Raw genomic sequence first — 71,629 nt, 5'->3', positions numbered from 1 at the left:
AGAACAATGCAAAGGATCCATGAAACTAAGCATTGGTTCTTTGAAAAGATAAATAAAGTTGATGAACCTTTAACTAAACTAACCAAAACAAAGAGAAGACCCAAAAAATAAGATTAGGGATGAAAAAAAGACATTACAATAGATCCCACTGAAATTCAAAGGAACATTCTGAAAAACTGTCTGCCAATAAATTGGAAAATCTTAAAGACATGACAAATTTACAGAACACATAAGACCTACTAAAATTGAACTGAGGATATAAAACACATAAATATGTCAACAACAAGTAACTTATAGTGAAGCAGTCACAGAAAGTGTCCAATGAGGAAAACCCGGACTGAATGGATTCAAATGCTAAATTTTACCACACTTTAAAGAACTAGCACCAATTCCATAATTTAGCTATTCCATAAAAGAAAAAGGGAAGAAATGCAAACTATCCATATGAATCCTTTACCCTGTCACCAAAACCTGAAAAGAACACAAGAAAGAAAACTGTGGACTAATATCCCTGATAAAGATCGAGGACAAAAATCTCAGCAAATTACTTGCAAATAAAGTCCAAGACTTAAAAAGATCAATGTTGGTTTCATTCCAGGGATGCAAGGGTGGTTCAATATATACAAATCAGTAAATGTTATACAACACATAAATTAGAATTGACTAATAAAAATCACATGTTCATTACATTACATGCAGGAAAAAAAAAACTGACAAATTCAACATCCCTTTATGACAAAATTCCTGATAACTTAGAGGACTCACACTTCAATCATAAATAAAGTCTATATTTAACAAACCCAAAGGCAACATCCTACTTAATGGGGCAAAACCAAACACATTTCCTGTAAGATCAGGAACAAGACAGGTGTGCACTCTCACCATATATCATTCAATATAGCACTAGAAATTCTAGCCAGAGCATTTGGACAAGAAAAAGGAAAGGGCCTACAGAGAGGAAAAGAGAAAATCAAATTATCCCTTTGTAGGCGATATGATTTAATATGTAGAAAATGCGAAGGACCCCACCAAAAGACTTTAGAACTGATGAGCAAATTCAACAAAATCAACATATAAAATCAGTGGCTTTTTTATGCCCCAATAATGAACTCTCTGAGAAATCAGAAAAGCAATCCCATTCACAATAAGTTACAAAAACACAAGATGCCTAGCAATAACTAAGGATATGAAAATCCTCTATAATGAAAATCACAAAACACTGAAGAGAGAAATCAAAGAAGACACGAGAAGGTGGGAAGATCTCCCATGTTCAGGAATTCGGAGAATTAATATTGCTAAAATGGTCATACTACCCAAAGTGATCTACAGATTCAGGGCAATCCCCATTAAAATCTTCACAGATAGAGCACTAATTTCCCAGAATATATAAAGAACTCAAAAACTCTACACAAAGATACAAATAAACCAATCAACAAATGGGCTAAGGATATGAACAGACGCTTCACAGAAGAAGATCTACAAGCAATCAACAAACATAGGAAAAAAATGTTCACCATCTTTAGTAATAAGAGAAATGCAAATCAAAACTAAACTAAGATTCCATCTCACCCCAATTAGAATGGTGATTATCAAGAATACAAGCACAGTAGGTGTTGGCGAGGATGTGGGGAGAAAGGTACACTCATACATTGCTGGTGGGGCTGCAAATTAGTGCAGCCACTCTGGAAAGCAGTGTGGAGATTCCTTAGAAAACTTGGAATGGACCCGCCACTTGACCCAGCCATCCCACTCCTCGGCCTATACCCACAGGACTTAAAATCAGCATACTACAGGATACAGCCACAGCAAGTTCATAGCTGCTCAATTCACATAGCCAGACTGTGGGAACCAACCTAAATGGCGTCATAGTTGATGAATGCCATAAAGAACGTGGTATATATATATATACAATGGAATATTACTCAGCCATAAAGATGATAAAATTATGGCATTTGCAGGCAAATGGATGAAATTGGAGAATATCATGCTAAGTGAGGATAAAAAATTCAAAACAGAATGATCTCACTGAGTAAGCGGATGATGGACACATAATGGGGGGTGGGTGGGAGGGGGGAACAAATGGAGGGAGGAAGGAAAAGAGGGGTGGGAGGGGTGGGGGGAAGGAAAAAAATAACAGAATGAATCAACATCATTACCCTATGTGAATGTTGATTACGCAAATGGTACGCTGTTACTCCATGTACAACAGAAACAACATGTATCCCATTTGTTTACAATAAAAATAAATTAAAAATTTAAAATCTTCACAGAACTAGAAAACACAATCCTAAAACTTATATGGAAACACACACAAAAAAATCCAGAACAGCCAAAGCCATCCTGAGCAAGAAGAGCAATGCTGGAGCATCACAATACTTGATTTCAAAGCACAGTACAGAGCCATAGTAACAAAACAGCATGGCATTGGCATGAAAACAGACCCACCGACCAATGAATCAGAAGACCTAGAAATCAACCCACCCATCTTCAACCAACTGATTCCAAGAAGGATGTCAAAGACACACATCGGAGAAGGAAAGACTCTTTAATAATGGTGCTGGGGAAAACTGGATATTCTTATGCAGAAGATTCAACTTAAAATGGATAAAAGATATTAATAGGAGACCTAAAATTTTGAAACTACTAGAAGAAAACAGGGGAAACACTTCAAGATCTTGGCTCAGGTGTGACGTCTTGGACAGGACTCCAGCAGAACAGGAAACACAAGCAAGAATGGACACAGGAGCTGGTTGTCAATTGAAACACTGCACACACAGCCCATCCTAGAGGAGACCGACTGCCCACGGTCTCTGCAGACAGACTGCTCCTCTAGCGTCGTGTCCACCATCCAAGACCGCTTCTCCAGAGTCTGGCAGTTTTGCTGGCGGCTCAGGGTTTGTTCCCATCACTGCTTCTTCTCGGAGAATGATTGACAGGTTCTAAAAGCAAGCAAAGTCACAGACGGAAATGTGCCAGGGTCAGAGCACTGGTAGGGCAGAAACCATGTCCCTTCAAATTACAGAAGAAAATGGAAGAGACGGAAACAGAGACGAGCGTGTACGGGCCGGACGCTGCACTCACAGGTTCCCACTCAGGATCTCATTTGGAAGGGAATATTGATCCCATTTTCCAGTTAAGGAAATGGATTCAGAGAGGCAGAGTAACTTGGCTAAGGCTGCACAGGGAATAAGCTCTGAGTTTACAATTTGAATCCAGGTCCGACTCCAGGCTGTTTCCCAACATACATGATTTATGGCCTGCAAAATTCAAGAGGAAGAAAGAGACACCCAATAAACAGCTTGATTGACAGTGAAACTCTTGACCCTTGGTTTTTATTAAGTCAGGTTCAATAACAAAGGGAGCGTCAAATGATCTGTTTGGGAAGAGTTCTGCAGTCATTTACGTGCTCAGGATTCATGGAACATCAACAATCAGAACCCGTCCCTGGGGCAGATGCGGACAGGTGACCTGCATGGGAGAAGGTTGCTTTCCAGTGCCCTGACAGCCTGTGGCCGTCTTGCACTGGACGGAGGACGACAGGGCGCGTGGCAGGAGCCTGCCTGATTTCCTGACACGGCTGGAGCCAACTGCCAAAGTCTGACACATCCCAAGGACTTTGCTTTCTTGGGCAACTCCAGCTTTGACAGAGCGCGAGAACACCTCCCTTGCTCCGAAAGACATGTGATGCCAAAGACTTCAGGCACTGAGCCGGCCCTTGACAGTTCCGGAGACGCTCCTCCGCCTGCTCCCCGCAGCGCTGCACAGGTGAGTCACCCGTTGCCAGCCAGGCAAGTATTTTGAGAAACAGAAAGTGTAAGCCGGAACCAGCGGAGAAAGAGGAGGGACCCAGCCTTGCCATCAGAGGGTGCTTGTTGTCATGGTGCTAGGAAAATCACTTCCCCAGTCCCACTCACCAGCTGCTTTGCTGGAGTTTTTGCATGGGAGACTGGCAGCCACCCCACACAGGCGTGGGACAGGGTGTGCACACACGCACACCTGCAGCAAACACCCACTCCACGGGACTCGCCTTGGCTGTCTGACGTGTGAAAAGGCTGTGCTCATGCCCATGACAACCCTGTTCCCCCAGATCAGCTCCAGAGCCAGCAAGAACTGCTGGTGACGCCCTCCTGTGGCGTCACCGGAAGCTTCCAGCACTTGAAGGCACCCACCTCAACCTCTGCTCCCTAGTCCAGCACTGGGCTCTGTTGCCTGTCCCTTAAACAGCATCTCAAGGCTCAGGTGTCACACCCTTCTCAGGCGTGGGAGGACCAGGGGGTGGGATGGAAATGTGCCCAGGGACATGACTGGTCTCCCTGTGGGGCACATTCCAGAGCCTGGCCATCTGGGAAGATCACCTCCCAAGGCCTTTTCCAGATTCCCCATGGCGAGGTCTCTGCACTGAAGGGCAGGGAGGCCCAGCGCCAGGAGGGTGGCCTTGAGCAGGTGGCAGGTTCTGTCCTGGCCTCCCAGGACACCCTGAGGATGAACTGCTCCCTGCAGCCGGCTACCTCCTCCCTCCTGCTCGGCTGGATGACCTTCTCTTGGGGACTTCAGTGGGGGTAGGAGGTGATGGGATCCCTTGTGGTTTTTCCTGGATTCCCTTAATTAAGCTAAAATTTCACATGAATGTAGAAAGCAAGCAAGCTGTCCCCCATCACCCCAACCCTGATGCAGGGGTTTGTAGCTGGCTTATTTTTATCAAAGGCTCTAGTGACCTGCCTGCAGAGATCCTGGGCCCACCTTGGAAAATCTGGGCACAGACCATCCAGCAAGCACCAGGGATGCACATGGTGGGCGTGGAAATCCATCTAGTTTATAAGAAAAAGTAGTGTTAAGGGTTGAACCGTGCCCCCCACCTCCAAATTTACATGTTGAAACACCAACTTTCAGTACCTCGGAATGCAGCTATATTTGGAGACAGGGCCTCTAAATGGGTATAAGTTAAAATGAGGTCTTTAGGGTGGGCCCTAACCCTAACCCAAGGTGACCAGCATCCTTACAGCAGAGGAAGACAGAGGAGAGGCGTCCTTGGAAGAAGGCAGCCCCACCGATGGCTTGGCCCGGACCCCAGCCTGCAGAACCACAGAAGGCAAGTGCTGGCATTTTGCTGTGGCAGACTAATTCCTGAGCAGTGCGACCTGATCACCCACAGTCATCTCAGAAGGCAAAGGCTGCTTCCATGCCCTGTGCGAGGCTGGTTCATGGGCAAAGGACGGAGCCCTGGGCTGGAGCTGCTGCACACAGAAACATGACCTCTGTGTCAGACACGCCTGCACCCAAGACCGGAGTCTTCCCTGACCAGACAAGAGAGCTATGGTCGGCATATTTAATGGTGTCTACTATGTGTGGGTAACAATGTGCTAAGCCCTGCACACGCTCATCCATCCAATCCTCCTTACACCCCTATGATGTATGCTGAGCCCACAGTCCCTTAGCCCAACCTGGGGCCAGTGGAGTTTGGTGTGTGGGAATTGGGGGACTTGGTAAAGGTCACCCTGTGTGCATACCATAATGCCCTGTGCCTCTGCCGAGCATCCTCTGGATGCAAGGACCAACATGTCTGTGAATGTATATGTTGCATGAATAAAGCTGGTAGGCAGCCTTGTGCCAACTCAAGACAGGGTTTTGTTTCCAAAGTGCTTATTTCAGGTCAGGTTTTACTGCCAAATGAGTTATAAATGCAATTTTGGGTATTAGAGCTCTTAACATTTTGAACTGGTGGACCCGTGTTATCCCCATCTTATAGATGAAGAAACTGAGGCACGGGAGTTAACAGATGTGCTGCATGTGCTAACTCGTGGAAGGTGGGTTGGGCTCCAGACCCAAGCTGAGTAGCTGCAGATCCACCTGCTCACACCGCCTGACTGGCCCTTTGCCCAGCCTGATTGGTCAGTAGCCTGCAGATCACACCAAGCGTACAACCCTGCTCTGAGGATCAGATCCAGTGCAGGTGGACTCCTGGGACAAGTTGATTTGTGCAACCCCAAATTCCCATGTTGAAGACCTCCACATGCAACCTTATAAAGAAGTAGGGTCACTGCAGATCTAATTAGTACCTCTGAGTCATCGGGAGTCTTGAGGCGAGATTTGTGTTGTCCTTATGAAAGGAGCAGCCTAGCCAGAGACAGACGTGCAGACATGCACACAGGAGACAGCTTGGGGCTCCTGCCAGCTATGGGACCCCAGAGATGGCTCAGCCACTAGAGCCAGGAGAGGCGCTGAGACAGAGCTGTCCCTCAGGGTCCTCAGAAGGAAGTAGCCCTCCCCAAACCTTGGGCTCCTCCACTCCAGAACCATAAGACATTGAATTTCTGTTGTCCCAGAGACAACCCTAGCACACTCCCATGAGATCATTATCCAGCCAGGCTCACCGAGAGGCCAATAAGTGGCCGCTGATCGTACTGATTGTCATTATGACTGAGGGCTCAGGGTTCGGGGTGTTTTTGCAGTGCTGGGTGGAACCCAGGGCCTCATGCAGGTTGGCAAGTGTTCTACTAAGCCACAGCCCCTCGTCCACCACTGAAAACTAAAGTCGGTGAACTAGAGGATTCCTAAGGCCTCCGGCCAGTTGCAGGTCTAATTTTCCATGTTTGCAACGTGGGGATGATTCAGCTCTGTGTTACCGATGGTCTGACTCTAGAGCATCCCCTGTTGTTTACAGATGAGCTCTGGTGAAGGTGATCGCAGAAAGCCAAACTAAACAGCTCCCCCTGTGCTGTGGTCGTGTCCCTGTACGCTGAAGCCCCGCCCCATGGCCTGGCTGCCCTCCGCACTCCTGGCCAAACTGCGAGCGCGCTGGGTCCAGGGCTCCCCTGAGTGCCTTCTGCTGTGCCTTCAGCTCTGTGGAGTAGCCCACAGCCTGGTTGGGGCTAGCGATTCTGCAGAGCAAAGCGGAAACCCAAGCTGGAGGCTGTTTTCTGGGGTTGAAAGTGTGTCATGGAGTCCTACATAGGCCTGGGAAGCTTGGGCTCTTCCCATGGAAATCCAGCCCCCTCACTGCCATGTCACTGTGCAGATAAAAAGTGCTTTGCAGAAGCCCAAAAGGCCGTTGAGTGCTTTTCTGTTCTCAGAAGGCATGATTAAGTCCTGTCTAGGGAAGAAGGTAAAATGCTGATGGTTTTCTCAGGCTTTGGTGGCCTGAATCCTACTGTCAAGCTAGTTTGGAGCTTTAAGACTTTTCCCTTAAGAATCAACCATGTGCTGGATGCGGTGGGGCCCACCTGTGATCCCAGCAGCTCCAGAGGCTGAGGCAGGAGGATGGCGAGTTCAAAGCCAGTCTCAGCAACCTAGCTAGACCCTGTCTCAAAATGAAAAATAAAAAGGGCTAGGGATGTGGCTTTGTGGTAAAGTGCCCTGGGTTCCATCCCTGGTACCAAAACAAAACAAAAGAGTTAACCACATCAATTCAGAAAATGAGTCTCTGTGTGGGGGGGGGTGTCCCCAAACTCCCCGCCATGGACACGGACCTCACTGGCTGTGCATGTTTCAGGGATGGGTGTGACTTTCCTTCTGCGTCATGTCAGTTTGTGGCTGGCCAGGGGGTTGCTCTCAGAGCTACCTCTCCGGCTCCCGGATCCCTGTCAGCACCGCAGTCTTTGTCCAGAAAGCCTTCCTGGCCTCTTTCCTGAAGCCATTCTGCACCAAGCCCAGAGGCGATTCTCCCCTCTCCACAGTCAGGGTGGCTCCAGCATTTGCTTAAGGCTTTTCTTCTTTTCCCCTGTTCCTGGTACCTGCCGCATTTTAAGAAAAGTGTGCCTTCTGTCCCTGGATGCAGTTGGAGCATACATCTGGATTCAGGAATGGTTGCAGGGCGAATCTGGTGGTGAATGATTCCTTGCCCACACGAGAGTCAACTCAGTCAGAGGGAACGTGTGATGGAGCCAGCTGCTTGGTAGTGGAGACCACAGCGTCTTCCTTTGGCGTCCTCGGTGCTCAGCAAAAAGCCTGGCACCCAGGAGGCGCTCAGGGAAGTTGTCTGCTGAATAGATGAACCTGAGTGTTCTTCTCTCTTTGGAGAAGTGCTCTGGTACCTCCGAGTCCAAGCAGCAAGGCCACAGACGGGGCTGGAGGACGCTTCTGCTTCCTATTGCTCTTAGGAGTCACATTAACCAGCAGGTCCTGGAGCTGGGGCAGAGGACGTGAGCATGGTTCTGGCTGGGCCGCTGCCCAGGAGCCCAGGGCCTCCGGCCTGCATGTGGCTCACTGTCCAACTTCCTCAATGTATGGCTAAGAGAATGGAGGAGAGCGCCGGGGTGTGGCTCGGCAGTAGAGCGCGTGTCTGGCAAGCATGAAACCCTCAGTTCAAGGTCACTTCCTGCCCAACTAAGGAAATATCCATGCTGCAGAGGCCAGACGTGCTGAATGGGGTCTCCTGGAACCCACCCCTCTGCCTGGTCCACAAACTCTTCTGCATTGCAGGGAATTGCAAGGGAAAGCTAAGTGGCAGCAGGCTGGCGAGAACAGTCGGGAACAGTTCTTCCCGGGCCTCCGCAAGTCCTCCAGAGCAGCATCATGAACCTGCCAGAGAGCCTCAGCACCTGCCTGGTCCAGAACAGGCCCAGAAGGAGGTGACGGGCGCGGCCAGCCAGTGCTAGCAGAGCGGGGCAGGAACCCGTCTCCTGGTCGGGCCGCACTACCTCCTCTCCTGCACCTCTCTTGGAGGCGCTGGTGGTGGTGCTTTGCCACCTCTGATATCTGGGTGCAGATGCTGTTGCTAAGGCAACAGGGTGAGCAGGAGACACAGGCGGTCCATGGGGTCCTGCTGCCTCCTCCTGAGTGTCCAGACAGCCTCCCGTCTCAGCACAGAGACCGTGGAGCTTACTGTCTGGGCTGCACTACGAGCTGGGCCCCAAGGAGAGCTGGGGATCGCCTGGGCGTGGCAGCAGCCACGTTCTCTGGGCGCTGACTCTGTGCATGTGTCCAGTCAGGATATTGAAGACCAGGAGGAGGAGAATGGGAGACTGAGTTGCTGGAGGTGCCAGTCATCAGAGCACGGTGTGGCTGAGACAGTCCAGGCCTGGGTTCCAGCCGCATTCTTGGTTCACCTGGAGCATCTGCAGATTGAGAGGGCTGGGGCCTGGGCTCCACTCAGTTCTGTGTCTCTGGCTTTGCTGCTGACCCCCAATATGAGCCCCTCTGCGCTTTTAGACAAGGGCCTATTGTGAGAAGCCACAGCGATCTTCTCATTCCCTGATGCCCTAGCTGATGCACTTCCAGGGCAGGTCTCACTCCTGTTCTTACCTCCCTTCGAAGACCCAGAGCTGGTGCTAAAGGACAGAAGAGAGGGCGCACTTAGTGAGCCAGCCTGGCTGCCCTGGCAGCTCAGAGGAGGGTCCGTCGCCGAGCTGGGCTGTAACTCAACGTGAGCTGCGGACAAGGAGGGGCAAGGCTGCAGATGCTGCACTCTGCCCGGCGTGCCCTCTTCTGAGGCTGCATTTGGCTTAGGGACTTCCTGGCTGAGGGCCTCACTGCCACTCATTCCCAGTGTTCTTGGGGTGTGGTTGGAGGAGGCAGATCACTCCAGCGAGCTGGCAGAGAGCTGTGGCCCCATGGGGTCTGGAAGAGGCCGGAGCTGCTTTAGGGGGCTTCAGGGCAACCCTCGGAACCCTGCCCCTCTTGGCGCACCCACCTTCCACCTCCTGCTCCTGCACGTGGCCCTTGCTTTTCTCCCTCTGCCCTGTCTCACAGCTGGAGTCAAGAGCCGACACTGATTGTGAGTTCCGAGCCCAGCTCACGTGAGCTGGGGTGCAGGAGGACACGGCTGAGATTCCAGAACAGCTGGACTCTGGGACTCTCAGGCTCTACCCCTCCCCCCCACTCCACTCTCCTTCAGGGCACGCTGCCAGCCCCCTCCCCGCCACACACAACTCCTGAATTTAACATCTTCATGTTTGCACCAGAGATACCACCAGCTTTACTTCAGGAAGCCCCAGGTGAAGATCTGAGTGGCTCCTCAGGTGCCACTTGGTAGTCAGGCATGGTCATGGCCGACTGCTCCTGGTGGGCCACAGGGAGCAGACACCTGCTTCACCACCAGGACCGGAGGCCAGGGTAGTACTTGGATCTGGGGAGGGGACGAGGTTCCCAGGAGAGGGGAGAGGAACGTGGAGTAGACGGCCGACCCTGCGGGCCGCCAGGTCTCACCCCAACTTCCAGGCCCCGCCGGACAATGACCTCCAAGCAGCTCAGTGGCACCTGGGCTGGAAATGACCTCTCCTCCGTCCACCTCCCAGAATGTGCACCTGAGTCTCCCTGAGCACTTAGCATCATGCGTTCACCTTTGGGAAAGCTTTGGTCGTACAAATACTAATCAGTGTTCACTGAAGGAAAATTTAGAAACACACAAAAAGATGAAAATAGAAGTCACAGATCTTCTCCCTAGAGCTAATCTGTTAGCAGGGGATGTTGGCGGTATTTAGATTTGTGTCTGTTTTCTCTGCAGCATCCAGCTCTTTAAAAACCAATCCAAATCTCACGTACTCTCCGAGAACCCTCCGAGCACCATGACACTTGTCATACCTCAGGGATGGAATTTCTAAACAAGCAGATGAATAAAGAGAAAGTTCAGAAGGCATGCGCACCCCACGCCTGGCCCTCCCAGCCCTCGCTGCTCCAGGCAGGGCACGATCAATGCCAGGAGCAAGCAGAGCACGGCGAACTGGCCAGACCTGCCTGTGACCATCAGTGGAAATGCAGAGACCGAGCCCTGTCCCACCGTGTGACCGGGAAACGTCAGCCGCGGCTTAAGGGAAAAGAGGATTCACGGAAACAATCCCGTCAGGGTGGCCATGTGCGCGCAGTATTTTAGGCTCAGCAAGCAATCTGCCAAGTCAGAGCCTTTCGTGAGTGGGTTCCAGGAAATCTGATTTTAGCAGTGTCATTGACACGGAAAGACGTCCTGCCCCTCACTGGGTGGAAGATCATCGTTGATTTATCTGCGGCAGAAACAGCCGGACTCCACATCATGTCCTGGAAGACTGCTCAGGCAAAGACAGAGAAGTGGCAGATCTAAACTATTAATCCCATTGCACACCTCCCCACGGGTCCTGCAGTAAGTCCCAGGCCTCTTAGGAGAAGCTTCTCCACGGCGAAGTGGAGCTGATGTTTTTATGGGGCAGGTCCTCATTCTCAATTACAAAGACGACGCTCACATCACAGTAACTCACTAGTCACACCCCTGTGCGGAACATGCTAGGTGCTGCAGGAGATGAAAGAAGTGGACAATCCCTATATCCCATACATGTTTGCATCAGACATTTACTGAGGCCTTACTGTGGGTCAACACCCTGCTCGGAGCTGGACCTCACCGCACATAACACCTAGTGTGCCGTTTAAAGTGAAAAGATGAGGTTTAGGGAGGTTAAATAACTTGCCCAGAGTCCCACAGCTTATTAGAAATTCAAGATTAAAACAGAAGGAAAGAATCTAACAGTTGCGGGGCACAGGGGCACACGCCTGAAATTCCAGCAGCTCAGAAGCCTGAGACAGGAAGATTGTGAGTTCAAAGCCAGCCTCAGCAACAGCGAGGTGCTAAGCAACTCAGAGAGACCCTGTCTCTAAATAAAATACAAAAAAGGGCTGGGGATGTCATTAAGCGCCCCTCCTTCAATTTCCGGTACAAAAAAAAAAAATCTAATGGTTTGTTATCACCATTCGAGTGCCATTCACGTGGCCTTAGAAATATTTAGTCTGCATCTGCATGAACTTCCATCTCACTTCCTGCCAGGGAAGAGATTGGCCCCCATCTACTCCCCAGCAAGCCTCCCCGGAGAGGCTGGTGTGCGCAGAACCAGGAGTCCACCGGCCCAGGCTCCGCTCACATTCACAGAGGTCTGTGGGTCCCGCCTTCCACGCGGCACCCAGAGAAGGCCCTGGCGCGGGGCTGAGGCCAGTGTGGCCCCAGCAGGGATTTTCCTTGACCTCAGAGTTTCCCCTCCTCAGTCTGGAAGCAGCATCCAGTGCTGAGGAAGGAGCCTGAGCCTGAGCCGGGCAGGCCAGGGTTCAAACGGCAGCTCAGTCACCAGGAAGTCGTGTGAGCTTGGCCAGATTCCCAGCCTCTGAGACTTCATCTTCTCCCCACTAAGCGCAGGCAACATCCACCCTGTGGAGCGCTTCCCCAGGGCGAGGGGCGCACAGTCAGCTGCTCACTGGCTCTCAATCCATGGCAGACACCGTTAGGGTCCTGACTGAATTTCATCCAAGCAGCGGATTGTGATTTTGTTCTAAGCCAGGAACCGAGTATTCATGCAGGATCCATTTTTACTCAGTCGTGAAGAGGGATCCCACCCCTCCAGCAGCAAGGGGTTGAGACAAGACGCAAGGCAACCCCGGGCGGTGAGTGGCTCTCGGGAGAGGAGACTCGGGAGGCAGAGATTAGAACGCGCCCGGGCCTCTGCTGCTCCGCAGATAGAGGCAGAACGCAGCCAAGGGCGCCCTGAGGAGGCCCCGGGCTGAGACCCAGGGCTGCTCCAGGTGGCGGCGCCCAGGCCCCGCCACTTCCTCCTCCGTCCCTGGAGTCCGCTTCTTTGTTCACGCAGGTACTTTGCTCCCTGCTGGTCCTCCAGCGCGGTCCGTTATCTCTCCCGCTGCCTGGCCGGCGGCCGGCTCCTGGCCGGGTTCTGACCTCACTTCTGGCGTCAGCCTTATCAGGTGTGGACAGAGCCATCTGCCCGGCTCCGGGAGCTCCAAGCCCAGGGTGCTCCCCCAGCCAGGCTCCTTCCTCCATGGCGGCAGAGGCCAGGTCCCCTCTGGAGCCTAACGGGTGGTCGTCTGCCAGCGATGCTGTGAGGCCCAGAATCAGGGAGGAAGGGCCACGTTCCCGTGAGTGTCACAAAGGACAGCGCAGACGCCGAGCTCAGCGGACCGGGGGCAGGTCGGCACTGGAGAACAGCAGCTCTCCCCAGCCCAGGTCCCCAGAGGACACCGGCCATCAGCCTCCCTGCATGGGGAGGGCGCTGCCCAAGGCGTCCCCTGCCATCTTGCAGGTTGGGCCTTCTCTCTCCAGGGTCAGGGCAGAGGGGCCCACACGTGGCCTTGGGAGAGAAGCGGGGCCTGGGATTGAGGGACAGCAGGGGGAGGAGCCTTCAGAGCAGCCGGCACTTCCAGGCCGCTGGTGCTGGTGGTGGCAGGGAAGGGCCAGAGCACCTGTGGGGTCAGCGTTGCACAGCTGTGAGGCGGAGAAAGAGTCTCCCACAGACTCCAGACAGCGACGGGCCAGCGAGCCTGCAGCACACAGCCAGGGGGACGGTCCATGTCCTGGCCTCCTCCACCCCTGCGCAGGACGCCTCCTGGGTGGCCCAGCTGTGTGCCCAGGGCAGGCCTCGAGCCACCCACGTGGCCTAGGCCAGGGCCTGAGGGGCTGGACTTGGAGTAGCTCTGAGGATGCCCAGCACCCCGGGGCTTCCGTATCTCCCCGTCTACGGGTCCCTGGCCGCCTGAGCAGGCCCCGCTGTTTCAGTGTCTGCTAGGAGGGTCACCAAGGCTCATGCTCAGGCCCTTGGGAAGGCGTGTCTTTTGGGTTGAGTCCCTGTGAGTGCTGGCGTGTGCACCGCAGATATACCTACGACCGGGAAGGGACAGCCCCGCGAGGGAAGGGTCAGGGTCCGCCTGTGTTCCCCAGTCCCTCTCTAGGCCGGCTTAGGTGACCCTCCCTCTCTCTGTGTCCTGTGTCTGTCTCCATGCTGTTTAAGGTCGCCCATCTCTGATCAGAAACCCAGCATGAAAGAATGACTGCTGGGATCACAGGGCCTGGCAGGTCCACAAATTATTAACTGTAAACACAATTATTATAATTATTAAAACATGGGTAATGGTGCTGAAGGGTCCTATGAATTCTCTCGCATATTAAAATTTCCATGATAAAATCTTTAAAACAATCACTAGGAAGTCCTGGCTAACTCAGCTAGTGACTGAGCACGAAGCACAAGCTAAGGGCTGATTAAAAAGGCCTCTTTGGTTTATTACTTGGTAATTAAGACTCTCTGAGTCTAATGGATTAAACATGTAAATAATCTATTATTATTATTATTATTATTATTATTATTATTATTTTGGTACTGGGGATTTAACCCAGGGCACTTAACCACCGGGCCACATCCCCAGCCCTTTCTGGTGTTTTATTTTGAGACAGGGTCTCTCTAGGTCACCTAGGGCCTAGCTAAGTTGCTGAGGCTGGCTTTGAACTCACAATCCTCCTGCTCAGACTCCCTGGGATGACAGGCATGTGTCAGTGCACCCAGCTGACAATCTACTTTTAACGATGAGTTTCCAGGCGCTTCCTCCAGAATGTTCAGAGCTCTTGCAGATGCCGGTCTTGTTCACATCCGCATCCCTGGTGCTCAGCATGCGCTTGGCCCACAGCAGGTGCTCCAAGGGGTTTGCTGGGAAAATGAAACCCTGGGCCTCACAAGGCCTAACATGGTGCCGAGATGTCGCAGGAGCCCCAGACTTCTCCCTGCCTTAAACTGAAATCACCATCTTTTTTTTTTTTTTTTTTTTTTTTTGTAGAAGTAGCTTCAATCCTAAAATATTGGAATGAAAAGGACTTAAAATTCACTTTGTACAAACTTCTTACTCTTTAGATGAAGAAATCAAGATCCAGAGAAGTAAGCAACCTTCTCAAGGTCACACAGCTAGTAGGGACCAGACCCCAAACTGGAATTTAGCCTCCCTGATCCCAATCTGGACAGTATTTGTGGTGCCGCGAAGCTCCACGGCTATTAATCCAACACACGCTTGCAATTCCACTTTCCCAGGTAAAGAAAGAGAACTTCAAAGAAGCAGATGTCATTTTCCCAAGGTCTGGGGTCCTCTCACCTCTACAGCTCCCCCAAGAACAGTGTTTCCCACACTGAGTTTTGTCCCTTACTTTAAGAAAACTTAAAATTCAAAAACCTTAATTTCCAAAACACACACAGGTCTGATGATTCTCTTAAGAAAGTGCTTTGGGGCATGTTATGTCCTTGAAATAGCAGTCAATTTTTAAAACTTCCTCTGCATCCAGCTTGTTAGGACCAAAGCAACTGCATAAAATCATGCCCGAGCCAGGGCCCCAATCCTGTCAGGTCAAGGGTCACAGGGCGCTCTCAGCAGCGTCAAGTCAGAAAATAAACAAATCAATCAAAGATAACACAGCAATAGTATAAATAAACAGGAAAACAACAACAACAAAAAAAAAACCCAAGCACTTTAGAACAGTGTATCGTCTAAAACACAAGTCAGTGAAGTTTTAAGTTACGTGTCAGGTGAACATGCCCTCTAGCTTAATTGCCTTTCAAAGCCGCGCACCTACGGAGGTCTCTTGTGCAGTTCGTGCTCCGGCTTTTCCACGCAGATGCGCTCTGCAGCCTTGTCCAGAGCTTCTTTGAAGCATCTTGTGATACTTTCGTCCCCTCCCTAAGGGGGAGGCTGGGGTCCTTGCTGTGAAGAGGATTGCTGGGACCACCCCTTTTATAGGACTCGCAAGACTGAACAGGAAAAAATAAGCAAGAGACGTCGAGGCTGCTCTCCAGCAACTGCTACCCAACAGGGAAGGTCAGAGAGTGTCCCACCATGACAGAGCTGAGGCACAGAAGGGTGCCGGGCGCCAGTGTCACAGACGCGCAGAGTGGGTGGCTTAGTCTATCGGTCAAGGGTTAACTTTAAGCTCAAGAACCTGAGGTGAGTCAGGGCCAGAGCCTGGCAAAGATCCTTATCTCTAATCAGCCCTGCCTCAAAATAGCTGTCTTCCCTGGGGCGGGCTCGTCACCCTGGGCTGCACAGCATCGAGGTACTGAGCTCATCAGAAAGTCAGTGAGCCTGCTTTATCCAGCTCTTGCACAAAGTTCTTCTCTCTGGGTGGAGCGATGCATAACTTAGCAACCCTGCAGATGGCCTGCATAGGACAGAACCGGATGTGCCCGCCAGGAGGGACTCACGGTTTTCCTGGACCCACCCTTCATTTTACAGATGGATGGAGTGAACCCTGGAGAGGAGGAGTCTGCAGAAGAGCAGGAACCAGAGGCTGGACCCGGCTCGAACCCTCTGCTTCTGGGCCAAGCTGCCGAACTCTTCTGAAACCCTCCCGCCCTGTCCCCTTCCCTCCCGTTGTTAAGGAGATGATTTTCAAAGCTCCAAGGGTCTCCGAATCAGCACTTCCACAGAAGCTCCTGTGAAACCCCTGCTTGCAAGTGTCCCTCATGTCCTCTCCTCTCTCTGCCACACAGACGCCCTTACTTTTGAGGGTCGAGGTGGGGGCTGCCCTTGTGCTTGTGTCCCCTGCAGCTGGGCCAGGCTGGTCCAAGTGGCAACTGAAGAACTTGGGGGGTGGCTCTGGGGCTGGGTCACAGCAATGCCCCCTAGTCTCCTGGGCTGCTCCCCTCGGCCGGGGGCTGCCACTCAGCTGGGGACTCGCCTCCCAGGGAGCGTCTGTGAGAGGCTCAGCTGGAACATTCCTGCCAACACACTCCCCTTTGTGGTCCTCCCCACAGAACGGCTCTGTCCAGAGGTGGCCGAGGCACCCAGGGGCTAAGCAGGGATGGGAAGCCGGGGCGCGCAAAGGCTGCTGGAAACCGGGCAGGGTGATTGGGACTAGAACGTGCCCTGTCACCGCTGGACCGTGCTGGCGGGAGGACGTCTGGACAGCTTTGTTTCGGGTTATTACTACCCAGGACTTTGTGTCGGAGACTGGAGAGAAATAAAGCGCTAAGACAGGAAATGGGCTTTCCGCTCTCGGCCGGTTCTTGGTGATTGTCATCTAAATGTTCCTGTTTTTTCCTCCATGAGTCATTTGGCCTGGACTTCTCACGGGTCCTAGGTAGAGACTGGTCCCTGGCTAGTCCTCCTGTGTGGGATTTATCTCTTCCAGTGAGGGCTGAACAAACAGCAGGTGCTTAATAAATATTTAATGACCATGTCCTGCCAGGCCAGCATCACAGTTCCAAACTCATCTTGTGCCAACGTCAGGCCACGCTGTGCCAGCCTGAGGAATTCACCAGACGGCAAAAGGGGAAAATGACCACCCACGTTCACACCCAGCGAGCGGCAGCCAGGCCCTGGTCCAGGCCTCCCGCAACTCAGTCCAGCCTCCACCAATTCCGCCACAGGACGAGACAGAAAATACCACCTCCAAGAGCTGTAGCTTAAAGTCAGTGAAAACCGAAGCAATGTCAGTACGTTTGGGGGATCTTAGACTTTCTAATGGGCATTTTGATAGAACCTAATTATACAATCTACACAAACATTTTCCTACCTTTACATGATTGTAAAAAGTCTAACTTTTTTTCCCTAGCAGTGCAATTGAAATAAATCGGGTTTTAAGAACAAAAATGGGTTCTTTTTTAGCTGAAGAAGTAAAAGTAGGAGGCAAATGAATTTCCTGTAAATGAAATGAATTTGTATGAGGAAGGCCCTATGGTTCTGATAGTCACTCAGTGTGAAGTTCGAGGTTTCTCAATAGCATGCACTTTTGCATTCCAAGATCATGCTACGAGGAACACCAGCAAGCATTCACTGAGTGCCCACTGGATACATAACGTGGTTCTGGCTGGCTTTCCGCCTCCAGCTAGTCAGGGAACCCAAGGTACGTACTACAGGACTGACATCTTGAAGCCAACCACAGTCCAGGAACCTTGAAAGACACCCAACAATGTCATTACGATGACCCTCACTCCAACCTTATGTTCAGCAGTGAGAACGGAAGAGGGAGATCATGTTAACTCAAAATCACCCAGCTATCAAAAAACAAATAACCAATCACTAAGTGGACTAGGAACTGAACAGACACTTCACAGAAGAAGAAATACAATCAACCAACAAACATGAAAAAGTGTTCATCATCTTTAGCAATTAGAGAAATGAAAATCAAAACTACTCTAAGATTTCATCTCACTCCAGTCAGAATGGCAATTATCAAGAATACAAGCAACAAGAAATGTTGGCAAGAATGTGGGGACAAAGGTACACTCACACATTGCTGGTGGGACTGCAGATGGTGCAGCCACTCTGGAAAGCAGTGTGGAGATTCCTCAGAAAACTTGGAATGGAACCACCATTTGGCCCAGCTATCCCTCTCCTCAGTTTATACCCAAAGGACTTAAAATCAGCATACTACAGTGACACAGCCACATCAATGTTTATAGCAGCTCAATTCACAATAGCTAAACTGAGGAACCAGCCTAGATGCCCTTCAACAGATGAATTATGGTACATATACACAATGGAATATTACTCAGCCTTAAAGAAGAATGAAATGATGGCATTTGCCGGTAAATGGATGAAACTAGAGAATATCATGCTAAGTGAAATAAGCCAATCCCCAAAAACTGAAAGCTGAATGTTTTCTCTGATAAGCAGATGCTGATCCACAGAGGGGGGGCAGGATAGGGAAGAATGAAGGAACTCTGGATCATGCAGAGGGGAGTGAGGAAATGGGTGGGGTGGTGGGGATGGGAAAGATGGTAGAATGAGACAGGCATTATTACCAAATATACATGTATGATTACCCTACTGGTGTGATTCAGCACCTCGTGCAGCCAAAGGAATGAGAAGTTATGCTCCATTTGTGTACAATGTGTCAAGATGCATTCTATTCTCATGTTTAACCAACTAGGACAAATAGAAAATTGCTATAAAAAATTGTTTTTAAAAAATCACCCAGCTAATAAAACAGCCAGGCTGCAATTTGAATCAGATACTAATGACAGTAAGACCCACATTTTTCCTGCTATGCTACAGCTTCTTGACCCTAATTCATAGTAACATCATCCAGGGAGATTTATGTGACACTGATGCCCGGGTCTGACCACAGGCTATTTACATCACTCTACGTGAGGACAGAGTCTGGATTTTTAAAACTCTCTAAGTATTCATAATGTGCAGCCAGGGTTAAGAGCTGCTGGCTAGTTGGGCTGATCCCAGTTCCTTTAGCTGAAAGACCCAGGGTTTAGATGGACATCTCTGATTCTCATTCGGTAGTCACTAGAACCGTGGGGACCCCGGGGTCCTGCCTGAGAAGCCCCAAGTGCACCTGGGCTAGGCAGCTGTCACTCACAGAGCCACTCTCCTGCCCTCTAAGCACAGGCTCCGAGGGAAGCTAAACAGGCGGGTCACACAGAGCTCGCATTTATGTCACAGGCCGCACAGTGCAACAGTTCATGTAAATTAACAACCATTCCATTTTATACAATTACATCTTTTTAGAAAAATAATCAGAACAAGGCCCTAGGTTCTAGAAAGATTCCCACGCCACTCTTCTGCTTTGGTTTAGTGCTCCTGCTCTGCTATCGCCACAGCAAGAAGTGTTTTGAGAATGTTTGTGATCTCAAAGGGCTTGACCCAGAATCCATCGCCTAGAAGATGCTAAGGAGGTAAAGCAAAAGCTGGAAGAGCTTTAGAAGGAAGAAGTCCATTGCAGTGATACTTACTATAGTGAAAAACTGGAAATAATTTAGATGTCTCACATGGCATAGCCTACTAAGTGGAAAAATGGCCCTTGTAAATATTTATTACATAGACTTTTTTTTTTGGTATGGGGAATTGAACCCAGGGGCGCTTAACCACTGAGTCACATCCCCAGACTTTTTTACTTTTTTTAAATTTTGAGACAGGGTCTCACTAAGTGGCAGAGGCTGGCTTTGAACTCGCAATCTTCCTGCCACCGCTTCTCCAGTGGCTGGGATCACAGACTTTCAAATGTGATGAAAAATATCAACACAATACTGAGTGGAAAATGTAGGCTGCAGAATTAATCTATGAGTTAGGTTACATAAAGTTGACTGGCTGCAACAGTGTGAAAAGGAAGTGAAACAGCACTACACAGAGGTGCGAAGGCCCCCACCCGCCAACTCCAGGTGTTCCAAGGCGGAACAGAAGCCATAGCCAGAGGGCAGCTCTGCGCAGCCTCCAGAGGCGGAGCACTGGGAAGCCAGGCCTGCGCTGGACCAGTGAAGCCAGGACGCCGAGCAGGACTCAAGCACCTGGCCAAGGGCGGGGTCGCTATGCGAGCCCAAGGCCGGCTCAACCTTAAGAAGCGGGGCACCGGCGGACCAGTTGGAGGACAGGGCGGCCCTTCCAGAGCATCTTCAGACGCTGCTCCTGGCGAAGACGAAGCCCCAGTGCAGAAGGCGGGCAGCTGGCCCCTCGCCTGCGGGCAGACGTGGATTGCGCAGGCGCGGGGCTAGACCTCGGCGTCCAGGGCTGCAGGAGGTGCGGGGCCACCGCCCGTCCCTGCCTGAGCCACGTGGAAGCCGGCCTTCTATAGAGGATTTTTTAAAACTTCACGAAACAAAGCAAACTCTCCCAGCTGGCTTCCCCGCCCAAAGATTGTACAACTTAATCTACAATTGGGGTTTTGTTTTCCCACATTTCAAAATCAGCTTGGAATTGGCACAAAGGCCTTTCACCTCGATATCCAAATAGAAGCCATTTTAACTGCATTAAGCTGCATGCAGCCACCCATTAGGAATTTCACACCAAAACGGTCTCCTTTTTTCTTTGCAGGAGTGGGGACTGAACTCAGGGCAAGCACCCTACCACTGGGCTACATTCCCAGACCATGGCTCCTCAGCCAGGTGTTCACTTGTAAATAACTCGGCATCAGATTTAAGCAAGTGGACAAGCCAGAGTCATCAAAATGAGGGCAGAAGAACAGCAGCAGAGGGGGAGAAGCCCAAGAGGCAGGCAGTGAGACCAAGAAGGCAGAGGGACAGGCGGCCCAGCGGACCCTGTGCAGGTGGGAAGCCCTGTGGAACGGCCTCACCGTGGGACAGCGGGACCATGGGACAGCGGGACTGTGGGACAGTGGGGACCATGAGACAGCGGGGACCATGAGACAATGGGGACTGTGGGCGCCAGGCCGCAGTGCAGTCAGGAGGGGCATTTCTCCTGGCCTTGGAATTGCAGCCCATCTGTCAAAGCTAAGACAGGGTGTCAGGTGCCCCTAAATCCTCTCTTCAGGGAGCTTGGCCGTCCACACAGCACTTGCTAAGCATGACCGTGAAACCCAGTCCAGCGCTCCTGAGCCCACCGCCCGCCCTGGGGCACGCAGAGGAGGGGAGGAGGTCGGCGGGGTCTGCAGCGGTGGGGTTCTTCCAAGAAAGTCATTGTGCAGGGGACGCCCACCATCCCCCTCAACCCAAGTGGAGGGCCGAGCTGCGGAGGAGGAGCAGCCCTCGCCTCTGGTGGCCGAAGTGACCCACCACACAGCCCCAGGGTCCGGCTGGTCTGGACTGGTTCCAGACACTGAGCTCGCCTGGGGAAACCTAAGGGGACAACTTCAGGAACAGGGAGTGAAGAGCGGGACTCAGGGAGACAGTGAGCCCTTCCAGGGCAGACCAAGGCCACCAGGCGGACGCCACACCACGGGCCACGGTAAAGGACGCCCTGCCCAAGAAGCCCGGCTGCTGGATGAGGCGACCCTGACGGAGCTGGTTCTTAGGAGACAAACTGTTGGTGTGGGGACGGACGGTCGGTTGCTGGGGGCAAGCAGGCTTGGCTCCTCCTCGGGAGCTGCCCCGACCCCTGGGCTCTCCTCCCTCCCTTCCCTGGCCTCCTGGAGGAGGCCGAGGCAGCAGGGTGAGGGCAGGAGTGGAACAAGGAACGGGGAAGCGGGGGAGAGCTGGCCGACTGCCCCAGCTGCCCGCCTTGCTGCTGAGACCAGGAGGGAGGCAGGAGAAGCTCCGCTGGATGAGACTTTGAAGGCGCCATGTGGGAATGCGGGGTCTCCACCTAAAATGGAGACAGTTATCAATACCCGGACGAGCCGTGGCGTGCATTTCACCCCGGAAAGTGGAGGCATCATTCATCAGAGCCGGCAGTGAGAGAAACGCTGACTTACGTCCCACTGAATCCACTTGATTGATCACCCACAGTTTCCCTCACTGAATCAAAGTGATCTGGCATTTGTACTGTAAAAATGTCTTATTTCTTATACCTTACTAAGTAAAATAATAATTCTACTTATTATTGGGCAGTGACTTTGTTTTCAAGAATATTTTTTAAAACTACCAACTAGCCAGGCATGGTGACCCAAGGCCCGTAATCCACTCAGGAGGCTGAGGTAGGATTGAAAGTTCTAGACCAACCTGGGCAATTTACTAGGACTCTGTCCCAAGATAAAATAAAAGGGGCTGGGGATGTAGCTCCGGGGTGGCCCTGCGTCAGTCCCCAGTCCCAAAACAAGAATAAAACCCCACCAACTGAAGAGCGATGGCGGAGCCTCGTGGGCAGGCTTAGGCAGCGCCTGCCGCTGCTGTAATAAATCATCACAGCTCAGCTTGGTGGCTGGAAACAACACAGAAGTCCATCACCTCTCTGAAGGCCAGAAGTCCAAGCTGGGTCTCCCCAGGCTACCTCTCAGTGACACCCTCACCCTTGCCCGCTGCCGGCTGGGAATATTGGAGTCGGAGAGGAAAGGAACCCCCGTGTGATCTTTGGGAGAAATCACACAACTAGTGTCTCTCAAAAGTCCCTCCAGATCTAAACCCTATTCTCCTTCTCTATTTTGGAAAAATAAGTAGTCAGAGAAATTTGACCGATGAACTCGAGACGTAACTGCTCTTGTTCAGGTCCACCCCCAGCTGAGGGGGCTCTGGCAACCCCATGTGGAAGCTTCCAGAAGGCAAGCAGCCCTCTGCTTTCCCAAAGGCAGAAGAAGGGTGGGGAAGACCAGGTGGGGGCCTCCCTGGCAGGCAGTGGGCCCTCTGTCCTTCTGCTGAGTCAGCACCCAGGGCTTGTGCAGATGGCAGCCGGCTGGGCTGCTGACTCAGAGCTGCCCAGGGCCGGGCTTAGCCCTGCGGGTGAGTCAGGCCAGGCCCTCCCAGGCCTGCTTGTCTCAAGTCCTTGTCTCTGCTGTCCTTGGAGCCCCAGACCCTTAGAAGCTTCAAGAGGGTCTCCGAACAGTGGAGAAAACAAGACCCGCGCTGCCCGCTTGCCGCCCTCAGCTGACTGGGCTGGCTCTGTGTTTGTTTTAACTGCTCTCACTGCTGGAGTAGCACCGCTCCGTCCCTGGCCTGGCCTTCAAGTTGAGGTTCGCTTTGCATCTTCAACCGTCTGCACCCCTGGAAGACACCAGGTCCTCCGGGCTTCTTTGGTGCCTTCGCTTGCTGGGGACGGAGCCCAGGCCTTGCACGCTCGGCAAGTACTACCACTGAGCGCGCCCAGCCCTTCTCCTCCTCCTGAGGCAGTACCATCTGCCACCCGAGCTCCGGGCCACAGGGGAGGAAGCCAGCATCTCCTCTTCCTGCCCTCCCACCAGCTGTGTGACATTCAGCAAGTCACACCATCTCTGGGCCTTGTGGGGGTCTGACTATTTCCTCCAAGGTCCTTCCAGAACCAGGACGAGGGTGCTAGAGCAGATGGTCCTAGGTGTTCTGTTCCCGGGGCGGCCGTGCTCTGAGCCACCTGCCGGCCACAGCTCCCTCCTGGGAGACGCGGGAGTGCCTGGGCGACCTGCCAAGGCGCCTTCCCTTCTGGTGATGGGGACGCTCAGCCCTTCCCCTCCCAACCTAGGCTGTCACCTCCACTCACGGCCCTGCGGGGTGGAGTGGGCCTGTGGGGACCAGAAACTGCACTGAGGTCAGGTCGGCCTCAGGTGGGGCCTGGCCTCCTTCCCCCGCAGCCGGATCTGCCTGGCCACACACACCGGGTGGGGAGGGGTTCCGCCTACTCAGTCACGCTGAGGACTGCTGCAGGGTGCCTGCGGGCGTCCCCTGGGGCCTCCCTCCCCTCCCCTGGGGGCTGGGAAACCCTCCTCCCGCCTGGGCCCACCAGGTTGCCTCTTTCCACATCCATTTCGGTCATTTTCCCTGAAAAAAATGAACAGTCTTTTATTCTCATCCAGAAGGAAACTCTGCTTTTTGTTTTTTACGCGTGGGTTTTCGCACCCCTTCCGCCTTTTCAAAGGAAACCGAGCGCAGGTATCTGCTCTGAGCGGCCTCTCCGTGCCCCGCCCAGGCATGGGCCAGCCTTCCCAGGAGGCTGTGCTCGGGGGCTGGAGCCAGGCCTGTTGCCCATCGTGCCCTGTCCACTCTGCCAGGCAGGGGCGGAGAGCCTCGGGATGGGCTCATTTCATGCCCGTTTCCTTTCATGTCTGGCCTCCCTTCTTGGACTCCCTGCCTGCCCAGCACCGAGGCCCTTTGCAGAGTGAATGGCCATTTGTGTGCCTGTGGGTGGTAGCTCAGTTCCCAAGAGAGGGTGACCAGCACCTGTCCCACCTACAGGTCCCTGGCGTGGTGAGGGAGAGGAAAAAAGGCGCGCCTGGCCCCGAGGGGGGCCGAGGGGGGCCGGGGGAGGCCGGGTCGGGAGGCCGTGTTCTTCTGCCTGGACAGGCCGGGCGGCCGGGGGCTGGGCCGGGCTGCGCCGTGAGCGGTGGCGGAGGGGCCGGGACGCTGCTGGGCTCCGCCCGAGGGACCGCGCGGGCCCTTTGTGAGGGCGCCGCGCGGCGGGCGTCCGCGGCCTCGCGCTGCCCCCTGGTGGCCAGGCTCGCCTTCGCCTGCTAAATCTCTAACTCCGAAGAGAACTTCACTTCCCAGCGAAGTCGTGTTCACGGAGGAGAGTGACCGCCCTGCCCGGGTTCTCTCCATTCTGGGGCAATGCAGGCGGAAGCGCCATCGTCCCACGGTTCTCGGTGGGGAAGCGGCCCCGAGGCAGAGGCTGGGAGCCGCCCTCCCTGCCGCTGCCCCGCGGGCTCTGCACGCCTGTCCTGCGCCTGGACCTGCCGCGGTTTCCCCAGAAGGGCCGAGTTCCGCCAAGTTCAGGGGCGAGACCAAGCTGGGGACTGCTCCTCCTAGGCCCTTCGACCTCCTGAAGCCCCGGGAGCCACCGTGTTCTTCACGGATGTGGGGACAGCACGGGCTGGGCTGGAGGGAGGTCAGGGCCCCTGCATGTTCCCGAGAGCGGGGTCCACGTGCTCCCCGAGCTCACCCTGACCACCGCCCCGGCGGGCTGGAGGAGCCACGTGCCAGTCGAGCCCTGCGAGGCTGAGTCCGGAGTCCCGCGCCTCCGACCGCCTCCCACCCCTCCCCCGCCCAGCCCCACTGCCCGGTTTTGCCTGAAAGCACGTCAGAGGTGGAACTGAAACCCGAGTCTGCCTGGACGTATGCAGCAGGCAAATGAGGCCACAGGGCTGACCAGTCACGTCGTGGCCTGTGTGTGCAGGGGAGGAAGGAGACAGGAAACTGGGACATCAGGCAACCCTGGGCACAGTCCCACCTATGCTCAGCTACCTTATCTGATCCCTCAGTTTGCAAATCCAATCAGGGCAAAGATCACATGCACTTACCTAACACGCCACAAGGAACTTCCTTTGGCCCCAAAGCAGAAGAATGTCCAGAGGTGTCAGGCAAACTATCATTTTAAGGGTGGAACATTTTCTGGAGCTTAGATCATGTCTTGAATCAATACCTTCCTAATTAGCTTGGTGACCTTGGGCAAGTCCCTTAATCTCTCTGAACCTTGATTTACTAATACGTAAAACAGGGCAAATAATCCTAATTTCAGAGGTTTTCCTGATGATTATGATACGGTGTGCACAAAAGACCAGGGCCTGGCACACAAGAGATGGTTTTGAGACAACGCGAGACCCAGGCATGATTTCACTTAGTGCCCCCAGAGGTGGAAAATGTGCAGAAGGGTCCTGCACACCCACCAGGGTCCTCAGGCCTCACGCTGCCCAGAAGTGGACCTGCGTGCCATCTCGTGGTGCCACCATGTCAGAGCCCTTCTTGGGAACCCAGACCTATAGCCCCTGCAAGGCTTGTACGGCTGCGCTGGCCGGCCTTTGCGCTGGCCGGCCTCTGCGCCTGTCCTCTGCCTCCCGCTGGCTCCTCAGGCTTCCGAGGTTGTGCTCACTGGCTTCCTCAGAGCCAGACAACTGGGCACCCAGGCGACAGAGTTCTGGGACCTGCCAGGGGTCTCCAGAACACACGCGTAGTCCTGCCTGCTAAGGACACGGGCACAGGGCATCCGTGCTGTCCAAGGCCAGGAGTGGGAAGGGTGCCCTGGGAAGCTGGACAGCTGGCCCTTGCGGAGTGAGGACAGAAACGCTCTGGAGGGACCTGCAGGGAAGGGTGGCAGAGGACAGGGTTCCCCAGGTCAAAGGCAGAGCAGCTCACCATGACCGAGGCTGTCAGTGTCCCTCGGCGGGGAGGGGACAGCTTGTTCAATTGCCTGGCAGTGTCCCTCCCCGTCTAGACTGGCCTGTTCTGCAGGCTGGGAGAGAAAGGCCTGGGGGGCCCCAGCCCTGGGGTCCAGGCTGCTGCTCCCACCTCCCCAGCACGTGGAGAGGTTGGGGGCAGAGTCACTGCCCGGCACCAACACCCCCTCCAGACCTGGGGCCACTGCTGGAGGCTGGCAACTCTCCCTTCAGGGGACCCAATTCAGAGTCCAAAGAAGACTCAAGCCATTCCCCAGATTCTCTCCCGCCCATTGGCCTACAAGTCCCACGGCTCTGGCCGTGAGCAGACCCTCCCCAGCGTGGGAGGCAGGGAGCACTTGCTGGGGAGAATCTCCTCCACCGGGGAAGCCTGGTCTCCAAGCAGGGCTGACGTGACAGCATCCGTCCCCCTCTTCCTCACGCCAGCTGACTGAGTGCTCATGAGCGGCAAGGCTGCCGCCATGTCCTGCACCGAGAAGTCTGGAGTCACCAGGCCTTCCTCCCTTGCCCGAGGGTGGGATTGAGATCATGCATCTGAAGCTTCCAGCACAAAGCGAGGCCTCTGCTTCCCCGGCTCTTCCACTTCTGTGAGGAGACAGGAACCAGCTCAGCTCTCAGACAAGGTCTGTCCTGCACCCTGAGTGCTTGGTCAGTATCTGAGGAATGAGCGGAGGGCAGCTACTGCCAGGGCAGGTGGCAGAGGTGAGGGCACTGGGAGGCGTGTGCATAGGAGGCTAAGGGCAGAGGGCCAGGCTGTGTGGCTTCCCTGAGTCTTGCCAAATTGCTGAGGTGCCACCATGCAGCCTGGGAGGTCAGAGCACATGAACAGGCTTTGCCACCCCCACCCTTACATCATGGTGCTAGCCCAGGGTTCCCCAGCGCCTAGGAGCCGAGGCCAGCGCCAGGCCTGTCAGAGTGGTCACTAGAAGCAGCGGAGCGGGTGGGAGGCACTACCCAACACAACTCCCAGTGCTGAGAAAGGATCCAGGACACCCGTGGGTGGAGCTGCCACAGGGCAGGGGTGGGGTGCAGGGGCTGCAGCCTGAGATAGCCAGGCCCACACCCCAACAGTGGCCATCCCATCCCCGCCCCAGCCGAGTCCCCCTCTGGCAAATGCAGGATGTTTCTTGGAACCCAGAGAACTCTGTCGGGCCACACAGCCCAGGTCCCTGCTGGAAGATCTCCAAGCCGCCTTGGCACAGTTCAGCCATGACCCAGCTTCGCCGACACAGGATGTGCAGGGACAGTGCCTGAGGGAGCGCTTGTCTCTGTTTATCAGGGTTACGCAGGCCAAGGCCAAGTGCACCTGGGCCAAAACAAGCAGACCTTGACCAGGCGATGTACCGGGTGTGCTGGAACCACGCTCCCTCCCTCTGGGTGTCCCGCCACTCAGCAGATTGTCTGCCTGGGGTGGTTTCGAAGGGCTGTCCTTCACCACACCCTGTTCCAGCTGAACCGTTTTCATTTATAGGCACGACGGCCTCCGTACCCTGCACAACATGAAATGAGCTGGCTCTCCCACAAAGTGGAGTTGCTGAATCTCAATTGCTTGGGTGTTTTGGGAGTGGCTGTTTAAAAATCCTACCCGCTGCTTTGGTTTGCTCTGCTCTTTGTAAGTACAGTCACAGCCCCAGACTCCAGGAGAGATTAATCCGGTGTCCTTGTTCCGTTTCATTCCATGTGACCAGCTGAACTGTGCCTTTCTTGTTCAAGATTTGCAAAGGATAGTCAAGACCCTGCTTCAATCACTGGCATTTCAAAAGGGTTCTTGAAATGACAAAACTGTTCCTTTGCCCTGCCACATTTCATCACTAATGAATATGTATGAAATGCCCACACCAAGGGTGCTTGCCAGTTCTGAACCCAGATAAGGGGGAAAGTTCTTTATTCTGTTGCATTTAACTTCTGAAAGCCTTCCTTTGCCTGGGGGGGGGGGGGGGGGGTCATTTTGTAAATGAAAGAGTAAAAACTTTTGCTAATGCAGAGTATTTCTTCAATTGTCATTTTAGTTTCCAGACAGCACTTGTTTTCTAAAACCCTCACATTACCTTATTTCTTTGTGCTAAAAATACTTAGTGGAACACTGGTGGAACTCATGACTTGTGGTGACTTGTGAACTCACCAGATGGTTTCGTTTCTTCTGACCCGTTTTCTCCCTTCCTCTGCTCCACCCAAGAACAAATCATTCAGATACTGCCACAGTGACTCAGGGGCCCCTCCATCACTGAGCGTCCTGACCTCACCCTGCACTGACCCCTCGTGGTGGAGAGAACTGGCTGACTCCCAGCTCACCGGCTCTCACCCCTGGGAACAGGGCTGGTTTTCAGGCAGGCGTAGAAACAGTGGGTGTGGTCCCTTGGCACCAAATGCCAGGTGACGCGCTCTCCAGCAACAAGGCTCTGGGCTGTGCACTTGGTGTTTTCCTCCTGCAGGGACACTGTGAACCAGACTGCCTCAGCAGGGAGTCCTTGGGACTTAGACGCTTAGAAAATGCATTAACTACCTCGGGTCTTTGCAGGAAACTTGGCCACACAGGAGGTCCCTTGGAGAGGACTGGGTCTCCTCCATCCTGATGTCAGGGCCTGGCCCACTGCCTGACACGTAACTACCCCATACTTCCTGGAGAGCCGACTGCAGGCAATCTCCACCCTAAACAGGCAGCCACTGAGCTCTTCCTGCTGTGGGTCCCTGGTTAAGACCAGGCATACGAAAAGTCCAGCTCTGACCAGAGTCTAGCTGGACAGATAGTCCAGGCACAAGAAATGACAATCGGGGCAGAGGACTGTGTTTTAATTGCTCAAGGAATAACAGGGACACTCACCATGGTCAGCTGTTCTCATGTCTGGGGATTGGGCTGTGCCTTTGTGGAAGTGACAAGGAAGAACTGTGCAACAGCCTCCTGCCCAGTCCTGCATCTCACGAGTGCAGATGGGAGATAGCCACAGCTGGCTCACAGGGAACTGGGAACAGGAGTCAAGCAACTGTGCCTCAGGCCACATAAACACCGGAGGAGCAGACTTCTAATTCAGGTCGATTCAACACCAGAACCATGCCCCTCCCACCAGCCCTGCCTTGGGAGGGTCTCAGGGTATCAGGTACTTCTAGGGCCTAACTTGAAGCAGCTTCCCAAGCAGGCCACACTGCTTCTAGGAGGCATGGCCAAGCAAGAAGAGGGGGGTGCTCTCAGGTGCTCCAAGCACAATACCGAGCCCAGTGGGAGGTGGAGCCTCCCATTACTGAGTGTGACTCAAGACTTGGCCACCTTGCAATCACAGGGTGAATGCTGGGTGAATGGAGGGACATCTGCATGACCGCTGGATGAGTTCCCAGTGGCACACGACTGAGAAGCCATGGCCTCAATGATATGGGATCTCGTTGTGAGGATACTTTATAAGGGGACCCGCGAGTGCAGGCTTGGATGTGGGGAGACTGGATAAAATGGGTCACGCGGCTGACGTGTAACACAGTGGCTAAGTATGTGGACCCTGCCACAAACTGGGCTTCATCCCGGCTAGGCCACTTACTGGCAGGGTGAAAGCGTGTCCTCCTGGATTTCTCCCAACACAGGATTTCCGGAAGATGTTAAGTCGAGTCACGTGAAGCGGAATGACATCTGGCACAGTGCTCATGTAAACAGGGTTGCAGTCTTTGTTCTGGCAGAATTCAGCAGAGGCGTGTCTTCAGTTACCAGATGCTCAATCAGGATGAAGGGCTTAACTGGGGCTTAGACAAACCTGCCCGAGACACCAGGGACAGTCCCTGCTGTGTGAATAAGGTACAGAATATAAGGTTTGTGGGTCAGCTGATGTGCAACCTAAGCCGTGTTCCAACACACGTCAAACTGTGGCCTCTAGTGGCACAACTTCTCATCACCGACTGGTACTGGGAACGAAGCAGCTCTTTCAGGACATGGTAGGTGTCTGGGAACTGGTCCTGCATGGGGAGCACTATCCTGGACCAACAGGAAGGTCATCTGGAAACAGCAGCCATGAGAAGCCCTAGACACTGGCTGTGGAGTTAGCTTGACCTTTAAAGTCATTTTGTCCCCTCGAAAGCCAGCATTCATGTTCTCAAGAGCTGGTGACCCCAAAAGTTACTGGTCACACACACACATCTAGAGAAAGCATAGATGGTGTGACTCAAGTCCAATGTGGAAAAAAAGGCTAAAATGTTCACAGGAACTTGTTTTTAAAGGAACTATCTTAAAGGGAACTATTTTTAAAAGGCCTTAGCTGGGATAATCTGAGCAACAAAATAATCATAGTAATGGATCATAAGTCAAAAGGAAGAGAGGATACATGTGCCAGGCAAATTGGAGCACGCCCATAAGGCCAGCCTGGGCAGCTTAGTCAGACCCTGTCTCCAAATAAAACGTAGATAAACAGGGCTGGGGATATAGCTCAGTGCACATGGCCCTGGGTTCCGTCCCCAGCCCCTGGGGAAAAACATTTACCTTTTTAAAAATAATTAAAAAAGTAAAGACAGAGGAACTACTCCAGATGAAAGAAGATGAGGGACATAATGACTAAAGGAAACGTATGGGTCTGAGTTGGATCCATGTCAGAAAATAGGACTTAGCAGGAAAATTAGCAGCAGCGGAAGACGGGCAGAATCTGGGGTGATGTGGCCACAGGCCGAAGAGTACCAAGGGTTCTGGAAAGCACAGAAGCCAGCGAGAGGTACGGGCCTGCCGTTACCCTGATTTCAGACGTTGACTCCAGATCCGTCAGGATGAGAATTTTTTTTTTTTTTTTTTGTGGTGCTGGGGATGGAACCCAGGGCCTTGTGCTTACAAGGCAAGCACTCTACCAACTGAGCTATCTCCCCAGCCCCACAAGAGATCTTTGTTTTTCAATCCACGTTAGTGGTAGTTTGTTCACAGCAGCCCTAGGAAACTAATACCACCTACCAGCTTTCAGCAGCAGCTCATGCTCTGCAAGACACCACAGTCCTGTGCCCACAAGCCTGACACTCACGAACCTTTCCTGCAAGCTCAGCTGTGTGGGGCGTGTTACGTACATTATTTCCCTTACATCTTCACGGCTTCCGAATGCAGTAGGCTCGACCACTCACATTTGCACACAGGAAGATAGAAGTCGAGAGTGCCGAGTACCACCAGGCTACACAGCTTGTAGGACCGTGCCAAGCACCGAGTCCAGGCACTTGGACTCTGCCGTCTCTCCAGATTCAGTTCTGTGTCCCACACAAGCTCCATTCTCTGGCTTGGTTTTTCCTGCACCACTTAAAACAAAAGTGACCATATTGAACAGGCACATGCAGGCTGAGATTTGGCTCAGGACCAGTTTGCTACTCCTGAGCTGGTCTTCTATCTGTTCTCAGACTGGGAGCTCTGGGAAGCCAGTCTTCTATCCCCCCCCCCCCCCCCCCAACTCGGAACTGGGAATTGAACCCAAAGTGTTGTACCAAGCTACATCCCCAGCCCTTCCTAAAAAAATGTTCATACAGGATCTGGTTAAGTTGCTCAGGCTAACTCTGAACTTCAGATCCTTGTGCCTCAGAGCCTGCAGAATGGCTGGGACTAGAGGAAGGTGGCACCATGTCTGGCTTTAGTCTTACCTTTGTAAAAGGAATATGAACATTCATAGAAGGGTAGTTTGATAAAAACAGATGCTTGAATCGAAAAGACAAGAAATGATTGATGGAATGAACGGATGACACCTTAAAAGCATCACAGGAATTGGTGGTATGTGGAATTCACCCATTTCACAGGTGGTTCAAGATGTTCCAGCCTTCCAGAATGAAGGGGACAGAGGCTCGAGGCCCACGGACAAGTAGTCCTCCCCAGTCAGGTACCCAAGCCCTTCCATGTGCCTATGCATTTTACTTTGTTTTTAAAAATCTGGTCTGGGGGGTGTTTATCTACATAATTTACTACAGCTCATGGTGAGTTAAGAAATGACTTTTTGGACAAATACTTACTATGAAATTATCTTGTTGGAAACCAAACATTTAAATGAGAAAGGTTTTTGATCAGATCATGGTGTTGATGGAGACAATAACTGAGTGCTATGAAAAGCTACTAAAGGAAAACCTAGAACTTCAGTGAAGAGCTGAAATGTTTGAGACCAGAAGTGTTTGAGGAACTTTCAGATTTTGGAATATGTGTGTATATTTAACAATATTTCTCCGGGTTGGGACCCAAGTCTAAAATTCGTTTATCTTGTTTTGGTCCTGGGAACTAAACCCAGAGACTGGACCACTGGCCACGTCCCCAGCCCTTTCTATTTTGAGATAAGGTCTTGCAAATTGCTGAGGCTGGCCTTGAACTTGCTGTCCTCAGGCTTCCACTTCCCAGTTGCTGGTCATCCATGTTTCAAATCCACCTAAACATACAGCCATTAATTTCACACAGTATTTTTAGTAACTTTGTGCCTAAAACAAATTTTATGTATGTCGAACCATCACATTTGTGTCATCTTGGCAAACACTTCCAGATTTCGAAGTATTCTGTATTTTAGATCAGGGAAGCTCGACCTATCGCCATTTCACATTCACTTTGTTTTAAAATGGGCAGTTAGGAGCCTCCCTGGTCTTCAGAATTGATACAAACTCTAAAACACAAATGTAACTTCGTATAACTTCTATTAAAATCAGGATTAGAGCAGATTATTCTCATTAAGATGATTTACAGCCGCAGAAGGAAGCAGTGAGATGGTGTGGCACACTCAAGGCCCTGGCTTAGATCCACTACAAAAAAAAAAAAAAAAAAATTTAAGGTCATCCAATCTGAATCTAACCAAACCTTAAGAGCTGTCAGTTTGTAAGAAACACAGGGGAGGCTGGGGATATAGCTCAGTTGGTAAAGTGCTTGCTTCACATGCACAAGGCCCTGGGTTCAATCCCCAGCACCACAAAGAAAAAGAAATATAGGAGACAGAAAAATATGTCCAGTGACACCATACAATGAGCAACAAAGAATATGGAAAATCCTTAGGACCTGGCCCACTTTCTCCAAATAAATTATGCACAAAGAAAAATATGTGATTAAAGCCAATAGAACATAAATGGACCTTGTCTGAACAAAGCGACAGGAGTGGAGGATTGGAGGCGGCAAGGGAAGAACTTGGGGTACCACAGCATAGCAGTACCGTCAACTTGAGAAGAGGCATCAAGGTTGTTTCCCGAGTCTCTCCTTCAGGACTGAAATACGAAGTCATCCGAGTGTCTTCTCTTTCCAAATGAGGGAGAGAGGTGAATGATGAATTGGTGTACAAACCAGGCTGCCTGACCGCCAACTTCTGTCTATGGAGTGAAGGACTGTACTCCTGTTTGAAATGCATAGAAAATGCATGTTAAAAAATATTCAGAGAAGCAACAAAGGGTGACAAATCTCTTGAAAAAGCCTAAAAAACGTTCCTCTACAAAGCCACCTCCAACACCTTCAACCTCACACTGCCCACCTCCCCATTTTCACCAGCCCCTCACCCAACTTCCCATTCACAAGTAAGAAAAGGGAAAAGGAACGTGACAAGAAATGGTACCAGTGATTCAAAACTAATTTGACAGGACCCCTGCTGCCTGCCATGGCCTTGCCTTCTTCCCAAGCCTATCTATTTTTTTAGGAGGCAGTTGACTTTCTTCAGAACTACGTTTGTAGGAGCTGGCTCAGTGGTAGAGCACTTGCCCAGCACGAGACACTGGGTTCGATTCTCGCACCACTAAAGGGCATTGTGTCCACCTACAACTAAATATATATTATGTATACATATATATATGAAAGTACTGATTTGTAGGTTGTATTCCGTGTGTATAAAATCACACAGAATAAACATCACACAGTATCCCAAAATTGTTTAAAGTTAAAAATACATGTACGAAGTCTTAATGAACCCTACTCTTCTTTGAGGTTAGTATGAGTTCATGTTGGATTTTTGGTCCTTGTTTTCATCAAATAGCATACTGGGAACTTTTTTTTTTTTTTTTTTGTGGTGCTGGGGATCAAACCCAGGGCCTGTGCTTACAAGGCAAGCACTCTACCGACTGAGCTATCTCCCCAGCCCACATACTAGAAAACTTTAAAAAACATTTTGGTAGTTGTAGATGGGTAGCATGCCTGTATTTTTGTTATGCTGACGACAACCCAGTGCCTCACACACGCTAAGCAAGTGCTCTGCCACTGAGGAACAACCCCAGCCCCATAAAAGCAACTTTTATCCAAAACTTGTCTCCTTCAAAGCACTTTCTTCACAAAGTTGACTACCTTTTCCAGTCCTGTTGTCCCCACTGGTGCAATCTGGGTCTTCTCTGGTATCTTCACAAATTTTACCTTTCTGATGTCATGCCCACCATTTTGGGGGAAAAACACCCTCCAATGTACATTGAAAGATAGCTTGGGTTCTGTGATCATTTCTTTGCCTTCGGTTCTCTCACCCAGGCAAGCTCACCTGAATCACAGCATTCCCTCTGCCTAGATACAATCGTATCATTACATGTATGAATCACTCAGCAGTTGGGTCTTACTAACTCATGTTGAAAGTTTTGACTTGTTCACTTTAGAAATAGTAAGTACTAAAAGACTACTTACAAACAGCTTGCAATGCCAAGAATTACATTTTAATAACCCTAAAACTACATGTATGGGAGGAAAGAATATGCCTGTCAGAAAAATCAGTACAACCACTTTACTATTAAAATTTTCCTTTTTAATAATTTATTTAAATAAGATATTTGAAGCAGTTTAGAAAAACAAGATTTGTATTTTATTTCCTTGTAAAAATCTTTACACATGCAGACAAACCAGTGTTAAGAAAGTATTCACCATCATTTAAACAAATAACCCACTTAAATAGAACAATGTCTGCAATTTTTATCTGTATAAAAATAAGATACATTTTTACAGAATTCACGCTCCAGTTTTTATACCAATAAACAATACACAACTATAATAAAGTACAATTGAACCTGACCATGGTTTTCAATTAGATACTGCTAGGGCATTTTAATGTGCAAAAAAATTTAACATAGTTCTTTTCAAAAGAAAATGTCCTCAGTGTTTCTAGAGACCTAGAGGGTTTAAGAAATCGAATCCTAATCAGTTTGCTTTTCATGTTTTGATTGAGTCCATCCATCACGCTGCAGATAGGTAAAATCAGGAACCCACGCCAGCTCACAGAAGAGTCAGCGCCTGTGCCTGCTGTGTCCTGAGCGACTGCCACCATGGTGCTTCCCTTTATGGGACCTCTCAAAGGAGCGCGATCTTTCACGCCTGTCCCTATGATGTCCCCTTTCATGCCTGTGTTTCTTGGCAGCATCCGAGTGATCCCGAGACTTGCTCTGAGATCGAGAACGGGACTTTTTCCTTTTATGACCATGTCTATTTGAACTTTTTAAATCCTCTCTGGTGTGCTTGGCTTTAAGGTGAGGAGAACCATGATTATGATGTCTTCGAGGGCTTTCACTGTGACTGCGGGACCTGCTTCTTGATCTTGAGCTGTATGTTCCAGATCGACTCCGCCTATTATTATAACTTAGATAATAAAAATTTGAGGTTTAGATTCAGTTTCTACAGGGAACAGATTGTTAGTGAGTTGGTGCTCGCTAACAGGCAAAATAAAAGGCTGTAACATCAAGGACAAGCCAGAACTGACGGCTCCTAAGTCTCTCCATCCCTAAATCCTCTACACCTCACAGAGATGGAAGCATGCTACCTACATTCCAAGGAGAACCCGAGTAACTGGCATTTTACAGCATTCTGAGTTGTGCTTTTCCTGACCATCTCCCACATGCTCAAAGAGCCAGAAGGAGCTAATAATCGAATTCAAGTTAACTAGGAAAGATTCTTTAAGCTTTGGTTAACTTTACTGGTCACTATTAAGACATCAGTGGCTATAATTTCTCCAAAAAAAATCACCAGAGAAAACAAATTAAAATATGCCACAGAGCTGGGGATGTAACTCAGTGGTACAGTGCTCACCTAGTAGCATGCACAGGTCTTACGTTCAATAACCAGTACAAAACAAAAGGCACACACCCAAACACATCCCCAGCTCAGTTCTCATAATGCAGGCTCATGTTTAAAGTCTAAACCTACTCTAACTTTCAAAAATCTATGTTAAGTATTTTTAAAAAGTAACAACCTTTAAAGACTCCAAATAAGATGCCTTCCTAAACCATCTGTACTTACTGTCTTCTTGGAGTATGTGATCTAGAACGTGACCGTGTTCTTGATCTTGATCGACTTGCACTTCTGCTATTTCTACTTCTCTTGCTGTCTTTTCTTACACTTCAAAAAACACATTTTAGTTACATACTTAGCATGTTAGAAAGAACATGATTCCTCAAACCACTTTCCAATTCAAGTGCACTCACCCATTGTAAGGGCTTTTGGAAGCCTGTTGTCTGTCCTCAGGTTCCTTTTTGACAGTCTTCACATTAATGGAAATGGGTGACTTCTCTTCAGCTTTTACTTCTCTTGGTGATGCTTTGAAGACATGATGATGACATATTAACTACTGGATTTAAGAGGGCCAAAGTTGTTTCAAAAAGTAAACACTATGCTTCCAAGTATCACCTTTATCTGATTTTGCCATAGAGAAAACAGTAACAGCTTCTTAATATCTTTGTTTCTACTGTTAAATGCTGATACAACTCATTTTAATTCTGAATGTTTCTTACATGGTTTAGAGGCTGGAGAAAATCCACCAAGGGTTGAAAGGGCCGGAGTTCCATCAGGATTCAATCCCTTTGCTTTTAATTTGGCTTCCTGCAAGGCTACTTTTCTTTTTTCTACTTCTTTTTCCAACAATTCATAATTAGGCTGTTGGGGAAAAACAGAGTTAGTATTTCCACTTTATAGTCATTTCAGCTTCTTGACTGACAAATTAGTACTAAAACAGGATTACCTTTTTTCTGGTATAAAGCCTAAGTGTCTCTATGCAGATCTCTTGGATCTCCTCTTCTGTAGTACCAAAAAGAAGAAACCAATGGGGGCGAGTTGGCAATGGAATCTAAGCCACAAAGAGAGAATGGTTCAAACTTTTGCTGGTTTTTACTGGAATCACTTTAACTCTTGAGATGTGTTACATGGAAAAAAACAGATTGTGTACACCTACCTGAAGTGCTCTGGCTGCAAGGTAGATGCAAGCACATGCTATAGTCTCTGGTTGAAAGCGAACAAAAACATTGGTTCGAAGACTGTCATTCATATAATTCCTGAAAAATATTTCAACTATAAGCTTTGCATATAAACAAACCAGTTCTTCTGAAGCTTACATTATATTGGAGACTCAATCTACTTTATTCTTTTTTCTTCTCTTGTATTTACATTCTCATATTCTAGCATGTAACAATTCTTAGCTCAAAGAATCAGAAGAGAATACCAGGACCATTCTTCAGTTGTCCTATATAAAACCAAAGACCTTTTAAATAATTCTGTATTACTATCCTTACAGAAGTTACCCCTAAATTCTTTTAATGTATTTCTATAAAAAGCAATGCTCTGAAAGTTAATTCTGACATGACTAATTCCAGAAACAATAAACCACTCCAATAATACTTCAAGCCATTAATTGTTGACCATCTCTCCTTTATCCACAATGAAAAGCAGTGTCAACCAAGTTCTTTCAAAAGCTCAAAATGCTGTGACAGGGGTAAAAAGGCATTTTTAGTAAGAACCCACACCAAGTTACACTTATATCAAGAAAACTAAGCTACTTCAACAAACCTAGGTAGAAAATGAAGAGCAATAAATATACATAATGGCCTTGTTTACATACCTTTTTTGGAACTAAGCATATAAATAAAAAGCAATACACTAATTAAATAAACAGCTGAAAAGTTTAGAACCTTCCCCCACAATATTCCTAAACTAATAAAGAAATATTACAAGTTCTTTAAAAGCTTAAGCTAAAATTAATGGATTATTTCTTTAAAAAAACCCTATCATCCATTAAAAACTTTTAAAATTTTATAGAATACATTAAAAAATCATGCATTTCATAAAAGCAGTGAGACTTTTCTAATATTACTACTATTTACTGAGTCCAAAAGATGCATGGCAGTCAAAAAAGACATCTCAGTAGAAAATTCCAGAATATAAAACTTACTTAATTCTTGCATATCAATAATCTTAACAGTTGTGGCTGAACCACAATCTCCTTGCTTGACCTTAGTCAGTTTCCAAGTCTTATATCTGTATCTCAAAGGTCCAAGTTAAAAAGCATTTAAGTAATATCAGCTTTTCTCTTAAAAACAAAGTAGTTCTTTTAATATTACTGTCTGCAATAGCTCAGTAACTGTAAATTAACCCAACACGGGCACTGGTGTCCTTTTAAAGCTACAGGTTGTAGCCTCTTTTGGCAGAATTCATGCTATACACACTAAAAGTAGAGATTTACTCAAACTCCTAATTTAAAAAACCATTTAATTCATAATGGCTGGACAACAAAAAAATCTATCAAAAATGAACTATTCATTTTGATAGTTACAGGTATACATTAAATACATAGGCATGTTGAATAGTTACTTCTAGAAACAAATATACAAATCCTTTTGACACCCCGACAGAACTAGAAGATGCTGCCAGATGGATATGGACCACTTCAGTGAATCTCGGATGAGAGCTTGCACTGGATTGGCTGGAGAGCAGGGCAGCCAATCAGGCCATCCTGAGGTCATGGGCTGAAGTGCAGAGGGCAGAGTTCTATGACTTACCATCATGGACTACCCTTTAATTAAAGAGTAGAAAAAAGAACAAAGTTAAATTGAGTTCTCCATTTAAAGTAATTAGTCAAGCCAAGAAAACAGGAAGCAGAAATAAGCATTATTTACCTTTTGGTCAAAAAACAAAAAAAGAAAAAGCCCCAAAACAAACTTATCTCATTTTGGAAAGGGAAAATGAAACTTACTTTATTTCTGCTTCTGTTTTCCTGGCTAGGAAAGAAATGTAATAAAGGAACTTACCAGGCAGTTTGAACCAGGGTTTGATTACGTTCACATTCTAAGACTTGTAAATACATAACAATGATCTGAAGGACAAGGGAAAAAAAAAAATTCAATTTAGCATACTGACAATCTTTTCAGAGTACAGAATTCAATGAATAAAGTAACTGCAAATATTAAATGCAAGTTCTAACTTCTCTAAATTATACATAATATAGACCAATCTAAAATGTATCTGAGATTCAATGTGAGTTGTTATTAGATTGGAAATACTTTCCAAAATTGGAGGAAAATGGTGGTTAAAAATTTCACAAGAATACATTATATTTTTAACAAATGATTTACTATGTAATGGGCACTGTGCTATATTGTTTCACCTCATCTCCCAAGGTACACTTTACATGTTAAAAAAAAAAACAAAAAACCTGGATGCCGTTTTAATGACAAGTGTTTCCAGATCCCTAGTATCTTCATTCCACTTTATAATCTTAAACATCAGAAACTGTGATATCTCTTGATGGGCCCAGTTAACAGCAGAGCCAAGGTGCTGCCTCAGAAAGTTCTGACCCAAGACCCACTCCTGTAACCACTGTGCTACTGCCTATATAGATGAGAAAGACGAAGAGATGATGGTAGAAACGAATGAACTTCCAATCATGGTAACAATGAGCAAACAATACACTGAACATTTTACTTTGTAGGACTCCTCCCCTGGTACTGGGCAATGAACCCAGGGTCTTGCACTACCACTGAACTATCTATTCCCAATCCTCAAAAATAATATATTTTTGTTTTTAAGATATGGTTTTGCAAAGTGGCTCAGGTTAGCCTGGACCTTATGGTCTTTCTGCCTTCACCTCCCAAGTTGCTGGGATTATAGGCATTGACCATTGTACCTGGCTGCCAGGTACTTTTGCAGGTAGCGTTACTCATTCAGAAGAAGTACACCACCACCTATTTTTTAGGTGGGAAAAGAGTATCCATGTTATCTATGATCACACAGTTAAGAGGGAGATTTTGAACTTATGTCTTAACTCCCATTTTATTGATAAATCTCAACACTCAAAAGAATATTTTTTAAACCAAAATTAATTCTCAAATATATAACAAACCGAAGTTAAAAATTTTACAAAAATCCCTAATACTTACGAAACACAATTTCTGTACTCTACAACTCACCTTATGGGGATGCTTGACATGAACACAAAATCCCAACTCCTTTAGCACCCTCCTTTCTGCTTTGATAACTTGATTTTTGGTGTTAATGTAGTTCTGATCAAGGATCAGGGGGCTTGGAGTCCTATAGTTTGTAAGAAATAAAATCAAAACTGTTTTGCACATCCAAAAAATTTTATTTGTGGCATCTCCGTTTTCCCTTCCAACCAACTATTGGCAACAGAAACCAGCTTTTTAAACTCCTGCAAACAAGTTAAAGCATTAATCTTGTGCTGTCCAAGTTATACTAATTAAATACATACATCTAGACTTAAATTCCTAAAAGAACGAACTCAACTCTTACAAAACAGACATCACTTCAATACTCTTAAATTTATCCTTGGTCAATTTTTTCATCTTAAAGATTAATTTAACTTCACACCATTATCACAGACCTCACTAGGCTCCAGAAACTTCCCAATGACAAAAATCAATGTGCCTGTGAAGATTTATAGCATTAGAAAGTCCTCACAAAAACAATGCTTCTAAAAATTCATTTTATAGAATTGTCAACTCTTGGCTAGTTAATCCACAAAATAAAAACTAGTGAAAAAACAGCCTTATTTAATTCTGAGTTCCCTTAAGGATTTATTTAAACCAACTGTTCCAAAAACACCTCTCTAACCAACCAAACAAACAAAAGAACCTATGAACACTAAAGATTTCTCAATTTCCAAAGAAATAAATCTTAAACAGGTTCAAAACTCAAAAGTGATCTGTGAGATCCAGCCCTAAATCTCGCAATAAATGTCTATGAAATGCAAAAAGAGAGCAAAAGGTCATAGTGAGGCTACCAGAAGAACACATTCAAGGTCTCTGTGCCAGACTAAATTCTGATAACTTCAAAAGTTTGTATGGTATGAAAGGCTATCCATGTCGATGTTTCAATGCTTTGAAAATAACTCACAAAATGATGCTGACCCAAATGTTTTGCTTTCTATATAGGGAAAAACACTACCCTTTACAGTAAAAGATATCTTATGCTTCATAATTTGACACAGAGGGACTGAACCCAGGGGCACTTAACCACTGAGCCACATCCTCAGCCTTTTTTATATTTCATAGACAGGGTCTCACACTAAGTTGCTTAGGGCCTTGCTAAGTGGCTGAGGCTGACTTTGAACTCGTGATCCTCCTGCCTCAGCCTTCCGAGCTGCTGGGATTACAGGTATGCGCCACCACACCCAGCATATCCTACAATTTTAACTGGCATTTACTTAAGGAAATATTAAGGAATGTTAACTTCCCATTTTTTAAAAAAAAGTCCACAAATGTACTATGTCCTTCAATACTTCCGTAGTCCTAACCAACAAACAAGACAGCTTTAGTAAGGCAATGATCCGATATTAAGTATATGTGTAAAACATTTCTTTATTTTCCCCCATACTGAATTCACATTCATCCAAAAGATGAGTTTCTACTCTGGGAAGAGCACATCATCTACTTTTAAGGCTGTCATTCTGAATATTTATCTCAATGTACACCTAACATAAAAATTAATCTCATGAGCTACATTAACTAACCCCCTTCTGGTGACATTATCGAAGTTTTAAAAAAGTTAAAAAAAAAAACTTTACTTTCTCTCACCTGACATCATTCTAAAACTGAAATGCTTACTAGACTACTACTAATTATTCTATATACTTTTTATTGAATTACATTAAACAAAAGTTAGTAGAGCTGACAAGATGAAAGTGGAAAACTGGTTGTTACCTAATGCTGAAAACTGGCTGTCATTAAGTTCAATGGCCATGACAGCTACAAAATTAGGAATAAGGCCAATGATCTGAGGGATGATTACTCTTAATATCATGACAAAGCCATTTTATTGGGGCAATGGGCTACAAATTGCTATTTGAAAGAAAAAATTCAAAATACAACAATGAGAGCTACCAACATATATATGAAATCACTCCGTAGATCTTTAGGTTATTTTTTCAGGTTTTATCATTAGTAGAGGAAATTTGGAAAATCAAATCCACTTGACTTTTTAATTGATGACTGGTTGTCTGATGACTCCCTCAACTGGTATTAGGAGACAGAAAAGTTCCAGTGTTAACATAGAATACAAAATTCGTAACTCCCTATAATCCGGTTGGCAAAGCACACCATTAAAATCCCTATGAAGATATTTTATGAAAGCAAAGTTCTCAATTTTATCCATTTATTTTGATACAATGTATCCCTACCTCTTACCAAAAACAAAACAAAAAAAAAAAAAACACTGCTTTAAGAGCTGCCTTCAAATGATAAAATTTGCTCTTTCAGTTTAGCTTAACACTTATTTCAATTATGCCTATTAGCTGGTCTCAAATCAGACTTCATTAACTAAGTAACTCTGCTTTAACAAACTATTTTCCATCTAAATTGTCATAACTGTTACTTTCCTTCCATTTTTTGGTCAAAAATCTCAATGACTTCAAAACAGACGGAACCAACCCACTATAATTCAACAATATACTCTATTTTAGTCCTATTATCTGATGTTTTAAGTTAATTTTGTAGATATATGGCTTTACCTCACAAATCAGGCTGGAAGAACAAAACTTACAACTACTTTTTAGAGATCATTTTTTAATCAGAAACAGAAAAAAAAAAATGTCTCATTCATAAATCAGCAGTAAGCAAGTCCTCTTTTACGCAACTAGGTATCGATTAGTACTTTTTGTAGCAACATATTAAACGGGATTGAAGTCTACCAGAATTTCTTTCCCAATCAGGTGAGTGTTCTGTGCCAAGAAGGTCTTGAAGAGGTGGTATTTAAAAATCTCTTCAGAGAAAAAATTAAGTCTTTGCCAGATAGAGAACCTCAGGAATAATTTTATCAACACTCAAACTACTGAATGCTACCCTTCTTTGCCTGAAGTTTTTGTCAGATTTTTCTGATTAACTTAAGTGGCAGTAATTTTCAAATTTCAGGAAGCCCTAATCTTTAGTCATTAGAAGTTTAACTGATAAGCTACTTTTCTTTGGAGTAATTAAACTGAAATACAACTCAACACAAAGTCTTAAAAAGTCCAAACATGGTTAATCTCAATCATGTGCTATAAGGACAGAGACTTTGGAACCAGTTCTTCAAGACATCTTTCTAAAACCAGATGAGTGGTATAGGAGGGGGAAGATTGCTACTCAATACACAGAAATTTGTAACACCTACTTCAAAAAGTAGCAACATTCTTTAAAGGCGTTTAAACAAACTGAAGGCCACCGAAAGAACTACAGAAATAAACTGCAGGAGGTTGCTGGAATACATGACAATAACACCTAAGACCTCCCAACTCTACAAACATTAAAAATATCACAAGTCACCAATAAGAATGGTTAAACCAGTCTGAAATTTTGTCTTACACAAACCTTAAGAGTATGAACATGGGCTCCTGAAAACCACCTACACCTCCCAAAAACCCTTAATTTACTAGGACTATTCTACATATTAAGTGTAAATTATTCTTGGAAACTACTTAAATAAGAAAGCAATTGTCCCTTTAAATTCAGCCATCTAATCTGAACTTTAAGAAAATTTTCACACAACAAAAAGCTGCAGGGGAATAGGCCAAATGACCCAAGTTAAGAACTAGGCATCACACCTTTTTTTTTAAAAAAGTGCCTCTAGTGATTTTACTGTGTAACCAGGAGTGAAAAACAATGCCCTAAAAGCTACATGAACAATGTAGTAATCCTGTAATTATGAAAGTCACAAAATAATATACAGTATGCAGAAACTAATCTAAAATATATAAAAACAAACTGATATGCAGTACCTTACCTAAATGTAGTATTGATAGTACATTCAAATGACAACCTATTAACCTCTGGGGGCGGGGGGAAGCAAAACTAAGCTACAGTTAACAGTAATAACTTGGACAGCAAAGACAAAAGCTTATAACAAGAAACAGGAGTTTTTCTAAATGGTTCACCAGTGGCCAACCTGTTAGTCCCCGATTCCAGTGACCTATTCTCAGAGCACTGGCTTCTCCTTGGGGATTTTCGATACTTCACTCACTGTTGCCATGACGACAGCTTCATCTCTATGTACCACTCCACATCACCCAGGCTTTGGTAAATGTAGCTGGTCGCTGTATAGTCGGTTGCAAGGGAAAAAAGAGTTGAAGTTAATAACATATACAAGTTACGTGTCTGAGTAAACTTGTAATATGCACAGAAACACTTTACATCTGCTTTTTTAAAAAAGGGCTTCCATGCAATTAACTCCTTTTAAATTTCATGCTATAATCAGACTTCTAAGATTGAAACAAAATCTGTTTCTCATTTTGGCCAAAAAATGCAGTTACATCAGACACAACAATCAGAAAGGATTATTTTAAATTCCAAGGTTTTTATAGTAAAAAGACTCTGTTCTAACATCAAGAAAGACATCACAGGATTTTTCAAAAAGATAATCATGTGTGATTATGTAATAGTTGGCTCAATGATTCAAATACTACTAGAACACTACTTCCACTAAACAAACAGAATCCTTTGAATAACGATAAAGAGCCTTATATTAATTTTATTTTAAAACACCCTGAAGAAATCAGCCACAACTCAAAATGCAGATTTAAATTCAGACCAGATAAATACCAATTTGAAATCCTCTTATTTCCCAGGGATTCCTCACCAAGGAACCGAAGTTATTTTAAAATGAAATAAAATTGACTCCAATCCCAGACACAGGATGATTAAGAAAAGATTGGGAAGAAAAAGCATTTAAGAAAACTAAAAATGCTATGAAAAGTATCTGGATAGCAATGATTTGGATGTTCTGACTAGGCTAAACTTTTTAAAAGTTATTTTAATATGTGCTTGTCAAGATAGTTCCATTACAGCCAACTAGATTCCACCAATAAGAACCACTTATGTAGGATACTGATTTGGCACTAACCAACACCCGAACCCCCAAACAACTTACAATTCTTTTTAACTACCTTCCTTTCAAACTTAGCACAGCACTAAGTGAACACAAAAACTAACCTACACCAAGAATAGTCTTCTGTGGCATGTACTATAAGTCTCCTGTAGATACAGGAAGCCCTACAGCTAGGCTTTTTGGTACTGCCTCAAGAACACATAAGTCCACATAAGTTATCAGGTAATCACAACACCTAAAGATACTGTTTCAGTCTCTCTGTATTTCTTACAAGAGCAAATAAAAGGGCTGTATCTAATTGCAACTCAATCTTATGAGTTATTTTTCTAACCCACTCACTGAGACTGTAGCTGACCAAACAAAATACCTGTTTAATCCCTTTGACTTCAAACTTCAAACTTTATCACCTTGCAGTCCTTCCTTTCAGATCCGGTATTATGCGATATATCGGAGTTCAATGTTGAGAAGTACTCTAACAAAAGCCAACCTCAATTGATAAAGAATTAACTGGGACTTCAAGTAGAGTAACAATCTACACAGAACTTAGCCACAATATTAACTTGAACTAGTGTTTAAAACACCCAGCCTTCAGTCTTCCAGAGGGGGCAAGGGGGAAAAAACTTACAGAATACACTCACACTTGAGCCAAACGTATTCCCTTTCTCGTTTAATCTTAAGCCAAGGGTCTGGCTTCACAGCACTGTTAGGATTGTCCATAAATGCAACTGCCTCTACAAACTTTAGATAGCTGGTTAATTGGGTTTTTCAAGTTAATGTGAATATCAATGTTCCTACATTAATTTTAACACCTAAATTAAAACCAGTTTTCCTTTGATCCGGACTGAGGGAAAAGATGTTTCGATTTGATGATTGGTGCACGGTACAGCAAGTAGCAAGAGATGCTAAATCCAATTAAGCCAATCTTACCTTTTTCCTCTTAACTGGCGGAGGTGGTGGAATACATTAATCACATCTCTTATCCTTCTGGGCGCCTCTTCGATCTTCGAAGCAAGGTTAATACAGGCCATGGCGACAATCTGAAAGAACCCACGAACAAACGGAAACGATTTCAACCTCCCGAACTACGAAGTAGGATTAAGAAAGCCCACCCCCACCCTTCGGGTCTAGGGAACTTATTTTTATCCGGAAACTTAAAGCTCGGCGGGGATCAGCCTGGCCAAGGCCGCTCCAGCGGGCGCGCACGTGGGCCGGGCCGCTTCCGGGCGGCCGGCGCCGCGGGGTACAAAGGCCCGCCCTGCCCGCCCCGCCGCCCCCGCTTCCGGCCCGAGCCGCCCGGCCGCCCCCGCGGCGCTCACCTCGAAGCTGTGCTTGACGAAGGACTTGGAGTAGAAGAAGCGGTGGAACAGCACCTGCCCCGTCGCCATCGCCACCTGCAGACAGAGGAGCGCGGTCAGGCGGCGCCGCCATCTTGGGCCGCCCGCCCGCCCGTCCGCCCGCCCGCGGCCCGGCCGGCCACTCACCTGCGGCAGGCGCAGCAGGATGCCGGCGGCCTGGATGAGCTCGCAGCCCAGGATGCGCAGGTCCGTCTCGCTGGGCAGGTCCAGCCCGTCCTGCATGGACGGCGTGGGCGACAGCCGCTCCTCCGGGATCAGCGAGTGGTCGATGGTGAGAGACACCTCCGAGTACAGCCGGTCGCCGATCAGGATGCCGCCCGTCGCCGCCGTTGTGGCGGCCGTCGCGCCGGAGCCGGGGCCGCCCGCGCCGGGGGCGGCCGAGGCGGCGGCGGCGGTCGCGGTCGGGTGAGGCCCGGACGCCATGGTCGCAGCGAGCTGCACGCACGCCCGACGCAGCCGTGGCCCGGCGAGACTAACAGCGCCCGGCGCGGCGCTCCGTGACGCCGGCCGCCTCACGCCGCGTGCGCGTCCGCCTGACGTCAGCGCGCCGGCGCCAGCTAGTCCCTGCGCCCCGCCCCGCGCGGCCCCGCGCGCCCTGGCTCGCCGCGCCGCCGGGGAAGGAAAGGCGGACGCGGCTCCCTGCTTTCTCTTCCCTGCACTGGGTCTGGGGAGGAGAAGCGGCTGTGTTGGACCGCTCGGGCCGTTTGTTTTGTTCTCCAGGCTTCATTTGGAAAAGCGTATTGAAACTTGGATCTGTGGGGCGAAGGGAATCTGGGTGCTTCTTAATATTTGGCAGCGAGGGCACTAAATAAAACATGGTCAGAGCCTCACTTAAGAAAAACTTAGTTCTGACCCTGCCCGGTAAGGCCCGAGGAGCTCTGAGTCCTGCCGCAGGGGGCTGGCCACTGACCCGGCGGCTTCCCAGCAGTTCTCTGGGTGTCGCTTCCTGGAAGACTTCCCTCCCTAACTTTCAGGGAAGTTTTGTGCGGGGATGATGTTGGGGGTGGACCCAAAGGCGCTCTTCCACTGGGCTACATCCCCAGACCCCTCTTAAATTTTGAAACAGGGTCTCAGTTTCCTCCCAAGTTGCTGGGATTACAGGTGTGCACCACTAGACCTGGCTGCGAAGTTTTTCAACCGAGGCCCTGTTGATAGACCCTGAGTTCATCCTTGTCTGAAAGGAAATCTAATGATATATTTTTACTCTTTCAAGCTTCAGATGACAGTTAAAGAGAAAAATGGAATTATCAGTGACTTCCTTGGGGTCCTGATGCTTAAATTGTTCTCATTCCATTAGACCCTGCAGACTCTCTGGGGAGTTTGCTTTTCATTATTATTTAACCTTCTGATTCTTGAATCCTAAAATCAGAGTTGGCATAGTTCCTTGAATTTCATTAGCAGTCAGATTTTCACCAATAGACCACAGGAGCTTAATAACACTACAAAAATTTAGCATAAGAGCAAGTGAAAGCCTGTAATCTCAGTGGCTTGGGAGGCTGAGGCAGGAGAATCCTCCTTTCAAAGCCAGCCTCAGCAACTTAGTGAGGAAAAGCAATTTTGCAAGACCCAGTCTCTAAATAATATGTATACAGAGAGAGCAAATGAAGCATAAGTCCCCAAATAGAAGCAAAACTCCTCTCTCTTCTGTCTCTCTCTTCCCTCCCCCTGCTTTTTTTTGGGGGTGGGGTGGGGTGCGGTACTGGATTTTACAGTGCCTGGATTCTCATGCGTGTTGGGCAATTACTATTACTGAGCTACAACACTGGCATTTTAAAAATTTTGAGACAGGTCTCCCTAAGTTTCTCAGGCTGGCCTGGAACTTGGGATCCTTCTGCTTCAGCCTCCTGAATAGCTGGGATTACAGGTGTGCAGCACTGCACCTGGTAGAACTACACTTCTAATAGAGGGAATGGTTCACACAAAGGCGGCAAATGTTAAGGTGACTGTAAAGGGCAAAATGCAGGCAGAGGAGGATGAATCATCATGTCACCAGGGACACCATAGAGCCTTAAGGTGGTAATCAAATTTCTGTGACAGCTGAGACATGGAACAGAAAACAAACTCACAGATAGAATCAACTGATACAGTAAATGGATCCTTGACAAAGTTTTCAAAAGCACATACTGGAAAAAAAAAAAGACAACTTTTTTAACAAGTGGTGCTGGGGAAGCTGGTTGTCCATACGTAGAAGAATGAGACTAAACCCTATCTCACCCTGCACGAAAGTCTACTCAAAATGAATCAAAGACCCAGGAATCAGACCAAACACTGCAAATCCTAGAAGAAACATAGGGGCAACACTCCAACATAGAGACACAGGCAGCGACTTTCTCAAAAGGACTTCTAAAGCTCAGGAAATTATGACAAGAGTTAAGAAATGCATGGTATCAAACTTAAAAACTTCTGCATGGCAGAGGAAACAAGAATGTGAATAGAGAATATACATATTCTAGATATTAACTCCCTGTGGGATAGGAGAACATCTCAGCTAGTTCCTCTTTTGACTAAGGGTGAACATCCAGAATATATAAAGAACTCAACAACAAAAATACAAATAACCCAATTAATAAATGGGCAACTGAACTAAACACACTTCTCAAAAGAAGAAATACACGAGAAAATGTCCAACATCATAAGCAATTAGGGAAGTGCTGATCACAACTACACAAATTTCATATCACTGCAGTTAGAACGGCAGCTGTCAAGATTACAAGCAATGATAAATACTGGAGAAAACATGGAGAATAAGGAACACTTTCACACTGTCGGTCGGTCCGATTGTAAATTAGTACAACCAGTATGGAAATCAGTATGGAGTTTCCTTAAAAGACTAGGAATGGAACTACCACATGACCCAGCTACACCTCTCCTTGGTATTTATCCTCAGGAAATAAAGTCATCACACTATAACAATACATGCATACCAAGGTTTAAAGCAGCACAACTCAGAATAGCCAAACTGGAACCAGCCTAGGTGTCCATCAATGGATGAACGCATAAAGAAGATGAGGTATATATACATGCAATGGAATATTAATCAGCCATAAAAAAAGAATAAAATTATGTCATTTGCAGGAAAATGGATGGACTTGAGAACATTATGTTAAGTGAAATAAGCCAAACTCAGAAAATCAAGGTTCATATATTTTGTTTTCTCTCATATTTAAAAGGGAAAAGGAAAAGAAAGGTGTATATGTGGGGGGAACTCATGAAAAATGAAGGGAGATCAGTAGCGTAGAGGAAAGACCGGAGCAAGGAGGAGAGGAGGGACCGAGAATACTGGGGATTGATATTGGTCAAATTATATTTTTTGCATGTTCAAATATGTAACAATGAATCACACCACAAAAAAGGGAAAACAAAACAGTCATTTGAATAACTATACTAGATAATAAATATAGACTGGCACAGTGTACCTACCTGTAATTCCAGCAACCTGGGAGACTGAGGCAGGAGGATCACAAATTGGAGGTCAGCCTTTGCAACTTAGCAAGAGCCATCTCAAAATAAAAAAATAAAAAAGACCAGGGGTGTAGGTCAGTGATAAAGAGTCCCTGAATTCAGTTCCCTGTACCAAAAAAAAGAAAAAGTAAGACTAATAGTGACCCAGGAAATAGGACCTATAGGGAAAACAGGGTCATTTAGTGTCATTCAGGATCCCAGCCTGATTGAAAGCTAGTCCTATTTGCAGGCCAACAAGGAAGCTGAAATGCTCGCGGTTCTGGTCTCTGTCTGCTCCCTGGCTGTTTATTTGGGTCATGACAATGTCTCCAGAAAAAAACTCTCTACTATAGACACCTGGAAGTGCCAACGGGGCTTTGTTTTGTTTTGCTTTGTTTTTTCGTTTTTAGTGCTGGAAATGGAACCCAGGGCCTCGGGTGTGCCAGGCAAGCATTCAACCGCTGAGCTACCCCCAGCCCCGGAATCATCTTTTTAAACCTTCTATTTTCTGAAATTTAAACAAAGATTTTTCTGTTTTCTGTTTTTGTTTTGTTATTTCAGTACTGGTGAGTCCACCAGAAGCATCGTCCCACTGAGCTACATCCCCCGTCCTCTATTATTATTATTTTTAAATTTGAGACAGTGTTGCTAAGTTGTCAAGGCTGGCTTTGAACTTAGGATCTTCCTGCCTTGGCTTCCCAAGTTGTTGGAATTATAGGCATGCATGACCACACCCAACAAGAAAAATTAAATTTTATTTTATTTTTACTTATTTATTTAGTTGGAATAACAACCTATCAGTTAAGGATGTCAAGACAATAGAGAACAGGAAAGAACTCTTCCTTTTGGGATTACAGCAGTATGTATCTGGTGAGAAAATAAAATAGGTGCAAAAGAAGTATCTCCTGTTTGTGTTGAAAGCGCATGAAAGAGAATACAAAAAGAAAAAGAAAAATGGAGGCAAAGCTCTTGACCAGCGATGCTATTTTCAGCACTGGAGGGGCACATCTTTGGGGGGAAGAAAAGTTAAATTTTATGTGGAAAAAGATTTAATGCTTTGGCCTGCAAATTAAGAAATACAAACATTTTCTATCATAGATCAGAAAGCCCATGATTCTTAGTTTGAATAAGAATATCAAGCTGGGCTCAGTAGCACATCCCTATAATTCGTTACTAGGGAGTCTGAGACAGGAGGATTGCAAGTGAGTCCAGCCTCAGCAGCTTGATGAGACCTTGTCACAAAATTTTTAAAAAGGGCCAGGGATTTAGCTCAGTGGTAAAGTGCCTCTGGGTTCAACACCCCAGTATCTATAAATAAATAAATAATATCAATCACTGTAAAAATACACAAAACTCATGATATTTTGTGCTTTTTAAAAATCAGTTATGGAGGGCTGGGGAGATAGCTCAGCTGGTAGAGTGCTTGTCTTGCAAGCACAAGGCCCTGAGTTCGATCCCCAGTACCGGAAAAAAAAAAAAAAATCAGTTATGGAATCAGAACACTGTGTTAGTAAATTAAGTAGATTGCTATCCTTTTTTTTCTGTTTAGTAAGTACGGAGAGCAGGCTGCGCCCTGCTCTGAGTTACTCCATGATGTGTAGACCAGTAGTTTTCAGGCTGGGCTTAATCCTGAGTTACCCTATTTTATTTTGGTTTTGATCCATGCATCCTTTATTCCGATACCAACCACTGTGCTGCATCCAAGCAACAGCATTGAAACTGGCAGTCAACCGCAGCCCAGCTGCACAGCTGTCTGAGGCTTACAGTATATTTAAGGCTTTTAAATTTGAAAAGAAAAAGAAAACCAAAGAACCCCCCATCCCACCCCACCAATACGAGTAGTATGGCAGTTGTAAGCGTCTGCCATGTCTGATCCTCATTCAGTGGGACTGCACAGCCAGCGTGGTGGTGCCCGCCTGTGATCCCAGCAGCTCCGGAGGCTGAGGCAGGAGGATCTCAAGTTCAAAGCCAACCTCAGCAACTTAGCGAGGCCCTAAGCAACTCAGCAAGACCCTGTCACTAAATAAAATATAAAAAAAAAAGGCCCGGGGATGTCGCTCAATGGTTGCGTGGCCCTGGGTTCAATCCCCAGTACCCAAAAACAAAAAGCAAAAAACTATGCACAGTGTAATTGCAAGTATGTCCAGAACTTTAAAAAAAAAAACTATAAGGAGGACTTTACAGAAGGAAAGTCAGCCAGGCTCTTTGATAGACCAGACCATCAAAATATCCAAACTCTGTTGACTAGTAATAAATTTCCAGTTAAAAAACAGTTTCCTTTTGCTTTAAGAATGTTTCAGTCATATTTTTTATGGTTAGGGTTGATAAAGCTGCTTGTGATAGTGACAGCAAATCACCCTTCCACTCCTGTTTGGGGAAAGTTCGGCACATGAGCGGAAATGAAAGGATCCCACCACCGTGGTTTTCCAGCGATGCCATCACAGCATCAGGAATGGGTGAATCCCGAGGCTGAGAAAGCCACCTGTCAATGCTGAGCACACGGTGCGAGGGCGAGTCCTGCCATCGGTGAATCAGAAGTGACAGGCACATGCTGCAGGAGATGCTCCCACGCTCAGCGCTCCCTCCAGGCCTGCAGGTGAGGAAGCTGGGAATCGCAGCGGCTCAGTTTAACCTGTTGTGGAAACTGAGTGTAGCAACCTCTTGATACGAAAGAGGTCTGCTCAGCTCTTGGATCGCAGCCCCTAAAGGTGGGCACTCCCCTGTGGTTATGGGCCAGTTAGCTATCCAGACAAAGCATGTGCAAAGCAGAGGACTCTTCTGTTCAGAGTGGATGAAGTAAGACCACGTTGTTGTCCCCAGGAACTGGGAAGTTCATGAATTATGAATTGTTTTAGTCTTTCCAGGTATTGTGCATAAAGCTCTATGTCATTATGCTCAGTCCCCTCAACTGGAGGGACTCCAGAGCTCCGGGGCAGCACTTGTACGTGGCCAAGCCATAGGAGAAGTCGATGACCTCATCCTCTGTCCCGTGAGTGACCAACGCAGGAGATGTGATTTTCAGTGCTGGGTGAGTTACTCTACTTTATGAAGCAGTAGTCTGGCATGAGCTACTCCATTCTGAGTCCAGGTGCCACGACAGATTGTTAGGCAGCAGGTAGTCATGAGCAGTGGAGGGGGAGCTTCAAGGGTCAGCCCTACAGGTTGAGCTGCCTGCTAACTCAGCCCGTCTTCCTTTGAAGCAGCTCACGCAAGGCCATCCTGACCCAGCTGTGGTTTAAAAAGACAACAGTCTGTTACAATCCTTGGCCAAAAAGCTTGTTATTTCCGGGGTTGTTTTTCCTTCTTAGGGCTGAGGAGTACAGGTCCCAGATTTCCCTGATCTGGCTGAACCCAGATGAAGGAGGGCCTTTATGACCTTTACAGAGACCGAAGTGACAGTGTTGCCTTTAGGTGGAAACATGCAATAGGACCTTGAAAACCGGTACAATCCTACTGTCAGTCAGCAGCTAAGAGGCCGAGCTTGGGTGGGACTGTCCAGAAACCCCCCCCCCCCCGAGAAAGCTGGGCTCACTAGCTGAGTGGTGGCTCTCCTGAGAGGACCCGCTCTCCCCTGAGGGTGCTCCCCACTTCTTTCTCTTCTAATAAGTCCGCTATCATTTTACTAAGTCTCGTGTCTTCCTCGAAACCCTCTCATGGAAGACACAAGAGAGGAGAACATGTCACAGTCTCTGTAAGGTCTCTCTCAGATATCAGAATGACTCTATGCCTTGCTAGTACAAGTGGCAACCACTGAATGCCTCGCACAGCCACAAGGCACAAAGTGATAACTGTGTGGCATGCGCTGACCTATCAGTGAATCAGTCAGGAGCACCTGGCCACGTGGGCACCCAGATTATCTCAGCACACCAGATACAGGACCTTATCCACCTCACCAGATGGATATCCAACCTCACCTGAGACCTTCAAAGGAGCAGCCCTCAAGACTGGACACGGCAGCACACACTGACCCTGGCACCAGACCATCGGGCGTCGTGCGGTAGACAGGTGACGAGCCTCCAGCTCCCTCCCAGGCTTCATCTCAGCGCTCCCTCTCTGCTTGAGGTGGCCTGCTTCGAAACTGCCTGCCATCTGGACCCTGAGCTCAGGCAGCTCTGTGCCCGCCACAGGTTCTGGGCTGATGGGTGATGTTCTCTGACCACCTGCAGTGACTTCTGCATATTTATCGCTCTCTGCCTTTGCTTCAGAGGAGCTGCCTGGACCTTAATCCTACTCAGTCTTTCTGTAATCTATAGATATCATTGTGTGAAGTATGATGTGTGACTTGAGTGTTACAGATATTAGTAACTAAGACTGAAATAAGAGCCTGTGATTGCCTGGCCTGTGACTACCCAGGGGTACTCGGTGAATTGCAACTAATGAAAGTGGTGTGGCTTGTGTATTTATTATTTATTTTATGGTACTTGGGATGAACCCAGGTGCACTCTTCCACTGAGCTACATCCCCAGTGCTTTTCAGTTCTTATTTAAGACTGGGTATCACTAAGTGACTTAGGGCCTCACTAAGTTGCTGAGGCTGGTCTTGAACTTGCCATCCTCCTGCCTCAGCCTCCTGAGCCGCTGGGATTACAGGTGTGTACCATATGCCAAGCCAGAATTTGTTGTTATTCAATAAATTCTGACATTGTAAAAAGACATAAACATGTTTGGTCTATGTTAGTGGCATGGTTTGCACATGATATTAAATATATATAAAATGACATTATCTGTTTCTTGAAACCTTGAAATCATTACAATTCATAGTGGTGAATGTGATAGGCAGACAATTGATCTCCCAAAGATTCCATGTCCTAATCCTGGTACCTGTAACTATGTTACCTTATATGACAAAAAACATTTTGCAGATGTGGTTAAATTAAAAAACTTGAAGGTAGAGAGATTATTCATGGTTATCCAGAGGGGCCCAATCGAACCATGTGAATCTTTAAAAGCAGGGAACTTTCCCAGCTGTGGTCAGAATCAGATGTGACCTTGGAAGCATGGTCAGAGAGGTCCAGGTGGCTGGTTTTGAAACAGGAGGAAGGGAACGAGAGTGAGAAGGCAGGCAGCATGGGAAGAGGAAAGGCAACAGCTTCCCTGTCCACGTCTGACTTAGCCTTGTGAGACCTGTGTTGGACTTCCGCCCTAAACAACCGAAATAGAAGAAATTTGTGTTGATTTTAGTCACTAAATTTGTGGCAGTTTGTTATAGCAGCTACTGAAAACTTAAACAATATGATTTGCCATTTTCTGATATTCTTTAAAAATACTTTCTCAAACTTTAAGATGCATAAAATCACCTAGGAATCCTGTCCAGCTTCACATTCTGATGGTCTGTGTGTCTGGGTCGAGCCTAAGGTTTCCTTTCTGAAGTCACTCCCAGAATTTCTAAAAGCACTCCCAGGCAATGCTGACATTGCCAATCCAAGGGCTATCCTGAGCAGCAAGGCTTTCAAACATGAGATGATTTTCTCTGTTACTGATTTCGGTATGGAGGAGGAGGGATGCAGTAATTGAGAGTACTGGCTCTGGAGTTAACTTGTTGGGTAAAAATCCTATCACTTGCTGAGTATGGTGGCTCAAGCCTGTAATCCCAGCAGCTCAGGAAGCTGAGGCAGGAGGATCAAAGCCAGCCTCAGCAAAAGCCAGGTAGTAAGCAACTCAGTGAGACCTTGTCTCTAAATAAAATACAAAAAAGGGCTGGGGATGTGACTCAGTGGTTAAGTGCCCTCTGAGTTCAATCCCCGGTACAAAAAAAAAAAAAAAAAAAAAATCAAGTCCTGTCACTTAATGGCTATGTAGCTTTAGACAGATTACTTAATATGATAAAATCATTTAGGCCATTGTTTAAATTTAGATTTTTGCTACATGTGGTGGTACCCACCTCGGGAGGCCGAGGCAGGATCACAAGCTGGAGGCTAGCCTCAACAATTTAGGGAGGCCCTAAGCAATTTAGTGAGACCTTGTCTCAAATTAAAAAAAAAAAAAAAAAGAAAAAAGAAAAAAAAAAACAGCTGAGATGTGGCTCAAGTGGTTAAACACCCTTGGGTTCAATGCCTGGTACCAAAAAATAAAAATAAAAAATAAAAATAAAAACCCAAGATAAATAAACTTAGTTTTCTTACCAATAAAATGATAATATTAATAATATCTACTGGGCTGGGGAGATAGCTCAGTCGGTAAAGTGCTTGCCTTGCAAGCACAAGGCAGTGGGTTCGATTCCCAAGCACCACAAAAAAAAAATAATAATAATATCTACTAAAAGATGTTGTCCTTACAGATTCATGCATTCCATTTCCAGTCTTTGGAAATGCAAATTACCCACCTGGAGTGGCCCAAAGTTTCATACCAGTCCTTGCCCCAGGGGCTTTTGGTTTGCTAGCAGTAAAAAGTTTGTACTCATACACTCATTCATCTTTAAACTTTTATTGGCTGAGTTTGATGTAATCACAGTGACTCAGGAGGATGCCAATTTCTAGGCCAGCCTCAGCAACTTAGTAAGATCCTGTCTCAAAATTGGAGTAAAAAGGACTGAAGGTGTAGCTCAGTGGTAGAGCACTTGCCTAGCATGCTGGAAGCTCCAGGGTCATGTGGGATTGCAGTGAATTGTTTTAAATTTTTTCTGGTTCAGTTTCAGTCTGATAACAAATTGAGGTACAAGGCACAGAAAAAGCTCAAAGGATGGAGTGGTGTTATGGACAAGCATAGCAAGGGGCAAAAAGGAGGTGAATGTGCTCTGGGTTTAAAAGACTACGGATACTGGCATTTGTTGGAAGGATAAGTGGAAGTGCTTTTAGGTAGAAGGAAAACAGAAGCCCGGATGGGGAGGGATGAGATTTAGGGGTGTGTTGTGAAACACGTTGCACGTCTGTTGTTCAGCCAATCTTCCTTCTTCCGTTTTCCTCTGGGGACACACATCTCCTTTCTCAGTGACTGTGGTTTGGTGGCGCTGACCTCTTCCCTAGTTTGTGAACCAGTTCACTTCTCCCTCCCCGTTCCCTCCCTCACAGTGATTAGTTCAGGATGTCAACCATGGGGAGGGCAGAGGAGGAGAAAAGGGGGCTTGTTCCTGATGTGAAGCTGAGCAGAGGCCTGAGCCCACAGCTGCTGACTGCCATCTTCACCTGAGTGTGTGTGTTGGGGATTGGGGGTGTGTGTGGAACCAGGCCTGGCACTTGCTAAGCAGGCTGCCTACCACTGAGCCTCACCCCAGTCCTGGTTTCTGTCTTGTTACAGAAGAAGCTCCAGCTTGAGAATGAACCAGAGCTAGAAAGAGAATCCAGTGACTTAGTTTAGGCCCCTGCGTGTAAACACACCCTCTATTCCACCCTGAGGGTTTTAGTTTACATAAACATATGGTGTCCGTTTTATTCACTTAATCTTAAGCCCGTTTTACCTGAAACACTGACTCAAGGAGTATTGCAGTGTGCTAGAGGGTGCTGTGTGGTCACTGGAGACTAATGTGACTGCAGAGGTAGGCAGGGGCAGGAGCAGGGGCTGGAAGGAGAAGGTGGAGGAATAGGCCTTCATTTTACATAGCTTCTAGGAGCTCTGTGTTAAAGTGGTGATCGCCTCAACAAGAAAATTGAGAGCTCTAAATCCAGGGACTCTTGCTGTTAGGGATATTTAATTCCTCAAGCTTTGTAGTCGTCTCACTTTTGTTATTCTCTTTTGTTTTCATCTAATCATTATAAAACTTGGAATTAAGGAAAGGAGGGATAAGGATCTGGTTGTGGGCTGAGCAGTATCATGGAACCAGGCCCTGTTTGCCACTGCACAGTATGCCAATCACCAGAATAATAAGTTTTGCGAAAGAAAGCATTCGAAAGGTGATCAAATGTGGAAGGAAGATCCAAGTCTCAAATTCACCTTCCTGAAGATAGGGTCTGGGGATATTTATGGGATAAAGTAACTGGGTGATTTAAGGGGTGGATAAAAGTGATTGGAGCTGAAATAATCAATGGCCTACACATGCGTAATCAGCCTTCATGGTTCACTGTGGAGCACATGCTCAGAAAGTGGTAGTGTTAGCATGATCTTCAGGCAGTCAGAGGCCATGGTGGGTACAAAGGCAGATGCAGTCATTATCAGTGTTCCACTCTATGCTTTGAATGTAGCCCTTGCTGCTCTGCCACTGTGACTGACTTATTTTTCAAATGGACGCGTTTCTTTCTCTTCCTCTCTCCCTGCTCCTCCCTAATCTCTCCTCCTCCCTAATGTCAGGGGGAAAAGGCCTTTCTTCCCGTTCCTAGGCAGAGTTATCTGTCCCTGAGCACACACCATAGGAACAAGGTAATCCAGGCTTTGGGAATGGTACCAGATTTCAGAAATGACTGTCTCCCAAATTAACAAGTGAATTACAACTCCAACAGAACATGTGGAATGTAGCCTTGAATCGCCTTTTTAAAAGTCCCTTGTTCCTGTGGATGGGCAGCATTACAGCCTTTGGGACAGGAGTCCCCTGTGTTTCTCTTTTGCTAGCAAAGCAATAAACCTTCTTTTTCCTTTTTCTCAAAACCGTTATTGGGTTGGCATTCAGGACTGGATTGGCATTGGGGTGGGGGGCGGGGGCAAGGACCGAAAGCACAGCGAGTGTGGTGTGTTCCTTCTCCTCCCAAACAATCTTATCAACCAGAGAGCAGGTGCATCATAAAAGCTGGGATGCTTTTGACATGAGTCTCCAAGAAAAAACTCCATGAGAGAAAGAGACTGTTGGGGATGACCCAAAACAACAGGAGGCCCACACACTTCTGGCCCCTCACCTGTTACTCATTAAAAGCATGCCATGAGTTTTCTTCCACCCCCACCTCATGCTCTCCGCAGCTACAGCAGCCTGACCTTATCTCAGGGCTGGGATTTCTCTCCCATTGGAGAAATACAGCAGTTTCCAGGATAAGCCAACCGCCCACTCCTCAAGGTTGGGCTGTTTACACAAGGAAAAAAATATCTTAAAATTCTCAGCACCACATATGCATAAAAAAAAAAAAAAAAAGTCTGTTGACAACTAAAAAAAAAAAACAACAAAAACTGCCTTTGGCCAATGAAAAATTACTGAACCTTAGCGCACACCGGAAAATCAGTAAGCACCAACATCTCCCTTTGTCCAGGGAGCAGCGTGTTCCCCCTCTCAACCAGCTGTCTCCCTGCAGCTGAAGCCCCAGTTAAAATCCTTGCCTGTGCAAGCTCACCTGACTTGATTTCACTTTTACCACGTCCAGTCAGAAGTGGCCATCTCAGGTGTGGACCTGAGGGTGGTGTTTTGGGCACTCTGACATCAAAGCAGCATCCACTGCATACTTCCACAGGCCAAGTGAATAATAAGGTTTTTCTCAGCCTCAAAGTCCTGAGAACCAACCTAGGCCACATTATCATAACCATGTTGTAACAGTGTCACTTTACACTTTGAATATAGTGCTTGCTGCTCTGCCACTGCAACTTATTTTAAAAAGGACATGTTTGTTTCTCTTCCTCTCTCTTTCCATCTCCCTAATCACTCCTCCTCCGCCCTAATCTCTGGGAAACAGGATTACCTTTTTCCCATCCTAGGCAGTTATGTCCTTGAGCACACACCCACCACCGGGACAAAGCGATTCAGACTTTGGGGATGGCACCAGATCTCAGAAATGACTGTCTCCCAAATTAACAAGTGAATTACAGCTCTGATGGAGGAATGTAGCCTTTGAATCATTTCTTTAAAACTCCCTTATGTTTCTCCTCTGTTAGCAAAGCAATAAAACTTTTTCCTTTTTCTCCTTATTGGATTGGCATCCAGGACAAGGACCTGAGCTTTCAGCTTTCAGTAACAATGTGTCAGAGACATTATCTACAACAAAACCCGTGGGAGACAAGTTCAGCTACTTGACCTCCAGAATTGCTGGGTTTTTTTTTAGTACCCAAGATTGAACCCAACTGGGCTTTACCACTGAGCCACATCTCCAGTCATTTTTACTTTTTAATTAAGACAGGGTCTAAGTTGCTGAAGCTAGTCTCACACTTTCGATCCTTCTCCCTTAGCATTCTGAATTGCTAGACTTGTCTGGGGTCTTTTTTTTTTTGACCAGCGGTTGAATCCAGGGGCACTTAACCACTGAGCTACATCCCTGGCCCTTTTCATTTTCTTTCACTTGTTTTGAAACAGGGTCTAACCAAGTTGTTTAGTGCCTTGCTAAGTTGATGAGGCTGCCTTGTCCTCCCTGATCCCTGGGATTACAGGCATGCACCACCATGCCTGCCTCAGAATTATCTACCACGCCTAGAAAGAATTATCAATTTTGAAAGTAGCAACTAAGGGGGAGCAGAGGGGGGTGTTCCAAAGAGATATAAAAAGCACAAAGATTGGTTAGCATAAATGAGATTAGGCCAGCTATGTTCTTGGTTCAAACTTAACAAAATTACGATTCCATCCTCCCATGGAGACTGAGGTCTATTCTTTTGATAGTTACATTTATGAGAAAGATGGTTCTCAGGTTCTTTAAAGATACCTATGAGCTGCAAAAGATATGTTATTACAATTGTAAGCCTTTCTTTTGGTAAATGCCAAGCAGGTCATGTGGCCATGAACAGAGACTTTTTTTTTTTTTTTTTTTTTTTTTTTTTTTAACAGTGACAGGGTTTGGAAATGGCCCTGGACTATAGTCCATAGAACTAATTTAACAAGTCTGTGAAGATGACATTGTAAAATGATTGTTTTCCTTTTAATAAACATTCAACACAAGCAGAATTTCCCCATTAGATAATAATAATAGCTTTTCTGTAGTTCTTTATATATTTAAAAAATGTATTTATTTTGTTACTGGGAATCGAACTCATGCACACTTTATCCCTGAGTTACATCCCCAGATCTTTTAAATTTTAAAATTTTGAGACAAGGTCTTGCTAAATTGCTGAGGCTGACTGGAACTTGGAATCCTCCCTTCTCAGAGATCATAGGTGTAAGGGATCCCACGAAAACCACGCAGGACACGGGAAATCACATAAGGGAGTTTATTAAGCAAACAGTGTCTCCCTGCAGGTTAAGAGAGAAAATGAGAAGAGAAAGGAAAGAGAAAGGGTGTGTGCTAAGAGAGTGGAAAGCGAGGAGGAGAAAGAAAGCAAGTCAGGGGGAGAGAAAAGCGAGAGAGAAGATGGCAGTGAAGCTATCTTTAAGAATCGCGCTGGGCTAACGGGACGCATAACAGAGAAGGATACTTACTGTCACAGACTGACAGTAGTTGGGAGGCGGGGAAATGACTGCAAGGGAAAGGGCAGGGAACAGCTTTGTATTACAATAGGTGTGTGCCACCCACCCACCTACCTACACATTTTAACTAGTTTTCTCAGAGGAGACAAAGTATCTCAGAATTGAGAAACACATTAGTCATTTTGAACATTTAAAAACAAAGTAAAACCAAAAATAAAAACACATCATATAGTTGTCTGTTTATTTAGAATGATTTTCCAGTTTTTTGCTTTTATCTTTTGTGATTATTTTTCATGACTCTAGGTTAACTGCTTTGCAGCTTGCCCCTGGATTTGAATTTGGCTGATTGTTTCCTCATGACTAGATTCGGTTAAACATTGTTCTAGGAATAGTTCACAGGTGATGGGTCCCTCTCCATGTTTCACATGAAGGGGCACATGATGCCCAAATATTGTCCAATTTTGTCCAATTATTGGTTAATTCCAATCATTTGGTTGAGGTGGTGTCCACTAGTTTTCTCCATTGTAAAGTTACCTTTAACCCTCAAAATTCACACGTCTGAAGAATAATTACTTGACAATAAATAGCATCCTTAATAACAGATATTAAGCTGGTGTTGTGGTGCAGGCCTGTAATCCCAGCAACTAGGGAGGCTGAGGCAGAAGGATCACGAGTTCAAAGCCAGCTTTAGCAACTTACCAAGACCTCAGCAATTTAGTGAGATCCCTTCTCAAAAAAAAAAATTTTTTTAAAGGGTTGGGGTTGTGGCTCAGTGGTTAAGCAACTCAGCAGTTAAGTATCAAGTTCAGTTCCCGATAACAAGAAACCAAAACCAAACCAAGCCAAACCAAAAACAACCCCTCCCAGATTATTGTTTCAAAGAAAAAAAAAAAAAAAAAAAAGGCCCATTCTGGAGTTGGAATTATTTTAACAAACCTCTAGTGAGTACCCACTTAACTGTTTGTTATGCTAGGAGCTACAGAAAACCAAAGTGGTACACACTGACCAGTTAAAAAAAAAAAAAAAAAAAAAAATTACCAAATGCTAAATGGGAACTTCTCTTTTCTGAAGCCCAGTCTCGCTCTAGACTCGCCCGACAGCCTGCGGAGGCTCTACTGCGCTGGCCCAGGGCAGGTGTAAGAGGAGGAAACAAAGGTGTCTACGTGATGAAATGAACCAGCTTTCTCCGAACGCACCGCGAGGTGCTTTAAGGGGAGTTTTATTTGGGGTTACTCAAACTGCATCGTGACTCTGCCTCGGCAGTCTGGCCTCCCCCGGCCAGCGCTCTCTGCACCACCGGACACTGCTCACCTGCCACACCTCAAACCGCCAGCGACCGGGGCGTTTCTGTGCAAACCCGGAGCAGCTCGAGGTATCGACCTCACGCCTCGAGCTGCGACACGAAACGGCGTTACGGTTCAGTTTCGTGTCGCGGGACCCTCGGGGTCACTGGTCGTGGGGAGCAGGGTGGCTGTGCTGCGGCTGCACTGCCGTTCTGAGGACAGGCCTCCAGCGCACACCTAGCTTCCAGGAAGCGGGGACAGCGGGGCCCAGTCGGCGGCTCCCGGTCGGACTGCCGCCTGGACCCGAGGTCCCTGGAGTGCGGCGGGAGGGGCGGGCGGCGGCAGGGAAGACGCGGGAAGCGCTCGCCGCCGCGCCGCAGCCCTTCCCGGAGCCGTGCGACCCAGGCCGCGGTGTCCCTGCTCCGCTCTGCCCCGAACCTCGGGGCGAGAGCCGCGGACCGACTAGGGTCTCGGCCAAGACCGCAGTCCCGCCACTTCCCCCGCGGGCTCGGGCCTCCCCTCGGGGGCCACGCCCCCAGCCGCGCGAGCCGTGACGGAGGCCCCCGACTGGCAGGCGCTTCCCCTCTGCCCAGCTCCCGGACGCGCCACGCCGGGAGGAGGCGCCCCTCGTCATTTCTGGGAAGCCAGGCTGCAGGGCGCAGGCGCTAGGGTGGGGCGCGGGCCGGAAGTGTGGCTGGCTGGCCGGAAGAACTGACGCCCAGAACGTTTGTTCCGTGCTGCGGTCCGCGGCTCCCTCCGCCAGGCTCCGCAGCCGGATCTAACTCGCCGACCCGCGGCGTCCGTCGGACTCTGCGCAGGCGCGGCCGTGACGTGCGCGTCCGCCCGTCGAGCCCCGCGCGCCTCCTGTGACGTCATGGCGGCGTCCTTGGCGGCGTCCGCGGCAGAGGGGCTCTTGGCCTGCGGTGGTTTCCCGACTCTGCTGCTGCGCCTCGCTGGAGTCCGGCGCCCGGGAGCTGCCAGCAGCCGTTCAGGCCGAGTGGAAGCCAAATGGGGAACTAAACGCGCGAGGCCCACGGCTTTGTCAGTGCGCCTGCCGGTCAAGGAGACCCGAGGCCGCGGCCGCCCGAGCCGGCCCCTGCCTGACCCTCCCGGTTCCCGTGTTGGCTTCTTCCGAGTCCCTGACCGTCCTCCTGCTCTGTTTTCTCCATGATTGAGGCAGCCTTTTCTTTCCTAAATGATCACAAAAAGAAGTTGCAGAATTCGAAAAGCTTATTTTCATAAGGATGCAAAGGAGTAAACACAAAGATCCTACTTGGTTGGTTCTAGAATAGCAGTGCTTAATTCCATGAAATAAAGTGTTAATGATGGACCGAGCCAGGAAAAGGTTGGCGAAAGAAATCGAGCAAAAAGCAGATTCGGCATTTCTGTGTTACTTTCACAATACTTTTTTTTTTTTTCTTTTTTTGCGATACTGGGGATCAAACCCACAGCCTTGTGCTTACAAGGCAAGCACTCTACCAACTGAGCTATCTCCCCAGCTCTGTGTTACTTTCCTTGTGAGTCAGAACAGGGGACCAAACAGCAGGGAAGTAAATGACAGGTTACTATTTGTACAGATTGTCATGTATTGAAACTGGCCTGGCTGCTGGTGCCCCACGGCTCCATCCCCAGGACCGCAAAAACCAACGGAAACCTGGCCTGTTGGGGTCATCTCGTCTCATTTCTGAAAAATAAGATTAACTTAGTTTGGGTCTGGTGACATGGACCTTTAGTATGAATGACCATTTTTGTTTTTAGCCTGCTCAGTTGGGACCTGGGGCGGGAACCTAGTCCATAACAATGACCTGTTCTTTTTATTTAACAAGGGTTATTTTCTTGTTTTGAGGTTGTTTGGAGGGACAAAAGTTCACATGCAGATAAAGCTTCTTCTAGTGGGGTTGGTGGCAGTGGTTCAGAGGTAGGGCCCAGGGATAGATCCCCAGCACTCTGGCCAGCTGCAGTGTTTTCTCTGCTCAGAGTTGCTGTGTACTTTCTTTTACAAATTTAGTGAAAGCAGGACTGTGAATAATGAGGAAAAGAGGGAGAGGTGGGATGTCTAGTTAGCTGCTTGGAATCAGATATAGGAGAAAAATCATCTATAAGCAGGTGCTTGAAATATTGCGAAACTAAATTTCAAATGCCTACCGTGGGTTCTACAAACTTCAGTAAACACATTTAATGTCAGTCAATGCCTACACATGATTCTGATATGTTTTCTTAGATGGCTTAAGCAAACTCGAAGCCTTGGCACCGCTGAAAAAGCGACCCCATGGGTTGTTGTTTATTTTGTGACAGAATATCAGGAACTTTATTCGTAAAATACTGAAACAGAAATGTTTCTAGACTACATGGCCACCCTATAGGTGTCTCAGTGTGGTGGTTCCAGTTCCCCATTCTACCAGAAGACAGTGTTCTCCTTTTTTTCTACTTTCTTTTATTGGTGTATTATAATTACAGTAGGTGGAATTCATTATGCCATATTCATATGCAGGTAATTGATCAGTCCTGTTCTCCAGTACCTTCCCTTTCCTGCTCCTCTTTCCTCTTTTTGCCTTGCTTTGCTCTACCTATCTCATTCTATTATTATTTTATTATTTTATTTAGTGCATGTCACACACACACACACACACATGGTTCATTGTGGTATATTTGTACATAGACACAATAATTTGACAAATTTCCTTCCCCAGGTTATTGTTATCCTTGATCTGTATTTGGTCACTTGCTTGATTATACACCTGCAAAATGCCAGAACTACTGCTGTTGTTTTCAGTTTCTGAGGGAACTTGTCGAGTAATGAATTAATCTGTAATGCAAAACAAATTATAGAATTTGCTTAAATTTTATAAAAATATTTCTTATTTTTACAGACACATTTTGATTCATTATACACAAATGAGGTACAACTTTTCATTTCTATGGTTGTATACAATGTATTTTCATACCATTCATGTAATCATACATATATATAGGTAAGTTTCATTCTACTGTTTTTCCATCCCCACCCCCCCCACCCGATTTTCCTCTACACCATCCAAAGTTCCTTCATTCTTCTCTTCCCCCCCCCCCCGCCACCCCCATCATAATATATTGTCACGCACTTATCAGAGAAAACATTCCGACTTTGGTGTTTGGGCTTGGCCTATTTCACTTAGCATGATATTCTCCAACTTCATCCATTTACCAGCAAGTGCCATAATTTTATTCTTCTTTATGGACGAGTAATATTCCATTGTGTATATATACCACAGTTTCTTCATCCATTCGTCAATTGAAGGGCATCTAAGTTGGTTCCACAGTCTAACTATTGTGAATTGAGCTGCAATGAACAGTGATGTGGCTGTGTCACCGTAGTATGCTCATTTTAAGTCTTCTGGGTATAAACTGAGGAGAGGGATAGCTGGGTCAATGGTGGGTTCTTTCCAAGTTTTCTGAGGAATCTCCATACTGCTTTCCACAGTGGCTGCACCAATTTGCAACTCCACCAGCAATGTATGAGTGTGCCTTTTTCCCCACATCCACGCCAACACTTACTATTGCTTGTGTTTGATAATAGCCATTCTAATTAGAGTTAGATGAAATCTTAGGGTGGTTTTAATTTGCATTTCTCTAATTACTAGAGATGATGAGCACTTTTTCATGTATTTGTTGATCACCTGTATATTATCTGTGAAGTGTCTGCCCACTTCCTTAGCTCATTTATTGATTGTGTTCTTTGTATTTTTGGTGTAAAGTTTTTTAAGTTCTTTATAAACTTTGGAGATGAGTGCTCTGTCTGAAGTGTGTGTGGAAAAGATTTTCTCCCACTCTGTAGGCTCTCTTTTCATATTGTTGATGGTTTCCTGTGCTGAGAAAAAACTTTTTATTTTTAATCTATCCCATTTATTGATTCTTTTATTTCTTGAGCTATGGGGATCTTATTAAGGAAGTGTGGTCCTAAACCAATGTGATGTAGATTCGGGCCTACTTTTTCTTCTATTTGGTGAAGGGTCTTGGGTCTAATTCCTAGATCCTTGATCCATTTTGATTTGAATTTTGTACAGGGTGAGAGAGAGGGGTTTAGTTTCATTTTACTGCATATGGATTTCCAGTTTTGCCAGCACCATTTGTTGAAGAGGCTATCTTTTCTCCATTGTAAATTTTTGGTACCTTTGTCTAGTATGAGATAATTGTACTTATGTGGGTATGTCTCTGTGTCTTCTGTTCTATACCATTGGTCTACCTGTTTATTTTGTGCCAATATCATGCCATTTTTCTTACTATTGCTCTATAGTAGAGTTTAAGGTCTGGTATTGTGATACCTCCTGCATCACACTTCCTGCCCAGGATTGCTTTAGCTATTCTGGGTCTTTTGTTCTTCCAGATGAATTTTATGATTGCTTTTTCTGTTTCTATAAGAAATGTCGACTGTGGAACTAACCTAGATGCCCTTCAATTGATGAATGGATAAAGAAACTGTGGTATATATATACAATGGAATATTACTCAGCTGTAAAGAATAATAAAATTATGGCATTTGCAGCAAATGGATGAAATTGGAGAATATCATGTTAAATGAGATAAGCCAATCTCAAAAATCCAAAAAACGAATGATCTCACTGATAAGCGGATGATGACACATAATGGGGGGGGTGGAAGGGGGGCAAGAAAGGAGGAAGGAGGGACTGTTTAGAGGGAAAAGAGAGGTGGGAGGGGTGGGGGGAAGGAAAAAAATAAATGAATCAAACATCATTACTCTATGTAAATGTATGAATATGCAAATGATATGCTGTTACTCCATGTACAAACAGAAACAAAATGTATCCCATTTGTTTACAACAAAAATAAATTTAAAAAATAAAAAAAAGAAATGTCATAGGGATTTTAATTGGAATTGCATTAAATTTGTATAGCACCTTTGGAAGTATGGCCATTTTGACAATATTGATTCCACCTATCCGAGAACATGGGAGGTCTTCCTCAATTTCTTTCTTCAGTGTTTTGTAGTTTTCATTGTAGAGATCTTTTACCTCTTTGGTTAGATTGATTCCCAAATTTTCTTTTTTTTTTTTTTTTGAGGCTATTGCAAATAGAGTTGTTTTCCTCATTTCCCTTTCAGATGTTTCATCACTTATGTATAAAAATACTTTAGATATATGCGTGTGGATTTTAAAATGTGCTGTTTTGCTGAATTCATTGATGAGGTCTAGAAGTTTTCTGGAGGAGTTTGTTTGATCCTCTAAATAGAGAATCATGTTATCAGCAAATAGTGACAGCTTAGGTTCCTCTTTTCCTATTCATATCCCTTTAATTTCTTTAGTTTGTCTAATTGCTCTGGCTAGTATTTCAAGTACAGTGTTGAATAGAAGTGGTGAAAGAGGGCATCCCTGTCCTGTTTCATTTTTAAAGGGAATGCTTTCAGTTTTTCTCCATTAAGAATGATGTTGGGAAAAAAAAAATGATGTTGGCCATGGGCTTAGCATAAATAGCCTTTATAATGTTCAGGTATGTACTAGCCCTATTTTTTCTAGTGTTTTGAGCATGAAGAGGTGTTGTATTTTGTCGAACGCTTTCTCTGCGTCAATTGAAATAACCATATGGTTCTTATCCTTAAGTCTATTGACATGATGGCTTACATTTATTGATTTACGGATGTTAAACCATTCTTGCATTCCAGGGATGAACCCCACTTGATTGTGGTGCACAGCTTTTTAAATATGTTTTTGGATATGGTTTGCCTTATTTTGTTAAGGATCTTTGCATCTATATTCATCAAGGATATTGGTCTAAAATTTTCTTTCCTTGATGTGTCTTTGCCTGGTTTGGGTATGAGGGTGATATTAGCTTCATAGAATGAGTTTGGTAAGATTCCCTCCTTTCCTATTTCCTGGAATACTTTGAGAAGTATTGGAATGAGTTCTTCTTTCAAGGTCTTGTAGAACTTGGCTGAGAATGAAAAAGTGCTCATCATCCCTAGTAATTAGAGAAATGCAAATTAAAACCACCCTAAGATTTCATCTCACTCCAACTAGAATGGCTATGATCAAGAACACAAGCAATAGTAATTGTTAGCGTGGATGTGGGGAAAAAGGCACACTCATACATTGCTGGTGGAGTTGCAAATTGGTGCAGCCACTGTGGAAAGCAGTATGGAGATTCCTCAGAAAACTTGGAATGAACCCACCATTGACCCAGCTATCCCTCTCCTCAGTTTATACCCAGAGGACTTAAAATGAGCATACTACAGTGATGCAGCCACATCAATGTTCATTGCAGCTCAATTCACAATACTTAGACTGTGGAACCAATTTAAATGCCCTTCGGTTGACCAATGGATAAAGAAACTGTGGTATATATACACAATGGAATATTACTCGTCCATAAAGAAGAATAAAATTATGGCACTTGCTGGTAAATGGATGAAGTTGGAGAATATCATGCTAAGTGAAATAGGCCAAGCCCACAACCAAAGGCGGAATGTTTTCTAAATGTTTTCTCTGATAAGTGTGTGACAATATATAATGAGGGGGGTGGCAGTGGGGGAAGAGAAGAATGAAGAAAATTCGGATGGTGTAATGGAAAAGGGGGTGGAAGTGGGTGGAGAACAGAAACATAATAGAATGAAACAGACTTTATTACCCTATGTATATGTATGAGTATATGAATGGTGTGAATCTACACCATGTACAACCGTAGGAATGAAAAGTTGTACCTCATTTGTGTACAATGAATCAAAATGCACTCTGTAAAAATAAAAAAAAATAATAATAAAAAATCGAAGCTGGGCATAGTTGTGCAACACCTGTAATTCCAGTGATCAGGAGGCTAAAACAGGGGGACTGAGGCAGGAGGATTATAAGTTAAAGGTGAGTGGTGCTGGAGACTCTTTCAGCCTAGGTTTATGGGAAAAACTGTGACTCAGAGCCTACCTACCCTGGTGCAGGGGGAATCGGAGAATTCTAGTGATACTTCTCCAGGTGAAGGACTGATAGACAGCTTGGCTCTGGACCTACAGAGTAACAGGCAGAGGGCCATTTTTCTCATTCTTTGCCAGATCTTGAGAGGTCAATAAAAAGTTCCCTCTGGGAACTCCCACAGAAATAAACTGGAGTTTTAAACACATTGAGATACTAAGGTTTTCAAATTTAATGATTACCACTGTTAGACATTATTGCTCTATTTACATGGTAAACACTATTATACCAAACTGATGACTAACAGTTTAAGAAAAAAAAAAAAAAAATCACACTGCAGCAACAAAAGGGGCAGAAAGGAGAGTTGAAATGAGTGCAGGAACCAAAGAAGATGTTTGAAAGAAAAAGGAAGATACATATTAAATTGCAAAAATCCATCAAAAGTGGACTATCTGTGTGCATGAGTTTCTTTTCCTTCCTGATATCCTTGGGATATATTTCAGACAACTTAGGTGGCAGGCAGCAACTATGACAGGGCTTTATACCATTGTTAGGTTTTGAAATTCTTTTCTTGCTCAAGGGTTCCCTTCTTTGTACTTTTTTTTTTTTTTTTTTTTTTTTTTTTGTGGTCCTGGGGTTTGAACCCAGGGCCTTGTGCTTGGGAAGCAAGTACTCTACCACCTGAGCTATATCCCCAGCCCTGAACATTTTATTTTTAAAGGTTCTGTACATCTTTATGTAACTATTCAAGATGTCTTTTTTCCCCCTAGCAGTGGACATAAAGTCACTTGGTTTTTATATTCCTTAAATATTTTTTATTTTGTTTTAATTTTAAAATTATTATTTGGCCTTGGTAGATTTATAAACTGGAGAACATTTAATTTTTAAAATATTTTAAAATATTTTAAAAGTTAAAAATAAACAACATGTTAATCTAATTAACATGTTGGGTCATTTTTAAATTTGTGAAATGACTTACCCTTTTGGCCACACATCCTGAATTTGGGTAAAATATTTCACAATGTTTTACAACAGGGCGTAGATTCTGGTCAATAGTTTCTGGTAATCATTCTGTTTGATCACTATCTGGCTATCTGGCTCAATTTACCCTTTTATTCTCTGTTTGGGGCTGTTTCTTGGAACAGTTTTAAGGGCTTTGTTCCCATTCCTGGGAGGGTGACCTTAGGGAGTTGAGATGACTGGGAGGGTGACCTTAGGGAGTTAAGATAACTGGGAGGGTGACCTCAGACAGCTTAAAAAAATGTCCATTCTTTCAGAACCAGCTCAGCCTAATGAAGCCAGAATTAAGATCAGGTAGTTAGTGTAGAAATAGGGGATCGGGTCGAATCGAGGAAATGAAGCCATGAAGCCATCTGCCTCTGGAAGTTGGAGACGCCCCCGGGAGAATGGAATGTCAAGGATCTCCGGAGCCCATTGATTACCAAATTTACCTGCTTTTATCAAGGACTGCAAGCATAGAGCTGCTAATTAGCGCCCCCTGGGCCCTTACCTGCCTTTGGACCTCCCCTTGCCCATCTCACGTGCAAAACCAGGCCTAGTCACATAGGCAGGAAGGAGAAATAAATGGGGAGAGAACTGGAGAACAAAACAGACCTTAACCTATAAAAGATGTAGGGTGTGCTCACTTCTTGGGACTCTAGAAATCAGCCTTGGCCCCCTTCTCCCTGGGAGAAGTCTGTATTATTACTTTTAAATAAAACCTGCTTAATATGCTTGCCTTGGCATGCTTCTCTAGTGTTCACACTTCAACATTAGAGGGAGCAGAACTTGTCATCAGTAAACGGCGGTATCAGTCCCTTCCCAGCATGGACTTCACCAAAGTGACCCTTTTAACACCTGGACCAACCTTCTCACTCCTTGGCTACAAAATTCAAGAGAAGACCAACATTTATACCATATCCTAAAGGCCTCTCCCAACTCTGGAACTGCTCTGTTGCTGCCTTCTCACAGGTCTCTCCCCTCCGGACACTCTGGGACCCGGATCTTGTTTCAATTCCCTTGCATGCTTCTCCTCTGGATATTTCTTCTTTCTTCTGTTTTTTGGTGCTGGGGATAGGACCCAGACCAGGGCATACTAACCATATATGCTCTACTGCTAAGCCACACCTAGCCACCTCAGGGCATTTCTGTAGGATTTCCCTCTGCCTGGAATTGGTATCTCCCCTTGTCCCTCTGTCCTTCTGCACCCACCACTAGAATGTAAAACCCCGGAACTGGGAGCCTGTGGGAAACGTACACCATGTGTTTTGGATTGGTAGGTCAGCGATAAACATGGGACCGCGGGAACTTTGTAGTTGATTTCTTGGCAATTAGGCATATTTGGGAGTTAGTTTGTTTTCGGGCGCCGCCCT

At 46.7% G+C, this 71,629-nt stretch overlaps 1 protein-coding gene across 3 annotated transcripts; it reads right to left on the bottom strand.

Moving 5' to 3' along the window:
* Positions 1 to 34,825: 34,825 nt before the first annotated feature.
* CCNL1 (cyclin L1) lies at positions 34,826 to 50,194 on the bottom strand. Of its 3 annotated transcripts, XM_079156412.1 has the most exons (11): positions 46,592 to 48,160; positions 46,427 to 46,501; positions 46,038 to 46,147; positions 40,208 to 40,328; positions 39,050 to 39,114; positions 37,201 to 37,300; positions 36,991 to 37,095; positions 36,764 to 36,905; positions 36,458 to 36,569; positions 36,273 to 36,371; positions 34,826 to 35,615 (listed from the first exon to the last, which is right to left on the bottom strand). In XM_079156412.1, exons 1-11 carry the CDS (start codon positions 46,886 to 46,888, stop codon positions 35,267 to 35,269), a joined length of 1,575 nt encoding a protein of 524 aa, XP_079012538.1. In that variant the 5' UTR covers positions 46,889 to 48,160; the 3' UTR covers positions 34,826 to 35,266. The 3 variants fall into 3 exon arrangements, 2 of the variants coding, with proteins under 2 accessions (XP_079012538.1, XP_079012539.1); XM_079156413.1 differs by lacking the exons at positions 46,427 to 46,501; positions 46,592 to 48,160 and adding an exon at positions 44,247 to 44,319; XR_013766605.1 differs by lacking the exons at positions 34,826 to 35,615; positions 36,273 to 36,371; positions 36,458 to 36,569; positions 36,764 to 36,905 and having other exon boundaries at positions 37,046 to 37,095; positions 37,201 to 38,814; positions 46,592 to 50,194.
* Positions 50,195 to 71,629: the final 21,435 nt, after the last annotated feature.

The sequence above is a fragment of the Sciurus vulgaris genome, assembly GCF_902686455.1.
Source record: "Sciurus vulgaris genome assembly, chromosome: 10".
Taxonomy (NCBI): domain Eukaryota; kingdom Metazoa; phylum Chordata; class Mammalia; order Rodentia; family Sciuridae; genus Sciurus; species Sciurus vulgaris.
The sequence above is the reverse complement of the archived record's forward strand: the minus strand, read 5'-3'. Positions and strand labels throughout refer to the sequence as shown.

Coding starts and splice junctions, on each gene's coding strand:
- CCNL1 (XM_079156412.1), bottom strand. CDS start 46,888: ATGGCGTCCGGGCCTCACCCGACCGCGACCGCCGCCGCCGCCTCGGCC. Junction 46,148..46,426: donor TCGTCAAGCACAGCTTCGAG/GTGAGCGCCGCG, acceptor GGGTTCTTTCAG/ATTGTCGCCATGGCCTGTAT. Junction 37,301..39,049: donor ACCCTGGTTCAAACTGCCTG/GTAAGTTCCTTT, acceptor AATATTTTTCAG/GAATTATATGAATGACAGTC.